Source organism: Pleurodeles waltl, chromosome 7, assembly GCF_031143425.1.
Source record: "Pleurodeles waltl isolate 20211129_DDA chromosome 7, aPleWal1.hap1.20221129, whole genome shotgun sequence".
In the NCBI taxonomy this organism is placed as follows: Eukaryota; Metazoa; Chordata; class Amphibia; order Caudata; family Salamandridae; genus Pleurodeles; species Pleurodeles waltl.
Window position 1 is genome coordinate 822898137 of NC_090446.1, and position 72089 is coordinate 822970225.

The following is a 72089-nucleotide window of genomic DNA, read 5'->3' on the forward strand; positions in this document are numbered from 1 at the left end:
CCAGACACAAGACTATCTCCAACAAGAACAGGAGTACCCTGCACCTATAACATTTTGCCACTTGACAAATACTATGCTGTCATTTACACTGATGGTTCAGCATAACTGGCTGTAGGTACCAAACATCAATCCTCATCTGCTTGCGCAGCCTTGAGTGGGATGATGAAGGATGGTGTATCACACCCTCATAATACCTACATGCAGACCCTAGGGGACTGCACAGCCCAGCTGGCTGAACTCAAAGCCCTGATATTAGTGCTAAAGCACACAGAGCCAGGACAACTCACTCTGATTGTCTGTGACTCTGCTGCATCCAGTCCTACAGTGATTATCTTAATCATTGGAAGTGGAACGGGTTTAGAGACTCCAAAGGGAACACCATAAAACACAGAACTCTGTGGGGTAGGGTGGCTGATCAAGATCGAGTGATCCCCAATCAGGACCAGAGATAAGATCTCATCAAAGCAGCGCATTAGGGTGTTACATCTGCTCATGCTGATATTTCGGACATGGTAACACTCTTACAGAAACGCTTCTGGTAGCCAGGTCTATATAAACAGACAAAACAATACATCCTTTGTTGTGACATTTGCCAGCAGATTAAGGGTTCCAACATCAAATGCCCACCACAGATATCCCTCTTAGTGTCCATCAATTGTCTGGGTGAAATGCACAAGGGAGCTGTCAACCAGCCCAGCCCAGATGAGGATTGGAGACAGGCTGTAAGGCACAAAGGGATTTAAGTGCAGAGAAATGCTCACTTTCTAAAAGTGGCATTTCTAAAATACTAACATAAAATCCAACCTCACCAATAAGTAGGATTTTGTATTATTATTCTGGCCATACTAAATATGACCTGGTTACCCCTTTCATATCAGAATCTACCACTCAAACAGTATATGACTGTAGTCCTAATGCTACTCTATGAAAGGAGCAGGTCTCACAGTAGTGGAAAACAAATTTAAGAGTTTTACACTACCAGGACATATAGAACACACATGTTCATGTCCTGCCTTTTACTTACATAGCACACTGCCCTATGGGTTACCCAGGAACTACCTTAGGGGTGACTCATATGTAGAAAAAGGGGAGTTTAAGGCTTGGCAAGTACTTTTAAATGGCAGGCCTGAGACATGGCTAAGGGGATACTTATGTGGGTGGTACAGCCAGTGCTGCAGGCCCACTACTAGCATTTAATTTGAAGGCATGTGTAGTGCACTTTAGTAGGGACTTACAAGTAAAGTAAATATGCCAATTGGGTATGAGCCAATGTTACCATGTTTTTAGGGAGAGAGCACATGTACTTTCACACTGGTTAGCAGTGGTAAAGTGCCCAGAGACCTAAAGCCAGCAAAAATGAGTTCTGAAAAAGAAGAGGAGTAAGGCAAAACATTTTAGGGTGACCCTTCAGAAAGGCCATTTCCAACACAACGGTTCAGGCTGGTACCCATAACTCTTCACTGTCCAGACTGGCTGGTTGTTAATATTGCCAATAGACACAAATGCGTGTCAGGCACTTTTTGTGAATTCTTCAGGGGGCTTCAAAATTAGCTGGCTAGACCCTTGCTTTGTTTCGGATCAACACATGGGTATAGTTACAGCATACAGTGTGGGTAAACTGTGCCAACAACCTGTATAGACTAACACGTTAGCCACAGTTCAGGAACATCTTAACACTCTTTCTGAAGATATAGGGCCTCATTATGAACTGGGTGGGATGCCCCTCTGCCAACCATGCCGGCGGTCAATAGAAGACCGGCAGTGGCGGTGGCTGGCATCCTGCCAAATAATGATGCATGGAACCTTACTGCCCTTGATGGCGGTGAGGACAGCCATGCACCATTCTGATGGTCAGTGGCCATACACCACCACACCTATAATGAAGCAGTTATAGGCGCAGTGGTGTATGGAGAGGCGGTGATGGGGGCAGAGACGCATCCAGGGAGCCCATTTCCTCCTGGAGCAGTGAGACGGAAGAGGTAAGTGCTGTCTGAGAGGGAAGGTGGGGAGGGGTGTGTGTGTGAGTGTGTGAGTGCATGGGGGTATGCGTTAGTGTATGTGTGGAGGGATGTGTGTCTGTGTGCATGTATGCATGTGTGCATGTAGGTGAATGGGTGCATGTGGATGTGGGGAGTTGGGATTTCGGGGGACCTATATGTAGGCGTGGGGGATGGTGAGGGTCAGGTTGGGAGGACCTACATGGGGTTTTGGGGTGTAGGGTTGGGGGGTCAGTTTTTAGGGTTCGGGGTGGGAACGGTTCTAGGGGCTTGAGGGGTGGGTAGGTGTAGTGGCAAGGGGGGCTGGCGGGTTACATACTGCTGTTAGGAATGATTATTCCTGTCACCCGTTTGCTTTCCGCCAGGGATTACCTGGCGGGGTATCTCACCAGGAAATCCCTGGTGGAAATTGAATCATAATCCCACTGCCAGTCTGGCCTCCACCGCCGGGTGGAATGTGCCCACAGTCTGCCCGGCGGTCGAATCTGGCCTGGCAGTGGGTGGTAGTGAACTGTCTGCTTTACAGTCAGTTCGCTACTGTGTTCAGAATATGGCAGTCCACCATGCTGTTGGATGTAATGACCGCCACCGACCGGCGTAGCGGTCCAGCCCTCCATGTTGATAATGACCACCATAGACTTGCAGGGTTTTTTGTTAGGTCATAGAAAGCCACGCTGTATAAGATTTATCAATGCCATGTATAATTAGAGCTGGAAGCTTCCTCAGATAGAAGCTGCTGCACATTTGAGGCAGATAGACAAGACAAACTTAGAAAAGGCTTTAGCTGTTGTTGCCAAAGGCATGAACACTCTGTCCAAAAGGAATTTGCTTTTTACTGTAGCAGAAATTCCATCTAAGATATGGCTTTTACATGGCATTAGCAACTTGCCCATTTCCACTTTTCATTTTTCGAAATGCTGAAAAATCTTGCTATGGGCAGATACGAGCGGCTAGGCAATAGCTATATTAAAGAAGAGTGGGAGTTGCCCTTTGATTATAAAAGGTTGAGTAGTGAAACAGAGGTAATTCTCTATAGAATCAACTGTCAGACAACTGTTAGTCATTCAATGATCAGCAAACAGGTGTCCTTCATAGCCTATGCAATGCCGGGATCACAAACTTGGCCTGTTTTCTGAAGGGTACTTCCATCCCTTTGATCTGACCAGCATTTCATGTACTTTTAATTGGAAGTTATTTGGTGCTGAGGGACCAAAGATGTTGCAGTTTCCAACCTGGAAGTGCCTACTAATCTCCATCTCTAAGGTTGTTACATGTTGTGGACATGTTTTATTCCTCCCACACAGGAGATAAGAGCAGCAGAAATGTGGCCACACATTGATACTGCTAATGTAAATTATGACAAGCTGAGCAGACTAAAGACACTACTGTTTCAAAAACAAGTGGTGTTGACTTCATCTAGAGAGCCATGTGCTCTCCCGATAGCAAGATCATCAGCTTAGATACAATCCCTATTAAATACAACTTCCCCAAGCACTTTGGAGAGCTGGTATTTAACGCCTCGAGCACTACCGGGATTGCCCATTTTTTTAAGGCTGCCAGGTCTGGATTCATGTCCATCTTCCAGACTGTCTTTGGAGTCATTCCTTAAGCCATCCATTCACTCTTTTAAAGTGTGTTTGCCAGCTTTCCTATAATTTTGGCACTAATAGGCAGAATACTACTGCTCTTGGTTCTGATTCGCAGTAGTTGTGCCTTTCCAGCTAAACGAAGTAATGGAGCCACTACCACCAGCCCAGCTGTGCCGTGAATGTATGGTTCAGGTTTTTAATGCTCTGTTGCTGGATAAATTTGAGTGTGATTGGTCATTGTCATTCCGACCAGTCCTATGGTGTGTGCAGCCAGTCTTTCGCTCTTCGAACACTTGCATACAGTGTGTCTTGCTGTTCCACCAGTGCCTCCTGTGGATCAAGAACTGCTGATGTCCCCAGTGAAGGTTAATTCATGGTCATGCTCCTTGAGACTAAGGCTGAATTGCTAGGCCACTTATGAGCCTCCCTTAGTGAACGATCTGGCTCGTTTTGGCTGTAGAGTGTGCCACTCCTGCAGGTGGACCTGCATAAGAGACTACTATGCACTACTGCTCTGTGGATCCATCTGCCTATCCTGTCATCGATCAAACATCCTATGATGTGGCCTCCTTTCTGAGGGCTTTTCCATTTAATGAATTTGAAGACTCTCTTCAAGATTATGACTACTAAAAAGTAAATTAGATGATTGGCATACAATACTAAATTCAAAGATTTCCTTTTGACTTTGGCCTGCTGTGCTTGTCATGGCTGACATTATATCCCTTTGTATGTTTTTAGCTTCTATTTATAACACATTTTAAATACCAATTTTTAGCTAGTTTTTAATGATTTTAGCTTGTTCTAGTCCGGAGTGCTTTTAGCTTAGATTCATTCACCTTTGGTGGTGTCATCCTATGGCGTCATACTTGTTACGGCAATGGGGAGGGTGTAGTGAATACTATCTTCTTTTTATGGGAAGCAGGAGTTAGCTTAGCCCCCTGGCTTGTAAACTCATGCCCCCGCTACCCAGTGATTTTAAACCTACTTAGTTTACTCTGTTTTAGCACATTTATTTAATTATATTTTTCAAGATGGTTGCAATGTTTTAGTTTCAAATTATCAGTGTCATCATTATCAAGTGACAAAGATAAACAAGCTGAAACCATTCACTTTAGGTACTTTCCCTCTTGTGCGCTTTCGAGGGAATTGTTTATATAAATTTCCATCACCAGCATGACTTGTTATCTATTGTTTGGGAACAGTACTACGTCAGGGGTCCAATCAGATCTGTTTAAATACATCCCACACAGATAGATTCCAACCAGATGACATCACTTCTATCGATGCTGTTCCTCGCCTTGATGCTGATCCAGCCTTTGTTTCCCCACGGAGTCTGATCTAGAGAATTCATTCCAAGGTAACAAGGGTTGGAGGGGTTCTTCTCATGGACACTGCATTTGCAGATTAGGTTTATGTGATGCTATTAATATTGTGTTTGACCAATGACTTTGTGTTTCACCACTGCGCATATTAGTTGCTCAATGTTCACCAGTAGCACATTATGGGGGTGATTCCAAGCTTGGCGGGCGGCGGGAGCCAGCCGCCAAGCGGGAACCGCCAGAAGACCGTACCGCGGTCAAAAGACCGCGGCGGTCATTCTGGGTTTCCCACTGGGCTGGCGGGCGACCGCCAAAAGGCCGCCCGCCAGCCCAGCGGGAAAAAACGTTCCACGAGGAAGCCGGCTCCTAATGGAGCCGGCGGAGTGGAAGGGGTGCGACGGGTGCAGTAGCACCCGTCGCGAATTTCAGTGTCTGCTAAGCAGACACTGAAATTCTAAGTGGGGCCCTCTTACGGGGGCCCCTGCAGTGCCCATGCCATTGCCATGGGCACTGCAGGGGCCCCCAGGGGCTCCACGACACCCCATACCGCCATCCTGTTCCTGGCGGGCGAAACCGCCAGGAACAGGATGGCGGTATGGGGGTCGGAATCCCCATGGCGGCGCAGCAAGCTGCGCCGCCATGGAGGATTCCCCTGGGCAGCGGAAAGCCGGCGGTACACCGCCGACTTTCCGTTTCTAGCCGCGGCTGTACCGCCGCGGTCAGAATGCCCAAAGGAGCACCGCCAGCCTGTTGGCGGTGCTCCCGCGAACCACGGCCCTGGCGGTTTTTACCGCCAGGGTCAGAATGACCGCCTATATGTTTTGTTCAGTTTAGCCGCCTATTGGCTTTGACATGGCATTAGCCATTATTTTCTGTATTCAGTTTAGCCGCCTATTGGCTTTGACATTGCATTAGCCATTACATTCTGTATTCTGCTTATTGGCTTTGACATGCTGTATTCAGTTTAGCTGCCTATTGGCTTTGACATGATATTAGACATTACATTTTGTATTCAGCTCAGCTGCCTATTGGCTTTGACATGATATTAGACATTACATTTTGTATTAAGCTCAGCTGCCTATTGGCTTTGACATGATATTAGACATCACATTTTGTATTCAGCTCAGCTGCCTATTGGCTTTGACATGACATTAGACATTACATTTGATATTTAGGTTAGCTGCCTATTACCTTTAACGTGGAGTTAGTCATTACAGTTGAGAATTCAAGCTGTATTTTTCCAAGCTGTGTTTTTGCACAAGATGAACCAAGATGTTTTCTTCACACCAGACTAGACCTGATAAGAGAGAGTACATTTGGTGTTTTCCTTTCTGCTCAGGCTTGGGAAGAGGAGAAGTCTAGGAGATCTGGCCAGTCTCCAAAGGTTTGCGCAGTTTTCCCGAGTCTGAGAGGAGGGGGCACGCTTTTGAAAGGATGACTCGGGGCTTCAGAGATTTAGATTCGAATCTGCTGGACTTCGGGCTGGAACTTGGTGCCAGTTGCCAGTCTCCCGTGTGGGTAGATAATCTCTTTCTCGCAGTTGACCAGAGTCATCAACTTGCAGACCCCAGAAAGATGAAGCGGTAAATAGTTTCTCACACGGTGAAGTATTTATTTTGCTTTGCATTCAATATTTTATCAATATCTTATATATATAACCTGCTGTTTACATTGCAACTGAGAAGTACTGTGATATATTTTGTTTTCATTGCTGCAATACTTTTACTCATTTGAACGTGTGCTTGAAATCTATTAATTCGTACCTCAAGAACTTGTGGGTGGGGAGGAATTAACAACAATAAACGTCTTCTTTGAACTCAGAAGTGCATTCTTGATATGTTCTGTAAGCTCTGATACGAGATAAGAAGGAAAACAGAACATTTTGGTACCAAAAGTGGGGTAGGGTCGAAGTATAGATTTCTACGTGCACAATTTAAAAGTGTAATTGTTTTTTTTGTTGTTTGGAGAATTACAGAAGCACGGCAGACCATGTTTGAAAATGCATGTGTAGTTAAACTGCCTGATGGTGCTGTGAGAAACATGTTTTTGTTGTTGTGATGAAGCATATTTAGAAAATGTGCCTTTTGGAAGCAATGAAGTTCCTTTTGTTTTTGGCAGAAGGGTTTGTGAACTTTTATCTGCTTACAGAGAAATGCAGGAGAAATGTAGGCAGTTGGAACATGAAAATGAGAATTTACGTGAGCAAATTAGCCAGAATATATTAATGCAAGATAATGCTGAAAGTTATAAAACTGTTGTTTTAGAAGAATCTGTCTTTTCCCATTCCAGTAATGAGGGGGTTAAGACAGCTTCGAGCTACTCTGAGCCTCCGTGTGAGCCAGGTTTTTTTGGCAGTCAAAGTGCATTCCTTAACTGATAACACGGAGAACAACGACGTGATTTACGAGTTAGCATCGCAAAATGCACAAGTAAAACGAAAGATTTTAGTGTTTTTTACTGTTTGCACTAAGCAAGAGACACCGAGTTTCATTAGCTTGTTTGATTTTTGGAAACAGAATAGCCCTCATCTGAGTGAAATCCTAATACTTTGGTATAACGTCAATATGCAGCTGCGCGCTTGTGATTTGGCAAATGAAATAATTCAGACTTTAGGTTTCTGCGCAGTGCAAGAGGGAAACACTGATGTACATGTAAATCAGGAACAGGGGAAGAAAATAGTGCCCCTAGCTAGGATCATACACTGGATCTGGTACCTGCAAGACAGGGCTAGAGTACCACAGATAAAAGAGTTACTAGTGAAATTGAGTGCACCCTTTGAACTCGTGTCCACTGAGGATAAAAAACATGTTTGTTTGACTAATTCTTTATTGACTGAAATGTTATTTTCTGGCGCCGGAGAAGGAACAGAGTTGTACAATGTGTGTCAGATTTTAAAGCAAGAGCTACATGAGATGTGTCATTTTTATACTGATTCTTGGTTCATTGCCAATGGTTTAGCCGTTTGGTTTTCCACATGGCTTGCACCTAACTGGTTCAATATCCTTGCAGATGTTAAAGAGAAAAATTCAGAGAGAGAAGTGTACACCCAGAATTCTGACTTAGTGGGGATGGCTAAGTGGGTGCACCAGAAATGTGAACAGCTGGGAGAAAAAGCCACTTACAGGTGGGCAGAGATGAGAGAGATGCACATTCCCCGAGATTTGGAAAAAACTGTGCAGCACGCAGAAGAGCAATCTGTCCCACAAGCAGTCACAGAGAGAGGAAAGTTACCAGGACAGATATGGCAAATTGATCAGGTTTTAAGGGGAATGATTGCTGCAGATTACCAAGGAGAAATCAAAATTATGCTGATAACTAGAAAATAATCTGATTCATTCATACAAATTGGAGACAGAATGGCCCAACTTGTCAAAAGTGCAGTGAATGGAGGTTTGGTAAAGAATGAGTCTGCCCCAGCCCCTCTGCAAGAAAAGGGAAGCTGTGGCACAGCAGATAAAAACCTCAGTGCTGAGGTGTGGGTTGAAGCCCCAGATGACCCTCCAGAACCTGCAGAAATCATAACAAAGGGCCCTAAAAACATCCTGCTGATTATAAAACTGGGAAAGAAAGAGAAAGGGTACATTTCAAATCACAAATGTTATTTGCAAGAAAAGTCATACTTTTTTCTTTTGCAGATCCTACCACGTTTCGCCACTGTCCCTGAGTGTGCTGTGTGGTCCCCCTTCTGGTGTGTGCGTGTGGGGTCGGGGAAGGGACCAAACCCCCAACCTGAACCTGGCTGAGTAAAGTGCCAGCACCATGGATCCATTTTGCGCAAATGGCGCCTTCAGTTCAAGTTCAACTTGTTTGATTGCATTCTTCTACTGGAACTAAGCAACCTTAACAGTTAACTGTCTGTGTTTTCTCGTGTGGAACTCTGACTTTCACTTACCTTCCAGCAAACCTTTCAGGTGGACCTTGCATCTTTACATGAGTAGAACTCATGCTACATCAAATTGCTATTTTAGAGACACTATAATCTCATTCAGAGTATAAAAGTTTCAGTCTTTTCTGTGCAGATGTATCTGATGTGAAAGGTTATGGGATCTATATGGTAATCCACTTTCATTGCTTTACAGTGATTGCTTTGATCATTCAAATCTGATTTGCTGATAATGTTTTTTTGTGCTGATGTTTTTTTTTTGTTTGAAACAAGAGATATGTGAAACAAAAATTCATTGGTCATAGGGTGGAATGTGATTCTATTAATATTGTGTTTGACCAATGACTTTGTGTTTCACCACTGCGCATATTAGTTGCTCAATGTTCACAAGTAGCACATTATGGCAGTCATTCCGACCCTAGCGGTCATGGACCGCCAGGGCCGGGGACCGCGGGAGCACCGCCAACAGGCTGGCGGTGCTCCCAAGGGCATTCTGACCGCAGCGGTACAGCCGCGGTCAGAAACGGAAAACCAGCGGTGTACCGCCGGTTTTCCGCTGCCCTGGGGAATCCTCCATGGCGGCGCAGCTTGCTGCGCCACCATGGGGATTCCGACACCCATACCGCCATCCTGTTCCTGGCGGCTTTGGCCGCCAGGAACTGGATGGCGGTATGGGGTGACGTGGGGCCCCTGGGGGCCCCTGCAGTGCCCATGCCAATGGCATGGGCACTGCAGGGGCACCCGTAACAGGGCCCCACCATGATTTTCAGTGTCTGCAAAATCGCGACGGGTGCAACTGCACCCGTCGCACCCCTTCCACTCCGCCGGCTCCATTCGGAGCCGGCATCCTTGTGGAAGGGTGTTTCCCGCTGGGCTGGCGGGCGGCCTTCTGGCGGTCGCCTGCAAGCCCAGCGGGAAACCCAGAATACCCGCGGCGGTCTTGTGACCGCGCAGCGGTATTCTGGCGGCTCCCGCCGGCCCTGCGGATACCGCGGCCGGCGGGAGTCAGAATGACCCCCTATATGTTTTGTTCAGTTTAGCGGCCTATTGGCTTTGACATGGCATTAGCCATTATTTTCTGTATTGGGTTTAGCCACCTATTGGCTTTGACATTGCATTAGCCATTACATTCTGTATTCTGCTTATTGGCTTTGACATGCTGTATTCAGTTTAGCTGCCTATTGGCTTTGACATGATATTAGACATTACATTTTGTATTCAGCTCAGCTGCCTATTGGCTTTGACATGATATGAGACATTACATTTTGTATTAAGCTCAGCTGCCTATTGGCTTTGACATGATATTAGACATCACATTTTGTATTCAGCTCAGCTGCCTATTGGCTTTGACATGACATTAGACATTACATTTGATATTTAAGTTAGCTGCCTATTGCCTTTAACGTGGAGTTAGACATTACAGTTGAGAATCCAAGCTGTATTTTTCCAAGCTGTGTTTTTGCACAAGATGAACCAAGAGGTTTTCTTCACACCAGACTAGACCTGATAAGAGAGAGTACATTTGGTGTTTTCCTTTCTGCTCAGGCTTGGGAAGAGGAGAAGTCTAGGAGATCTGGCCAGTCTCCAAAGGCTTGCGCAGTTTTCCCGAGTCTGAGAGGAGGGGGCACGCTTTTGAAAGGATGACTCGGGGCTTCAGAGATTTAGATTCGAATCTGCTGGACTTCGGGCTGGAACTTGGTGCCAGTTGCCAGTCTCCCGTGTGGGTAGATAATCTCTTTCTCGCAGTTGACCGGAGTCATCAACTTGCAGACCCCAGAAAGATGAAGCTGTAAATAGTTTCTCACACGGTGAAGTATTTGTTTTGCTTTGCATTCAATATTTTATCAATATCTTATATATATAACCTGCTGTGTACATTGCAACTGAGAAGTACTGTGATATATTTTGTTTTCATTGCTGCGATACTTTTACTCATTTGAACGTGTGCTTGAAATTTTTTAATTCGTCCCTCAAGAACTTGTGGGTGGGGAGGAATTAACAACAATAAAGGTCTTCATTGAACTCAGAAGTGCATTCTTGATATGTTCTGTAAGGTCTGATACGAGATAAGAAGGAAAACAGAACAGTTTACCACAGCTAGCTCGCTTTATGTTAGGGGTTAGGATTATCATGCTAGGGTATTAGGACATATTTAATCTCTCATGTAATTTCATGTTATTGCAAGATGGTGAGGGGTCTTCATTCTAGTGACTCTCGTTTTCACAATTCTGTTTCTTGCACTGTTTATTATCCTAATCATTGCAGCCTATGCAATTTATCATAGATTATAGTATAGTTAATAAAACTTATTAAGATTTTTACGGCATCTCTCTTCATTGCCTGTGTTTGATTGAGACATGTTGTTAATGTGAGAAAGGGGTAATCTTCTTTTAACCATGACACTCCCTGAGATGTCACACTTTTGAATCCATGCATAAAGGCTGCCACAAATCACCTTTTACTATTCAGCTTTTTGGTGAGGTACTGCTTGTGAGCCAGGATGATTGGGATGACATTTGCAACTTGTTGTAGGACAGGCATAGTCACCTACCAACATAAGCACTGTCCTCCTTTAACCAGCAGTCTTACCTAGATTAAGAGTAAAACTACAACAGTAAAACAATGAAAACACCACACAAAATGTGTGCACACCAGGTTACAGAAATAGCACTCAAATTAATGAATAAAACAAGACCAAAATGAAAAACATCCAATAAGAAGAACTTAATTTAAAAAAAATTAAGTGTAAGAGAGCACTCAGAAGCAGGAAGCACCAACTGCAAACCAGGGCAAAATCAAATGTTCAGGCCAAACATTATCGAGTGCAAGCTGGCTACAGGGACCCAGTTAGGCTCTCTGAACTAAAGTACCTTAAATCCTAGTTGCAGAATATTGCATGGATCCAAAACACAGTTGCATTGCACAGCAAATGTGTTGGTGCTGAGAGGCTGTAAGTCTGTGGTGTTTGATCCTTTTGTGTTGCCATCAAGGATCCGTCAACAGGGCTTGCAATGTGAAGGTCAGTGTAAGGGATGCATTGTGCAGCTGAGGCAATGTGGTGGTTCTAATGAGAGCTGAAGCTGCAATGAAGAACTGTAGCATCACCATCTAGGCTACCATCAACAAGGGATGTAAGGACTGGTGCTGGGGAAAGTATAGCAAAGTCTGTTGTACTGGTTCTGACCCATATAGTAGTCATGCATTGGTTCTGTTTCATCAACAACAATAATGCTTTCCAGAGGATGAGTCGGTCCTGCTGGAACAAACAATTAGGCTCACATCCAAGTGTTCAGGACTGAGATGTCAGCACTTGACAGTACAGATTCACAGAAAGCAGAATCCAGGTGTAGGAACAAGATGGAGTCTTTATATCCCTGAAACTTCAGAGCAGGAGGCCAGCCAGTTAGCCCTTGAAATCATTCAAGGTTCAAGTGATATTGGTCAAGTCCCTCTTACCCAGGCATGAGAGAGAAGCAGACAACAGATTAGCAGAGTAAGGTTGGAGTCCAGTAAAGCAGCAGTCCAGTCGAGTGGCAGTCCTTCAGCAGCACAGCAGTTCTTCTTCCTGTCAGAGTCTTCACAAGACCAGAAGTATACTGAGTTGTGGGGGTGACTTCAAAGACAGGCTTTTGAAGTGCACAGAGGTCCTTCTCTTCCTATTGTCGCTCCAGGCTCACTACAGGGGTTATGCATCCCTTTGTGCTACTCCTGTTTACTAACAGGATTTTTCTGACGGTAGTGGGTGGGTGGATTTAGAGATCAGTCTTTAATGGCCCTTAATCTGTTGTGCTGTTGGAGAGATTTAATCATTGTGAGACGGAGTAGTCTCTGTCATGATTAAACCAAATGTCCACCCGCATTTATATCAGGTGAACAGACCACAGTCCTGGCAACATGGGTACTCCATCACTGCTGTGACGTACTTCCAAGAGATAAATCAGGCCCTTGGTCTCTTAAATATAATATGCATTGCATTGACACACAAAATGGGTACTTAATGAATTTGGGAGTTATTTTCCATTGTGACAATATTTTCTCCCAAATAATTTCTCCACCTGTGACACAAGGAAATAAATTGTGACAGTAGCTCACCAGCCATAATTCCACTCATGAATACTGCAAAAAATGTTGTTTATTTCTGGGAATCACAAAGCAAATATTTTCAGTGTGATAGAAAATTTCTATCAGCATTTGGAAGACATTTACAAGATTTTTGGTATAGGACTGTAATGGTTTCAGTCATTGTTCTGGATAGAAGGAACACCAGATAGAATAACATTGCAAGTTATGCAAGAGCTACCCTTAATTGTGCAGAACATTCATTGCAATTCCTAATGAGACCAGGACCTATCAAAGGGGGTTCCTAATGGTGGAGTCAGAGGCTGCTTTGCCATTAGGAACACTCCCTTTCCTGCACTTTAAACAAGATGGGGAAACAGACGTGGACATCTGGGATATCTGAGATATTCAAGTCGATATGTTATACTATATTTCTAAAAAAATTCCAAAATATTTTGCTGATTGCTGCCCATATGAATAGTGATTCAAATGACTGGTAACTTCACCAGACTAAAAAAAAATGAATACCAGATTATTAAATAAAACACTATGGCACTTGTATCAGTAAATTAACGGTTAGGAAGAGTCCTTTAGAATATGCATTTGAGAATTGTTCTTTATTTTGATTTCTTTAGGGAGTTTGCAACTTATGTACTTAGACACATATAAGACATATTCAATGTGACTATGTGCTTCACTTCTTCGAACAAGAACAGTTTTGCTACATTATATCCATATATTAACTTAGAGTTGAGTAGATTTTATTATGGCGTTGTTGATATAAATAAGCATAGAAGCACAAAAAAGTATTTCATCTTGTGGAATGTAGTTTCTTTCAGTCTCCTGAAGGATGAGTTCTGCCTTGGAGAAGACTAAAGGTGAAGCATTTTATGAAGGGTTTTGTGTCAGTGCTACTGGTTTTATCCTACTCAGGGATACCTGCGATAGAACTGTAATGCAGAACAAGTTGGCAGAACAGTAAGGTAGAGTAATACATCAAAACAGTGAGGCAGACTGAACCCTGTCACCACTTGCTGGCCTGAATGTCAAAACCCCACCGGCACTTCTCGTAACAACAACCACCCATTTGATTGCCTCGATGCATGCACTTGTACTTGCCTGATGCAATGAATTGCGGCGACCCCATCATGAAGGCCTCTCTTAAGGGTAGTCACCCGCCTCTCTTCAATCCTTCCATCTGTGGTCGTGCCCTCCTGTTCTCCAGCTGGCTCTCCACAGTGTGCTCTGTTCTCTTCTGGCAACTCTTTCTCGTCCTTGCCTTCTTCTTCCTCTGATAGGCATTTTCACTAGTCGATCTTGCACTTCTCCTTTGGCTGCTCATCCTGGGGTTGTCCCGACTTGCTGCTCCACTCATTTTCTCTTCCTGGATCTTCGCCGCCATACTGGATGATGACTTCCCTTTACCCTGCTAAGGGTCAGTACCGATCAACACTAGAATGCCAATCGGAAAGTCAATAGTGCCCCCGGGGTCCTATTTCACCCTATTCCTACACCTGGGCTCTGGCAGAACATCACAGTACCTTCCATCCAGGCATGGCCGATGCGGCAATGAGGACACAGGTGATCTTGAGAGAAAGTCTGCTGTGTTCTGCAATTTCCCAGGCAGATGGCAAACCTGGAACAAGAAAGGTTGCAGGGCTAAACACCATCTGAGGACTCCTGCATTAGTATCATTGTGATTGGCCAGCTAGACAAAAGGAGCATGGTCAATAAGCAGTACAAAGAGAGACCCAGCAGGGAATATTGGAATGCCTCCATAGCCCACTTAATGACCAGACACTTCTTTTCATGTGTCAGATAGTGGAGTTCCCATGCCGCAGTCAGTCTCCAATGTCTGGTTGAGAGAGCACGGCCCGAGACTCCTGTCTGATGCATCGGTCTGCAATATAAAGGACGGTTTAAAGTCAGTACACCTCAAGAAAGGGTGTTGAGAAAAGGCCACTCACGTGAAAAGCAGGATGTCTGCAGGGGCAATGGTATGCCCTCCAACCTTCAGGAACACCTCTCAGCACTTCCTGGTGGGCACAAAAGCCCTGGCAGGTGTCCCAAAAGAGACAAAACGCTTGCACGTCTTGCGGGTCCAGCCAGGCACCCTGTATCTTTGGGGGGGGCAGGTCGTTGTTGACAGAGTCATAGTAGAGTTAGTGCACTCAACTTCCTTGAAATTGAATCTCTCTTTCTGATATGGGCACGGGAGCAGTAGAAGAAAATTGGGCTGCTCCAGCACTTTTCTTTGATAATAATAACTGTTGGAACAATTACTAACGCTGCATTACCAAAAACCCAAACTGAGTACCATAACAATAAGGAATGCGACACTAGGGCTGGCTTCACAGAGATTCACTGTTGCACACTACAATTAGAACTGTGGTTGCACTTATCATGCAAAAGAAAGACAAACAAGGGCATTAATTATATCACATATAACTTTCCTGCATGCATAGGGTTAAACTAAAAGGAACAAAAACAATCCAAGAAATATAAATGTCCACATGGGTTCAAACAGGGTGGCACAGTTTGGTTTTGTTTCACTGTGTGTGTGAAAAACTCTTCAAAAATCAAATTCCCCAAACCTGAAACACAGGCCTGAATGACACAATTTAAATCCAAGAGTTATGCTATTAAAGAAAGAAAAGTCATGTAAATGCTCTTTTAAAATTGCACTGTGACTTTTGTAGTACTTGAGCTCAAGCTGATTTCCTGAAGCACATCTAGGCAAGTAACTACAATAATAATGTAGAATGTTCAGAAATGTATTTGTCTCTTCAAGATAAGCACTCTGCCAAAATATAAGGTCTGAAATACACCAGCTGTTCTAGGAAAGCGCAGCCCTCAAAGAACAAACTCCCTGGAGAATACTAGTCACTTAGCTGCAGTTTTTTTCTGGTGTGCTGGAGGAATGTCTGGTGTCAGCTGGAACAGGAACGAAGAAAAGAGTTGCCTCAAAAGTACTGAATACGAGGATGATAGCAGGGGCTGGATTGCCAAGTCAGATGCTGAGATCACGAAGCAAAACATAGCCAAGCAGGGAGGCACTCTTCACTCTGCTATTTACACCCAATCAGGATAGCAGTTGAGTTTCCAGGTGTGGATGACATCACCACCCCCATTTAGAAGCACATGTCTACACCTACTCACATTAGCAAACAAGCATTGGTAAAACAAGCATTGCTAAAACCAATTGTGTAACAGCACATTATGTTTACTTAGAAACATGAAGGTTAACCAAGAACAGAGATACGATTTAACCCTAATCCCTGGGGTTGCTGACAGATAATGGAGGAGGCACCTTGCGGATTCCTGACAAAGGGTCAGTGCATAAGTGTGTTTGAGCAAATCAAAGCAGTCCATTCCTCTAGTTTCTTGGGAAGGGTTTTTAACAATAATTCTGTTAGGAGTGCTGCTCTTTCCGAAAAACATGGGAATAAGCATCAATAGCACCCTACCAAACGTAAAAAAGAATGGACACCATTTTTTGTCTATCCTTCTGGGAAGGTCTCAAATGGTCTGTACTTTCACAACCTGCGGTCTGATCTGCCCTTTTTGGAAATGATACCCAAGGTATTGGATGGAGTCAGTGGCAACCAAATATTTCGTGCGGTTATTGGTGAGACCATCTTCCCTCAGGATTTGTAGTATTGTGCTCTGGTGTTCAATATGTTGTTCCTAAGTGGTGCTATACACCATGATGTCATCCAAATAGTCTGTGGCATAAGTGTGATGAGTTTTCAACACAATGTTCATGAGCCACTGAAAGGTGTCCAGGCTCCATGCAGCCCAAAAGGTAGAACCATAAACCTATAAAGGGCTGCAAGTGGGTCAAATGTAGTTTTTTCCTTTGCTGCAGGAGTAAGCAGAATCTGGCAGTAGCCTTTGGTTAAATCCAGAGTGGTGAAATATGTAGCTGATCCTAGGTTTTTGATATTCATCTGTTAGGGGCATGGGGCAGCTATTGAATTTGTATATCTAGTTCACCTACCTAGGGTCTATACAGAACCAAATGGTCCCATTGGGTTTTGGGACCAAAACCACAGGAGAACACCATCAGCTATTAATTGGCTCAATAATGCCACCCTGCAGCATTTTTATGACCTCAACCTTGATGGCTGCCCTACGGTCCTCAGGGATCATGTAGGGTTTCAAGGGCACTACCGGATTGGTCTCTGTTGTGATATCATGGGCAAGGAGGATTGGTCTCTGTTGTGATATCAAGGTTGTTCTAAGAATAAATCTGAGTAGGTACCTATAATTTTCAGTACTTTTTATTTTTGTTCTTTAGTTAAGAATGCTCCCAGAGGACCATCCCTGTGAACGATTCACTTTGTGTGGACAGAAGGAAATATCTAAGGTTTGTGATTCGGTTACTAACATGGCGGTGATCCATCCTCCCCTTCTTGACTGTCATTTTCCCATCGCTTAAGGAGGCTGATATGATATATCTGTTCAGTTTTGGATCCAAGGAGTATTTCTAGTCTGTATGTAACCGTTGTGATTTTAAAAATTACTTTGTAGGTACCTTGCCACTGTACCGGGGTTTATTGACAGAGGAGGGAAGAAGTACTAGGGCTTTCACCCCTACAGATAGCTCCTGTACTCAACTGTTCTTGTTGTAGGAAGCTGTTTTCTTACCCTGTGCCTTCTCCGTGTGTTCACATATGTTTTTCCATAAACTGCGAACCTTTTTATTTAGAGCAGCTGCACATTCCAACAAATTTGACCCATCATTCTCCTCGTCCTCCCAAATTTCTATAGCCATGTCTAACAGCATCATGGGCTGTTAGCTGAATACCAATTCAAAGGGTCTGTGTCCTGTGGAAGACTGGACATGGGTCCAGATGGCACGTAAGACCAAGGGTAATTACCTGTCGCAATCCCTCCCTGTTTTTGAGAATGGTTTTGGTGGAACAATTATATCTCTTGACAAGACCGTCAGTCTGGGGGTGATAGACTGAGGTTTGTATCTGACTATTTCCCAAGATGTTTCACACCTCAGCCATGAGTTGGGCTATAAAGGGAGTTCCCTGCTCTGTAAGGATTTCCTTGGGGAGCCCCACCTGTGAAAAGACCTCAATCATGGCATCGGCAACAGAGGGTGGTCATACCCATTAAGGAAATAGCCTCCTGGTACCTTGTTCCGTAGTCAACCAGGACCAAGATATATTGGTAACCCTGGACAAAAGCTACTAAGGGCACAACCAAATCTAAAGCCACCCAGGAGAAAGGGACATCAATAATGAGAAGTGGGTGTACTGGTGCTTTCCCTGTAGGTAGGGTATTGACCATCTCACATTTCTTACAAGTGGCACAGAACCTCTGTATATCCCCAAAATATTCCTGGTCAATAGATCCTCCTCAATAAGTACTTGTTAGAAATAGGCTCTCTGGTTGGCAAACAGTCTGCACTCTGTTCAAGCAGGGACCATCACTCTAGTCAGGGTAAGGAAGATACACAGCTCAGATAACCCCTAATGACGCCCTTGGTAGCTTGGCTAAAGCAGTCAGGCTTATCTCAGAGGCAGTGTGTAAAGTATTTGTACAAACACAAACAGTAACGCAGTGAAAACCCCACAAAATCACTCAACAGCAGTTTAGAAAAATAGCCAATATTTATCTGAGTAAAACAAGATCAAAACAGCAAACATCCAACATACGCTAGCAAATTTTTGAAATTGAAAAGATTAAACTTCAATATAGTGCTTAGAAAACAAAAATGCTTCCATTTGGTGTTATCATGGCATCGTTACGGAATCCTTCTCAACAATCTAATGCCAGTGGTGCCGGGCATGAAGTCGCATGGGATGTGATGCAGCATACGTGCGAAGCATCAGTTTCTTATGCTCTGGCAGAGGTGATGAATGTGTGGATCAAGACGCTTTGGGTGACCTCATGGGGTTGCGGTCACACCACAGGGCTGCTGGAGCCACATCATAGCCAGGTGTCACAGATGTTGGTGACACAGCACTTTGAGCCTCACCGAGTCGCTGAACTTCAGAGAGGCATCGGTATGCCTGCAGCGTCATCAGAGTTGTTGCACTTCAACTGGGACCATGGCTTTGGATGGCAGGCAGCGGCGCTGAGTCATGCAGCGGCACTGGTTTTGGTGTCATCTGGAGTTGGTGTGCTTGCATTTCACAAGCAGGCAGAGTCACAGAATGGTTAAGCATGAAATGGTCCACCTGCTAGAAGTGGCATTTTCAACCTGACAAACCCAAAAATCAACTTTTCCAAAATATGTATTTTTAAATTATATGTTCAGAGATGCCAAACTCCAAATCTTCATCTGCTCCCAGTGGGAAACTGCACTTAAAAGATATTTAAAGGCATTCCCCATGTTAACCTAAGAGGGAGATAGGCCTTGTAATAGTGAAACCCAGATTGGGTAGTATTTTACTACCAGGACATGTAAAACACACCAGTACATGTCCAACCTTATAAATACACTGTATCCTGCTCATGGGCCTACCTAGGGCATACCAAAGGGGTGACTTGCATGTAGTAAAAAGGAGGATTTGGACCTGGCAAGTAGGTACACTTGCCAGGTTGAACTGGCGGTGCAAGACTGCACACACAGGCACTGCAGTGGCAGTACAGGGCTACTCAGGTGGGTGGCACAATCAGTGCTGCAGGCCCATTAGTAGCATTTGATTTTCAGGTCCTAGGCACCTCTAGTGAACTTTACTAGGGACTTACTAGTAAATGAACTATGTCAATCAGGGATAACCAATCACCAACACAATTTAGACATAGACCACTTGCACTTTAACACTCATTAGCAGTGGTAAAGTGCCCAGAGTATCAAAACCATGCAAAACAAATTATAGCACAGGGTCCAAACACAGGAGGTCAGAAGCAAAAAGTACAGGGAAACAAAACCGAGGACTGCCAGGTCTAACAGTACTCTCCTGTTTTTTCATGCCCATAATATCCTCCCCCGCCTGATTATGAGCTGTAACACTTGTGGCGAGAACGGGAGGTGTACCAACAATTGGCTTTTCTCCTCATCTTTAGTTCTGGATTTGTGGTATAACAACCCCTTAGACACATAGAAATACAGTCCTACCTGATTGGAGGGGTCCAAGACATATTGTCCCCAGGCGTGACTGAGTGTTGGATCCTCCCTTTGAGCTGCTCTAAAGCTGGGTACGGGTCCCCCTCCATCAGCTGTGGAAGAAGAAGCGGGTTATGAATTAGCATCTCCGGCATTCACATGTAGTCTATTGTGTATGTATCTTTCTCTATGTGAGAGCTTTCTATGGGTTTTATCCCCTTCCATTGTCTATTCCCGAAAGGGGGCCTCTTTCCACCATTTATTTACTTCTTCATCTCCAGTGGAAAAAAGAAGCCCAGTGAAGTTCCTGTAATCTGTCCCAATTATCATTTCCTCTATCATCTATGGAATTGCTCCCACCTGCATTTCCTCACCGTGCCCCCTCCAGTAAATCATGACCTTGGCCACTGGCTAAGACTTACTATCCCCATGAATGCATAAGATAGACACTTCCCTTACATCTTACCACTTGTTTGATTTGACTTTTTCAGAACTTATGACGGGGTGTCAACAGCCGGTCCACTAACACCACAGAGGAGATCTCATTTACTAGCATCTTTCACCTGTGTTTACCAGAATATCCTCTCACCCAGGAGTCTTTACCCTTTGAAAACCCCACATACGTGGGCTCTGACTGTCAGGTTCTGAGGACAACTGCATGCTATGTGCCCCCATTATCCACAGAGAAAGCTTTGAGGGCAGGGGTGGGATTCCCTCCCTTAATTTTTTGGGGAGGTATTTTGGATACTGGAATTGCTCTGGATGAGGGTTTGGGGTTAGAATTTCTCCACAGTACTAATGCAGGAGTCCCTGGTTTTGGATGTGTGAACCTGAAGTCTAGGGATCGGTGGATGCCCCAAGCCAGTCCAATATCTGTTTTAACTGTTACATTTAGGTATTGTTTTTCCCAGGATTTTTTGGACCCTGGAAGAACCTGTAAATATTGCTCTCGTATGATTTTGCCCATAACCTCTTCCAGGGTAGCGCGTGGTGTGTCAACCATCTGTACCCCAGAACTTGTATGTGATAAAAGAGGGCTCTTGGTTTATCCTTGGGGCCCCATTTCGCTTTACAGAACTTCACTCTATACTATTCCGTATCAAACCCCAATCGCTCTAAGATGGCTTTCCTCACATCATTATAGGGGAAGGTCCCCGTGGGATAACAGCCTGATAGGCCATCTGTAATTCACCCAATAACAGCAGAGTTAGATACTGACCCCAATGTTCAGGGGACCAGGCGTCAGACAATCCAACTCTCTTGCAGTTAGTAAAGAAGTAGTCGGGGTCATCTCAGGGTTGATACTTCTGTTAAATGGAGCTAGGGAAATTGGTGTGCACTTTAGCACTGGCAATAGTCTCTGTTAAGAGCTGTATAGCACTGTCATATACTCGTTAGCTGTCGGCTGTTGATGCTGCTTGGCTCTTCAGTGCAGTGTGCAGTTACTCTCTTTCTTGTTGGGCAGCCTGTGTTTGATGTTCTACCACCAATTGTAAAAAATGTTGGCCCTCCGCCAACTGTCTTATAATGTCTTACATTGTGACTGGAGGAGAATGGATAAGAAGAGGAGCCAACTTAAAGCTGAATAGATTTTATAATGCCTTTGTTGATACAGATAAACATAGAAGCACAATAACTGTGATTGGTGTCCTTAAATCTTTCCTCTTGTGCCTCTCGGTCTCATGCGGAATGGGCTGTACCTCAGAGATGTAAAACAGATACCAAGGCCTTTATACATAAAATCCAAATGCCACTTTCACTGCCAAACAACCGTCATAAGAGTAGCCCTCACGCATCAATTTCAAAGAAACGTTCCCACAAGAAAACAACACTGAACACTCACTGGGTTTGTAGTATCCATTTATTTTCAACCAGCAGACACATTTCAGCACAGAAGAATGCCTTTCTCAATGTTGAAAATGCAAGTGGCATCACATGACATGGTTTTAAATTAAGTCTGCCTTCCTCCCATTGGTGGCCACATCACAATTCATAAATATGGACTCTACATCCTCCATACAATCATTTAAAGGCATACCATAATTTCAGCATTTTTCTTAACACTGATGCCAAGCTTGAAAGCAATAAATCAACTCACTAAACTTGCCTTATTTCTCCTTTTCTATATGTAAGCCCGACAGCACTGGTCTTGTGACCCTTACTGTTCCATTTACTAATGTTCCAATACAATTTCGGCAGGTTTGACACTCCTTATGGGCTACGGTGCTGATATGTATAAAATATATATTCACTTAAAAAACCAAAGGTTAGAGGGATATTATGGTTAGGCTCACATTTTAAATGTACAAACCAGAGAAATTTACCAGTTGTAGTTTGAGTTATCTCAAATAACAATAACTTGTGCCCTAAGGTAACTATAACTCGGACTCCCCGTCATGCACAGTTTTATCATCAAAAGTTTTATCTGCAAATATTACATAGATATTATCAATGATGTTATCAAAGATGTAATGAGGGCCATAATTTGTTGACTAATTAGGAGTGTATGGCAATGATGGGAGTTACAGTTGCCTTAGGGCACAAGTCATCCCTGGTGTCTAGTGGTTGCCGTTAGTATTGTCTGTGTGTCCTGTAATTTGTCTCTGTGTTTCTGTGCTGTTTTTACCTTCTTCTGTGCCTTTTTCAGTTTTTTTCTGACTCTGGCCCTCATTATGAACACGGCGGTTCATGCTGGCAGTCAAACTACTGACCACCAGCACCCCTGGATCCCTGCCGGCCGTATTAGGAACATTCCTCTTGGCCGGCGGCTGAAACATTGTTTCCGCCAGCTGGCCCAGAGGAATGCCTGGCCGGGACATTGAGGGCGGCTCCACTTGGAGCCGGCGCCAATGCCTCTGTGCGACAGGTGCAGCTGCACCCGTCACGCAGATCACTGCCCGAAAATCGGGCAGTGACCTGCGCAATGTGGTACTGCACAGGGGCCCCTGCACTGCCCATGCACCCCCGCCAGGGAAAGGCTGGAGGATTAGGGATCATTATCCGAGGGGCAGCATCGCTGCCCTGTCGGATAATAATTCCGACCAATGCCAGGCTACCTGACGGAGGCAGCCTAGCGGTGAGTGAGGGCCGGCAATGGCGGCCCTCATGGTGTTGTTTATGTGGCGGTGTGGCCCGCAATGCCGGCTGGCGGGCCACACCTCCAAGATCGTAGACCACCTCTGTCTTGTGCCTTTCCTGTTTTGAATCTGTTTTATTGCTTTTTTTAAATTTCCATCCTTTTCGTCGGTTTTTGCCTTCCTCCCGTCCCATCCGCTGTGTCCCATGCGGCCCGCCCTCCTCGCACCCACACTTGCCACCGCTCCCCGCCTCTCAGCTGCTCCTCCCTCCCACCTCCCCTTCTTAATGGCAGCCACTGCGCGGCTGCACTGCAGCCCCAGCTGCTGCATCCCCTGCGGCCCCGCCCCCTCGTGCCCCCATTTGCTACCGCTCCCTATCTCCCACCTCCCAGCTGCTCCTCCCTCCCACCTCCCCTTCTTAATGGCAGCCGCTGTGCGGTGCTGAGAGTGACTCCTAACCTGTCTTAAGGTCAGGCATCACCCGACACGCTAAGCAGCTCCACTATCCTGCCTCCATGCCCCCGACCCCGCCCTCGCTGCTGCCGTGAGTTCGAGGCCCACAACCACCCGCAGGCACCCACCTGGGCCTCATCCCTGGTGTCTAGTGGTTGCTGTAAGTATTGTGTGTGTGTCCTGTCATTTGTCTCCGTGTTTTTGTGCTGTTTTTACTACCTCCTTTTTCTTTTTCTGTTTTTCTGACTCTGTCTTGTGCCTTTACTGTTTTGACTCTGTTTTACTGCCTTTTTTAAATTTCCGACCTTTTCCTGTTTTTTGCCTTCTTCCTGTTCCAGCTGCTGCGTTCCATGCAGCTCCGCCCTCCTCGCGCCCACACTTGCCACCGCTCCCCGCCTCCCGCCTCTCAGCTGCTCCTCCCTCCCACCTCCCCTTCTTAATGGCAGCCACTGCGCGGCTGCACAGCAGGAGCACTGCTGGCATGCCAGAGGCAAGCCCATCTGTGCCTGTTGGTGCTTTGACTGCACCTAGCGCCATTCCCCCTGTCCCAGGTGCCCCCCACACCACCAGACACTGCTACACCACCAAAGAACTCCACAAGCTCAAGCATGACCGCCCCACCACCTGCTTCCAGACCTCCCCTAGGTACACCCATGGACTCTTATCATGCCGGACATGCAACTTCACCTGCGCCAAAGTCAAAGCCCAGCTCAAAAAGCCCAAAGCTGACCACAACGACCTCAAAAACTACTGGCCCATCTCCCTACTCCCCTTCCCTGCAAAGGTAATGGAGAAGATAGTGAACAACCTACTAACTCGCTTCTTGGAGGACAACAGCCTGATCGACATCTCCCAGTCCGGCTTCCGCAAGAACCACAGCACTGAAACAGCCCCTATCACTTGCACCGACGACATCAGGAGCAGGCTCGACAATGGTGAAACCGTTGCCCTCATCCTCCTTGACCTTTCCGCAGCCTTCAACAACGTTAGTCACCACACCCTTCGCACACGCCTCCACGATGCCCTAGTCCGCCACAGAACACTGGATTGGCTCACATCCTTCCTCTCTGGCAGAACCCAAAGAGTCCGCCTCCTCCTGTTCCTGTCAAAAGCCACCAAGACCATCTACGGAGTCCCCCAGGGTTCCTCATTCAGCCCCACCCTCTTCAATGTCTACATGGCACAGCTCACCAACATCATCCGATCCCACAACCTTAACATCATCTCCTACGCAAACGACCCCCAGCTCATCCTCTCTCTCATGAAGGTCCCCACAACCGCCAAGACAAATCTCCATGCCGGACATCACGCCATCACCAACTGGATGGAGGCAAGCTGCCTCAAAATGAACTTGGAGAAGAACAAGATCATCATCTTCGGCTCCAACAGATCAGCATGGGATGACTCCTGGTGGCCTGCCACTCTGGGATCTGCCCCAACGTCCACCACCCACGCACGCAACCTCGGCTTCATACTGGACTAATCGCTCTCCATGACCCAGCATGTCAACCCCATCACATCCTCATGCTTTAACACCCTTTGCAACCAGAAGAACGTCACCCACGCCCTCGTTAGCAGCAGACTGGACTACTGCAACGCTCTCTATGCGGGAACAACCGCCAAGCTCCAGAGAAAAATCCAGAACACCTCAGCATGACTCATCGTCAGCCTTCTTCGCCAAAAACACATCTCAGCCCACCTCAGAGACCTCCACTGGCTCCCCTTCAACAAAAGGGTCATCTTCAAAACTCCTGATTGACTCTCACAAGGCTCTCCACGATGCCAGACCTGCCTACCCCAATGAGCGTCTCAACTTCTACATCCCAACACACCAGCTCCGCTCTGCCAACCTCTCCCCCTCGTGACCATCCCCTGCATCCACCGGACCACAACCGGCGGCAGATCCTTCTCCCACCTTGCCGCCAAAACCTGGAGCTCCCTCCCCGTCAACCTACGTCTGACCCAGGACCTCCTGACCATCAGGAAGCACCTCAAGACCTGGCTCTTCAAGCAGTAGCACCCCTCACCCGCCCCTCCAGCACCTTGAGACCCTTTTGGGTGAGTAGCGCGCTTAATAAATTACTGATTGATTGATAGTTACTGCAGCCAGTGCCTGTGGCCAACCCCTATAACAACCCAATGGCACCCCCCTCATCTGGCTGATCTTGGCCCCAGGGATCCTCAGGCTGATCTTGGCCTTCAACTAAACATTTCATTTTATATCTGTAGAAGAGCATAGGGGTTCTTGCCGGTGCACCCCATAGAAAGGAACATATTGAAACATACATCTAGGTAAATTCAGTAACTTCAGTAAATTGCCTATGACAAAGACCACTGAAAAAAGATGGAGTCAAATGAAAACATTAGGGTATCTATTTGATTAGCAGCAAAAGAAAAGACTAGCGGTGGTTGGTAGGTGCTACCTGAGCTCATGCATTATCCACAAAAGAGGATGCTGCAATTTGTCTGTGCTGGAGATTGAGTGTGAGGATCAAATTGCCACACACCTGCCTAAATCTTCAGAATATTTGGCATAGGTGTTATTGTGGTACAAGGAATTACATTCCATACATAATAGCAACAATGCATATGATGAGGTTAAAACTATCATCACTGGGGAGCTTACTGAATGCAAAATCAGTGTCTGTAATGTCATCTATGAATAGTCTCTCCTATTAGATAATTTTTCAAAACAGGCATGTAGTGATGAAAATTTACCTCCATGACATAAAGAAAAATGTCAGCTCACATAAGAGATATGTGAATACTCTTTGTGATCGACATGAGATGATGTGATGAGGTTCTAAGAGTAAATATGTTTGATACCTACTCAATCTTTAACCTTTATCTTGTGTGCTTTTCGTTACTTAATTTACAAGCCACATTCTTTTAAATCATGGAAATGTCATTAAAATACAGCTCAATCAATCAATCAATCAAAATAATGTATAGAGCATGCTACTCACCCGTGAGTGTCTCAAGGCGCTTGGGGAGGGGCCAAAGGGGGGGGGGGGCAAGGAGGGTCACTGTTCGAACAACCATGTCTTGAGGTTCTTTCTGAAGAGCAGGAAGTCTTTGGTTTTGCGGAGGTTGGTGGGGAGGGAGTGCCAGGTTTTGGGGGCGAGGTAGGAGAAGGACCTGCCTCCTGTGGTGGTGTGTTGGATGCGGGGGACTGTGGCTAGGGCGAGGTCAGCTGATCGGAGGTTGCGGATGGGAGTGTGGAAGTTCACTCTGTCGTTGAGGTAGGTTGGGCCGGTGTTGTGGAGGGATTTGTGTGCGTGGATGAGGATCTTGAATGTGATTCTCTTGTCTATGGGGTGCCAGTGAAGGGATTTGAGGTGTGGTGAGATTTGTTTGTGGCGGGGGAGGCCAAGGACGAGGCGTGCGGCTGTGTTCTGGATTCTCTGGAGTTTGCTTTTGAGTTTGAGTGTGGTGCCGGCATGGAGGACGTTACCGTAGTCTAGTCTGCTGCTGATGAGTGCATGGGTGACTGTCTTCCTGGTTTCTGGGGGAATCCATTTGAAGGATTTTTTTAGAGTGTCGAGTGTGTGGAAGCAGTAGGAGGTTGGAGCATTGATTTGCTGTGTCATGGAGAGGGAGGGGTCCATGATGATGCTGAGGTTGCGTGCGTGGTTTTCTGGGGTGGGTGCAGGGCCTAGGGTGGTGGGCCACCAGGAGTCGTCCCATATGGTTTTGTTGGGGCCGTAGATGATGATCTCAGTTTTGTTGGAGTTAAGCTTGAGGTGGTTAGTTGTCATCCAGTTGGCGGTGTCGAGGAGAGCAGCATGTAGGTTGGTTTTGGCGGTGGTGGGGTTGCGGGTGAGGGAGAGGATGAGTTGGGTATCATCTGCGTAGGAGAGGATAGTGATCCCGTGTGATCGGAGGATGTTGGCTAGGGGGATCATGTAATGGCTTGGTCAGTGGAGACTGATAATTCATTACCTAGGTGAGAATTACCCTCTAAGAAAACTTTCAACATAAATGTGAAAATGAAAATTAATAACATTGAAACTAATAGTTGTGATGATGGGACATTAATGTGATAATCTGGAAGTCCTCTGTGTGAAGTTTCCACTCTCATCTTCACACACAAAAAGGTGATGAAGGTTTAATTGAAAGCGAAACCCAGAAGATTGCGCATTATACTAAGCAAGAAGTTGGAGGATAAAGTACTATTACTCACATATAGTTTATTTGCCTTACTCTGTGGTTCCATGAATTAGAATTAGCAGTCACAAATGCTGGCAGCAAATATCACTGTTTGGCATCAGCTATATTTTATGTTACTAATAGCACGTGATTCCTGATTGCAACATGAAGCAAATGAAACTCATTTAGAATACTTTGGGTTTGAGTTGGTTAACGGGTACTCCATCTCAAAGAATGGCTTTCCCATCTGCCTAATTACAAATACCTTAGGATATGATACACTTGTTATTAGCTGGACTGGATATCCGTCATGTTTGTGAAAGAGTAACCCTTTTGCAAAATTCTAGATGAGCTCCTTTGTTTGTGGAATACAGTGAAAGAATTTCATTAATAATTGTAATTTTAAATTGGTGAATTAAATTGACTCATAAGACTCTAGTAAACGGGTACTAGAGTTATCCTTCTCCATTCAATACGGCGTAACTTCCAAATGGAAATGTGTAACCAGGTCATGTTTGGTGAATTTAGGATTGTAATGAGAAGTCCTGTCTTGTGGTAAAGTTGGATTTTAAATTCTTTGAGAAATTTCATTTTCATGCACTAGACATTTAGGGGGTCATTCCGACCCTGGCCGGGGACCGCGGAAGCACCGCCATCAGGCTGGCGGTGCTTCCTGGGCCATTCTGAGCCGCGGTCAGAAAAGGGCAACCAGCGGTTTCCCGCCGGTTTACCCCTGGCCCAGGGAATCCTCCATGGCGGTGCTGCTTGCAGCGCCGCCATGGGGATTCCGACCTCCTTCCCGCCATCCTGTTCCTGGCGGTTTTTACCGCCAGGAACAGGATGACGGGAACGGGTGTTGTGGGGCCCCCTAACAGGGCCCCATAATGATTTTCAGTGTCTGCTTTGCAGACACTGAAAATCGTGACGGGTGCCACTGCACCCGTCGCACCCCTACAACTCCGCCGGCTCCATTCGGAGCCGGCTTCATTGTTGAGGGGGGTTTCCCGCTGGGCCGGTGGGCGGCCTTCTGGCGGTCGCCCGCCGGCCCAGCGGGAAAGCCAGAATGGCCGCCGCAGTCTTTTGACCGCGGTGCGGTCATTCGGCGGTTCCCTCCAGGTGGGTGGCTCCCGCCACCCGCCGGGGTCAGAATGACCCCCTTAATGCCTACAGCCTGTATCTGAGTCACATGACTCAGCAGCTGACTTTTGGGCTTTGTATATGCCCCCTAGACAGTCACACACAGTAGAAAACATAGGTGTGCCTGGATGGGCCATCACTGGCAGGATGGGAAGGAAGAGCTGGGCATAACCCTTCTTACACCTAAATAGGCTGTGGCTGGCCTCATCAAAAAGGACTGCATAGCCCTTGTAGTTCAACTGGAGCTAAGGCAGGGTGGCAGGATACCTATGTACTTCAATGATAAAGCCTCTAGAAGCTTCAAAGAAGGCACCTGGCATAAATAATGGACTGCAGACACCAACACTTCAGGACACTTCTGGACCTGTGGAGACAGTGCAAGGAAGAAGGACTGCAGTGCTGCTGAAAAGACTGCCACTGTACTGGACTGCTGCCCTTGTCAGACTGCTGTCCTACCTAATTACAGCCCTCATGCATGAGTCAGAGGGATTTGGCTCTGCACCTAAATTCAGGACTCCTAGAGGTGTTCTAAGGGCTAGTCAGCTGGACTTCTATTCAGAGCCACGGGCTCCCAACCACCTGAAACAGCACCAAGATCCAGCTAGGGCAAGTCTCTGACCCCTACGTGGTGCCCCTTAGGTCTTTGATAGCTGAATTCAAGTTTTATGGTACTTTGTGACTGTGAACAGGCCTTTTGCTGCCATAATCTTGGTACTCACACAGCCCGCCAACATGAACTTCCATCAGCCCAACCCTTTGTGCTACTAAATATACCACTCACACAGAGGGGCATTGCAAAGCATTGATCTGATCGTTTGGGAAGGCAACAGGTTCCTCATGCCATTTATGCCCATTGGCAACTTCCCCCCTTTGCCCTGGGGTGAGTAGGTAACTTTTCAGCAGGACTAAGCTGGCCTCTGTGCTTGACTCATGCACCATCGTAGTTGGCCTGAGGTTTTGACTTTCTCCCGGGCTTACATGACCAGATAAGCACAGATTGTGATTTGGCCTTTTTGGTGATATTTTATGCAACTTTCACATTGCAAATCTCTGGGATATTGCTATTTTGGCCTTGTTTCATTTGTTAAAATCTGCTCAATTGTTCTAATTTTTGTGTGGTGTTTTTATTTTATTACCGTTTGAAGTGTTGCAAGAATACTTTACACATTGCCTCTAAGTTATGCCTGGCTGCTCTGTGACAAGCTACCAGAGGGATGAGCACATATTAATTGGGACTCTGTTTGTGTCTTCACCCTGATATGAATCATGATTCCTGCTTCAGTAGAGTTTACCCCCTATTGGAAATGCATTTCTTCTTCTGTTTTTCTGATGCTCTTTTTGTTGGCTTTAGGACTCTGGGTATTTTACCACTGTTAAACAGTGCTAAAGTGCATGTGCTCACTCCCCTAAACATTGGTATGATTGGCTTGCACCTGTTTGGCTTATTTGATTTACCTGTAATTCCTTGCAAAGTGGTCTACCATATACAAAAGGACTGTAAATTAAATGATACTAGTGGGCTTGTAGCACAAATTGTGCCACCCACAGAAGTAGCCTTTCAAAATATTCTCTGGCCTGCCACTGCAGTACCTGTGTGCACAGTTTACTGACACATTGACTTTGTACGTCAAACTTCTTGCCAACGCCTAACCCCCCTTTTTCACTACACCTACATCACCCCTAAGCTAGGCCCTAATTTCCCCTATGAGCAGGGTGCTGTGTATGTAAAAGGTAGGACATATAGGGCCTGATTTATGAAAATTTAGCACTGCCTTTGCATCATTTTGTGACGCAAAAGCAGCGCAAAAGTAAAAAATATCATTATATTTTGTATGTTTGCGCCGCTTTTGCATAAAAAAATGACACAAAGGCGGTGCTAACTTTTCATAATCCAGGCCCATAGTTTTATGCCTATTTCATCTATCATTGCTGTGAGTCCTGCTCCTCTCATAGGTTGCATTGTGAGTTCCCTAATATATGTCTAAGTGGTAAGTTCTGATTTGTGAGGAGTAGCATGAGCATGTTTGGTATGTTTGGAATGGTAGTGAGAAATCCTGCTTACTGGTATAGGTGGATTTTAAATTACTGTCTTAGAAATGCCACTTTTAGAAAGTGGGCATTTCTCTGTGCTTATAACTCTAGTCCTTTGCAGCTGGACTCCAATACATGTCTGAGACAGAGTGACAAATCCATTTGGCGTGTCCTTTCCAGACAGCCATCACACAGGAGGGGTTAGGTGTGACAGAAAAGGTATCTGCATGCTGATAGTCTTCCTGGGCTGGGGCAAGGGAGGGTCGTTCGCACCTTACATGTGAATAGGCTGTGTCCTTGCACAATGGACTGATTACCCCCCACTGATGTCTGGAGACAGTTGAAAGGGTGTTGTGCTTCACTTGAAAGGGCTCTCTTGAAATTACCCCTAAACAAAGACATTTTTGAGTATATGTAGAGGGGCTCTGACCCCAGGTTTTTAGAGCACACCGAAACTGGAATTAAACCACTGCCAGAGAGACTCCTGGACTGTGCAAAGGACTCATCTGAAATGTTCTCCTTCTGTTGCCCTTCTGTCTGGTGTCTTCTGGGTGGAACAAAAGACTCATCTGGATTACCTTTCTGTTTGTTGCCTTGCGGTCAGTTGCTCTCTGGACTACCTTGGCACTGCTAGACTGCTAGAAAGAATCACCATTCTTGATTTAATTGTGCTGACCTTCTGCATCACTGTGCCCCAAGTTTTCTTCTAGGGGCTCAGCACATTGGGAGTGCTATGTACTGTCCCAGGATTCCCTTATTCCATGTTGTGGGTGCTGGGTGCTCAGTTAATAACTCATCAGAAGATAGCATGGGGGAAGTGTGTTTATTCCCCCAGCACATGTGGATCACCTTATCCTTGCCTGGTTTTCATCATATGGGGGATGGAGGACTGACCCATGATTTTTCTGTTCTCTCACACCAGTCATTTTTATTAATTACTCCTACTTCATATGTTTACACCTGAGACTCTTGATGTTTTACAATTGTGTTTTGTTGCACTCACCTGGCTTAAATGAAGTAAACCTTTAGTCTTCAGGACCTAGTGTATTACACAGAGAAAGGGTTAACAGGTTTTTTAAGGGAGGGAGGGTTACCAGTGAAAAGGGAAGCCACACATCTGAACCTTGAGAAAGCCCTGCTTACTTCTGAGCACAGGGGGGCAATAGCAGGAGATAACTATAGGGTGGTGGTTTTAAGGAAGACCCTGAGGAAGACCCAGAGATTAGTGTGGACTCTAAGTGGAGGGTTCCCAGTCCACACCCCAGGGAGACAGTGACCCAGAAGCGTTAGAAGTAGAGGGTGAAAGTGTCTGGGCAGGGACACCAGTAGAGAGAGCGTACCCCACAGACAGGGAGTCCCTTACTGTGTCCAGTACCAAGAGCAGTGTTACCCCCTTACCCTGTTCCCTGAGGAGCTCAAGGATAGACAGACTGAGAGCGACCTGAGTTTGCAATTGGGCAGCTGGTTGTAGAGGAGAAAAGGCTAGAGGCTGAAAAAGTCTTAGCACAGGAGAGGATGACGGAGGCTGATAGGGCCTTCACTAGGGAAAAGCTTGATTTTGAGGAATGGAAACTGATCACTGAGCATAGTTTTGGAGTTCTGGATTCACCCACACTGCAGGTGAATTCCAGTGGTGGCAGCAAGATCTAGTGTGGAGGATTTTTGAAGAAATCGAGATAGATGGGGGAAGTATAACACAGCAAGCAATTGTACAGTCTGATTGTCAGGGAGGACATGCTCCATTGTTGTTTTTCAGGGCTACACCAACACCTGTTGAAGAGTAAGTTCTCTGAACCCAGAAATCTTGCAAATGAGGCAGACCTCTCTGTGAAATTCAGAGGGTGTAGTAAGGCACTTGGGAGTGACTCTAAAGGGGGTGGCTCAGGTTCCCCGCAACCAAGGACAGGGGAGGTTTAGAGTAGCCCAGACAGGTCCCCTTGTAGTGTGGTGGGTTCAGGGCCCCATGTACCTTCTCAGAGGAGGGGTGGGGAGAGACATCCCAGGGGGCCTCTAGAAGCCTAGTGAGTACCCAGAGGGTGCCCTAGGAAGGGGATCTAGTGTGTAACTGGAGATCATCCACTGGGGGGGGGCAGATAGTGTTAGGAGCACTTGGGTGGTGACTGACAGAAGCATCTAACCGCTTCTGGTGTCTGGTAGTAACACTCAACAAAGAGGGTGTGGAAGTCCAGATAGAGGGGTAGCGAAGGAAGAACTTGCCCCTAACCCCTGTCTAGACTAAGGGTACAGAACCTGGGTTGGAGGGTCAGGTTGAGGGCATCACCCCTGCCCTGGGGAAAGGGCAGCTGTCACCAGCGTCCCTATCATTTTTTCTTCTGGTAGTACCATTCCTGGTGGGAGGGTACGGAACTATAGAAGGAGGGACAGGGGGATGAGAGGCTCTCCCCTGAACCCAGTTCAACCCAGGGGTACAGACCCTGGCCTGTAAACCAGTTCCGGGGTAGCTCCCCATAACTGGTGGGAGAGCTGAGCAGGATGGCTGATCCAAGTACCCTGACAGTTCTGGATTCCGGGGTTGCAACTTCCAAAAGGTACAGACCCTAGGCTGGAAAGGAGCCGTCTCAGAAGACCCCTGCAGTGGTGGGCAGTTGAGTGGAGAAAGGATGCAATCCGCCTGGGGCTACCGCCCCCCACTCTGAGAAACCACAGAGGCCCCTGGATGGCCTAGAGCCTGGATTTTGGCACTGATAGCCATCAGTGGCCTGTGTAGGTTGCTTTCCTGGTTGACAGAGTTCTCCTTAGGGTGGGAGCAAAAGACATATCCGTGGGGTGTCATGGACCACATCACCTTGTTTGCCATGGTGGTACTGTCTGTCTACTGAGGTGCATCTGTGAGCAAGTTAAAGTTAGGTGCTTCACGGATGGGGTCCACAGGTGAGGAGAAGAGTTCCCCATGGGTTAGTGTAGTAGGTTCTGAGAATATGGGCATAGGGATTCAACTCGGTACAGAGTGGCGAAGAACTGGCAAGTGTTGCTTCTTGAGTTGTGAGCCATTGCCCACATTCTTTCACCCCAAGCAGGGAAGCTTGTCAAGGTATTGATTGTTCTACCCTGGCTTTCGGCTTGAGGAGGTTATGTTGAAAATAGCCCTTTCTGCAGGGTTATACCCAAAGTTTTTTCCTTTATCCTCCTATTTTTATGACCCTATTTATGTTGGTTTTAGGACTCTGGGCACGTTACCACTGGTAAATAGTGCTAAAGTGCATGTTCTAAAACTTGGTATGGTTGATTTACACATGTTTGATTACTTTAATTTGCCTGTAAGTTCCTTGTAAAGTGGTCTACCATATACCCAGGGCCTGTAAATTAAATGCTACCAGTGGGTCTGCACTGCAGATTGTGCCACCCACAGAAGTATTTATTGTGTATTTATTGTGTCATTGGTGTGTGTGTTGTGCAAATGCTTTACACACGACCTTTGAGGATAAGCCTGATTGCTCTGTGCCAAGCTACCAGAGGGTCAGCACAGGTTATCTTTGGTGTGTAACTGACTTGCCCTGACTAGAGTAGTGAGTTTTGCCTGGCTGAGGTGCATACCCTAGCCAACTACAAACCCCATTTCTAACACCCCACGTTCACCAGTCGCCCACTTCATACAGGCTACTATTCTGTTGGTGTTTACTGGTCATAATGACTGTGGTTTGACTAAGTTACATATAAAGTGACCTTTCAAACTGCACAACAGTTCCTAAAACTGAATCCTGTATGTGGTTTATGAATTTGGTGGAGTTTAAAACACCAGGGTGACAAACCGACCCTCTATTGCTGCACCAATTTTCAAGCTGTCACACAAGCCTGGAAGTAACAGCAAGTTACCTTTCGCCTGGTGCCACTAGATTCTGTCTAATTTCCCAGCTGCTGGATGTTGCATGAGTGGAGTACCTGGAACAGGGAAAGGATATCACATGGCATTGTGGCAGTCTTTGTGCTTTTTCAAATGACAGAATACGAAATGATTTCCTGTAGGCTGATGTGCAAGGACCTATACTGGCATCCAGGGGCATAGTGAACCTCCCTCATTAGAAGCTGTACCGGGGTGAGGGTTTTATGGGTCTCTTATCTGCAACTTGGCAAATTAGAGATAACTAACAGGAAGAGAGAAAGGTCGGTTGCTAGAAAAGAGAGACAAAGATGGACTAGTGGATGCATTTGTGGTAGAAAGATGGATGGATGAGTGGGTGAAAGTATGGGTGGATGAAAGGATGGATGAGTGGATGAGGGTATGGATGAGTGGGTAAAATGATTGATGGGTGAGTGCAAGGTTGGGTGTGAAAACATAGCTGGATTAATTGGTGAAAGGATCAATGGGTGTGTGAAAGGATAGATGGATGAGAAGACAATTGAATGAGTGGGTGAAAAGATGTGTGGAGGAGTGGGTGAAAGGAAGGGTGACAGGATGAGTGGATGCTTTAGTGAAAGAATGTGTAGATGGGTGGATGAAAGGATGGCAGAGGAAATGGAAATCTGACAGGGATGGATTTATCGATGGAATAAATGGCAGACTATATGGAACCTGAGAGGATGGATGGGTGGGTGAAAGCATTGCAGAGTAAATAAATATCAGAGAGGTTGGATGGATGGGTGGATGAGTGAAGGGATGGCAGAGTGAATCGAAATCTGAGAGGGTGGGTGGATGGAAGGCAAAGTAAATGGGAATCTGAGATGATGGATGATTGGATGGATGGACAAAATAAATAATTGATGGGTGAAATCCTTTATTGATGGATGGGGAAGTCAAATGATGGTTGTATGGGTGTATGGTTGTATGGAGGGATACATGTGTCGATGATGGATGTGTGAACATGTTTGAACAGATGGATGGATGTAATGGCCAATGGCTGGATGGACTGGTGAAAGAGTCAATGATGGATGAAGGAATGAATGGGTGACAGAATTTGGATATCAGTAGGAAGATGACATGTGAGATCTTGATATAAATGCTTGGATGGAAGCAACAAGGGAACTCTTCTATGGAAGTTCAGGCTCACTGGCATCGCATGCTTGGTGCCATTAGAACTTTAGTTCAAAGTGGGGAGTATTTTAATGTTATGGCTACTCCCTTGCTTGCAACATGTAACCTATGTCAGGCGGTTCCTAGTTCCTCACTGGTGCAATTTAAGTTATGCTCAGTCACTTGGCTTCACACTTATTGCCCATTTTTCCTCAAATGGTACTATATTTTAATTAATAGACTTCTGCTTGCTGGTGACTCATCTGGTCTCACACAATATGCACACTCATATGTACCATTGTTGTTATTTCCTATACCTTCACTCTAAAGCAGCTGACCTTTTACTGCTGGGTTCCTGGCTACTTTTTCGTTTTCTGACCAATTTATGATGGTTATACCGATTGAGCCATAAAGACGTCCTGCTAGCACAGACGAAATCTCTTCTCTTGTCTACAGAAAAAGAACGATCTCCATAATGCTTTTACTCAATTCAATAATTCACTATAAATTCACTATCATTAACATTTCTGACCAATACGTTCAGAGGCCAATAGCACTATCTATTATCTGGCTTCGATACTTGGTAACTGAGCACAGTATGATTAGCCATGAGCTTGATTTACTTGCTGTGTTGCTATTAATTGTAGGAGCAATTTTTATAGGACATAGCTCACTCTATAGCTGTGGATAGGAGAAGGAACTATTTAGTCAAAAACCCTAATTATGTTACACACAGGTTTTTTAAAAAACATAATGACTAAACGTATCCTTTTGAGTGTGGATCAATTGTGGCCTCAACACATTTCTTCGTAAAGTGTAAAATGTAATGAATTTTCCGAAATAAAATTTTCCAAACGTATGATTTCCAGGTTTGTGATGGTTGCGCTATTTTGTGCTAGTGTTTTGTGAACTAAAGCTGGATACTAGGTGCAGCAATCGAATATAGGATGGACCTGTTTCTAATTGTCACTTATAAACTCGGTCAATGATGGTGCTAGGGTTCCTGTCCTACACATGAGGGGCAATTCCTACTAAAACCCTCATCACAAGTTTGCTGGTATTCGTATTGGGAAACACTGTAGTTTAATTTAAGGATGCAATATTTTCTAGATGAAGTAATGCCTCATGACATAGAGTTTTATTCTTTGCAATGAGAGGTATCTATAGACGTTTGTGCTCCGGTCTTTTTGTTTTTTTACCCATTCCCAGCATTTTTCCTTACAAACATTTTTCAAGGTTATCTCTACTGAAATGTATCCTAGAAAAATCTCTGCGTTTCTGACATTCTCTTAAAACCTGTCACACCAGTTTAATAGCTAGCTCCTGGATACCTCTCAATTGGGTCTTTCAACAAACTAAGGGGCTTATTTACAAGCCCTCTGGCGCAGTGTGACGCAGCACAGCCCTGAGCCACCGGGAAAGGGCTGAAATGTGCCGTATCTACAAGGTATGGTGCATTTTTGTCCGCTGCCCCTCCACTGGTGCACAAATTGCTGCCTAGCGTAAACACAGGCACCCTTGCACCATGGTACACGGACGCCTACATTGTGGGGATGATTATTTTTCTGCAGGAAGGGACACTGTCCTGCGCACAAAGAGTCAAGAGAGGTGTTTTTCTCTTTCCATGTGTGCGGCAGAATGAAGCACATATAGAAAGAGGAAAAAACAGGGAGAAATAAAGATATTTCTCCCCATTACGTCACTTCTACGCCATCTCAGGGGTGATGTAGGAATCTGATGCATACCCAGACTTGTAAATCTGGGAATGCATCCGATTCCTTAGCATTCTATGGGTGTTGCATAGGAACACCCATAGCAACACCCATGGAACGCTCCTTTTAGACAGTTTTATGCGTAAAAGTGGCCCATACTTACAAGGCCATGAAAAGCCACAAAAGGTGGCTTTGTGTGGCCTTGTAAGTATGGGATGGCACACGGCATCACCAAAGCATCAAAAGAAATGACACTCCGGTGGCACAGTGTGCTGATAGGGCTTCACAAATTAGGCCTTTGGGGGCTTATTTACAAGCCCCTTGCGCCACCAGAGCATAACGTTTAGCAACACTCGGGTGGCAAAATGACCTGTGCCATATTTATTAGGCAGTTTTAAGCCACTTTTGTGGCTTAACACTGCCTTGTAAATATGGCCCCTTTATATACACCACTTAGCATGAAAGGGGCGTGCAATGGGTGTTGCTGTGGGCATTCCACCACAACACCTTTTGCATTTTGACGCTGCCCCAGATTTACGAGAAATCGTAAGCCTGAGGCAACACCAAAAACTAAAAAACACCTGATGGGTGGTGTTAGCATGCTGCAATGAGACAAATATTTGTATTTCTCGTTGTTTTTGCTTTTCTAAGTGTGCTGCATTCTGCAGCACATATAGAAAGAGCAAAACACCATCAATGACTGTTTATGTGCAGGAAGGTATCAATCCCTGCACATCAACAATCATTAAGTAATAACGATTTGCTACTTTTTTACATAGATGGAACAAATCACCATTATTGACCATGCTTGCACTATGATGCAAGAGTGCCTGTGTTGGTGCTAGGCAGCTAATTTTAGCGCCAGGGGAAACACAAGAGTGTGCTATTTTTTTTAAATACGGCACATACCTACGTTTTTGAAGTGATGCAGCACCGCACTGCTAATTGTGGGGCAGCACCATGCTTTGCTACTTTCTTCTAAATGAGGCCCTAAGAATAATAATGCAATCCTGAGTGAGGGTCTTACTGTTTCAACTATGCAGTCCCCCGAACCTCAGGTTGTGAAGAGACCAACAAAAAATCACATAACAAAATAAAAAATAAACAAAGTCAAACTAGTCATAAAACAGCTAAATACACAGATACAACCCTTGAAATAAAAAGGAATGAACTACTAAACTTCTACAAAATGAAGTTAGATATTAAAAGAAGCAATGAACATTATAGTTGAATGTACGTCTAGTGGCGATTGAAAACATTTCATTTTGAGCCTATGTCAAGACACAAAGACACAAATACTAAGGGAGAATTTGGTGCAGGGCAGTGCAGCAGGTCATCTTGCTGTGCTGCCCTGTGTCAAAAGGAAGGGGCAGAAATGTACAGTATCTATGCGATATGACACATTTCTGTCCATTCCCACTGCACTGGTGCCATTTTAGTTGCCTAGAGCTAACTTAGGGACCCTTGCAATCTGGTTGTCAGGATTCTTCACGGTGGGATTCTTCTTCTTTCTTTGTTTTCTGCATTCTACAGCACACATAGAAAGAGGAAAAAATGAGGATAAATTAAGATATATCTCCTTGTTACGCCTCCCCTAGAGAGGCAAAGGTTTTTGGTGCATCCCCAAGTATACAGGCTCTTGTAAATCTGGGGATGTGTCAAAATCCATGGGTGCTGTGTGGGAAAACCCACTGTAGTGCCCATGGAGCACCTCCCAGGTGCAGAGTAAGGCAACATAGCAATTTGAGCTGTCTTGTTTACTCCATGAGGCATATTTACAAGAAGGGATACAACGCTATGCATCAAAATGGCTTGCGCTTCGGTGCAACAGTTTCTTATGCCATGGATGAGTCATATTTATAATATGGTGTATCATTGCACAAGGTCCCAGGCTGCATCAAAAGAAATTCCACATCCGTGGGAAGAAGGTTGCAAAGAAAATTTGCACATGTGCTGTAAGTGACGCACGGCTGATTCGTGGCACATAAAGCAAGGCAAATCAGTGTGTCACTTTTGAGTGCATGATGCATCAGAAATCCTTCAACATTTCAAAAACAAATAATCTCCATTCGCAGAAAGGAAACATGGAGCAGGCAGCAGCAGCTAGGGTAACAACACCAACAATCACAGCATCAGCTAGGATGTCAAAACAGAGTCCCAGGCAAGGAGGAAGAGGAAGATGAAGCGCTAGTAACAGAGGTGACAAAGCATGAATATCAACATTTTGACACCTCAAAATTGCCATTAACAAAGAAAGAAGCCATATGGAAGTACATAGTGGATGAAATGAACAGTGTAGGGCAAGTCAAGATGACAGTGACGAATTGCAAGAAGCGATGGCACGCCTACAAGTGCAGGGCCAAGGAGAAGCTAGCCATCAACTTGAAGGTAGACATATGCACTAGAGGAGGAGGACCTGAAGTCCAGGAGGATCTGACATCCTTAGAGAAGCAGGTGACATCAGTCATCCCAGTCAAGTTTGTGTCAAGAGTGGAAGTACATGACAGTGGAGACTATGAGGACCAACAAAATACACAGGGTAAGTAGCAGCAAGGGACAACTGCACCAAATATGTTAGATTCTGCAGCACAGTTTGCTGCCTTTCTGGGCTTCACTGCACTGAGTGAAAGGAAACAGAATGGAAATGGCCAGTTTTCCTGTTACACATCATAGAAATGTAACTTAAGGAAAACACATGCATGTTAAACAGCCCAGACCACAGCCGTAATGTGTGTTCAGTCCATGTGTGATGAGCTACACCAGTCCAGCTTCACTCTTGGGTCTTTGTATTTTTTGGGCAATATATAACATCAGTGTTCATTATTATAAGTCACACAATACCAAGCAAAGTATTGGACTAGAACACTACATTATGGCAGGACACAGGGTCCATGACCATCTTATTTTTTTTTAAATATATTTTTATTGTTTTATCTGCCAAGTGGCCACATTGAAGTAGAATACAAACTATTACATTATGTTTCAGCGTGCATTACACATATAATTATTACGTATGAGCAAAACGCAAATCTCGTATGCGTGTAACAATGCCCGGATAGGGCTCCGCAAGTTGCACGTTCACGTACGAGTTGTATTAAACATGTGCGAAATTGTTCAAGAGACAAGAAGCATAGAGAAAAGAAAGTAAGATAGACGCTGAGTTGGCTCTGGTAGACACGCAACGGTGGGGGAGAAGGAGGGGACCGACAGTGGAGGAGAGGAAGGGCCCAGGAGGGTGAGGAACTAGTCTCAGGGATGGTCAGGAGGCAATCCACATGAGGCATGCATGACATTTGCGCGAACCTCCACGCGTTACGACTCATCAGCACACAGCCAGGCCACCCCACGACCACAGGGGACCAGCCCACCACTGGCCGTGGAGCGCTATGCATGAGGGACGGGACGCAGCAGGAGGGAACCAGAGGGGTCCAAGGTCTCCCAGCCCTAGTACCCCCCAGCGCACCACAAGGCTCCCGTAATGCGCCCAGGGGGAAGCGCAGAAGACGTCGCAATTTTATACTGGTTCATTTACTTTATTATTATTATTTTTTTATTTATTATTTATTATTATTTATTTATTTTTTTCTTTATATTATTCCTTTTTCTTCCCCCCTCCCTCTCACCCGCATGCCCGAATGCCCCACATATTAATGTTACACTGTGGCCACTGCGATGATGTCAAATCTCTCCTATCATTTGTTCAGGGAGGACGCACATCGTCTTTTTTTTCTACAGCTGTCAAAAATGAGTTCCAAACCTCCAGGCCTTTAACTAGTATACCCCTATCCAGTAGATTCTGCAATGTCTGTGTTTCTGCTTTGGTCCATCGTATTACCTCTTCATGCCACTGGGCCACCCTGGGGGCACCGGGGGATTTCCACTTCATGGCGATCAGGCGTCTATACAGCACCAGTGCCAAGGCAATGCATTTATATGTGCATTTGCGTTTCTTGGGGTGAGGTGTTATGCCCAGTAGGCACACCTCAGGAGTAGGGGATAATGTAGTGTTTGTCCATTCCGCTAGCAACGTTGTTATCTCTATCCATGTGTTCCGGATCGGGAGGCATTCCCATGTCATGTGGTAGAATGTGGCCTCTTCTGTGTCGCATCTGGGGCATGTTTGCGGTGACCGGGGAAACATACGTGTTATGCGGTGAGGTGATAGATAAGTCTGATGCACATAATTAAACTGTGTGTATCGGAAGCGCGGGTTGCGTGAAACCTCGCGAGTCATTTTCATCGCTTGTTCCCATGAGTTAAGGGATAGTGCTTCCGGTAGCACACAGTCCCATTTGTTTTTTGCCTGATCCTGTTTGTGTTCAGCCTGGGCGGCGATGATATTATATATATTTGAGATGCTTGATGGGGTGTTTATGCTTCCCAGCAGTTCGTGCAGCAGATGGGAGGTATCCGGTTCCAAGCTGCCTTTACTCCAGCACTCTCTCACTACCTGCCGAACTGCACCGTAAGATATGAAACCCCCCCGGCCGAGGGCAAACCTATCGGCCAACGCTTCATAGGTTTGAAGTTGCCCGTCTTGGTAGATGTCACCTAGTGTAAGTATGCCCCTGCTACCCCATGTATTCAGGCCCACTTTGGCTGCTATTTTTGCTAATGTTGGTTGGGCCAGCAGTGGGATCCTCGGTGAGTACTGCGGGACTTTTGCGTTTTGCAACGCGTATCGGCCCCAGGCCCAGTGTGCAGTGTGTAGCAGCACACTGCTAGTATTCACTGGATCAGTACGATTCATGAGGTATTGCATTATCTCCGTGCCTTCAAGATCCTGCAACACCCTCTGAGTTTCGGGCCCGGTTGGGTTACCAACCCATGTGGATATCCATTGTAGTTGGGCAGCTGCGTAGTACGCTTCAAATCTGGGGGCGCCCAGTCCCCCCAACCTAAGCGGTAGGAGGACCTTTGTTAATGCAACGCGTCTGCGGCCATTGCCCCATATTAAGTCCGTTAGTAAGGTATTCAGTAGTTTAAAGAAGGTGCACGAAAGTATTAAGGGTAGCGCCATAAAATAATAGAGTAGTCGGGGTAACACTATCATCTTTGCGATAGCTACTCTGCCCATAGGAGACAGTGGGAGTGAGCACCAGAAGGGCAGGGAGCCCCTCATTGATCAGACCACTTGGCCGAGGTTACCATCCCTGAGATCTAGACTGTCATGGTATATGTTTACCCCTAAATATTTAAATGTTGTATAGCACCATTTCAAGCCTCCCGGACCCGTCGGTGTTCTCAGTGCCTCAGGGACCGGGCGCATAGGGAATATGCAGGATTTTGTCCAATTCACTGTTAATCCGGCAACCGAGCTAAATTTTCCCAGGAGCTCCAGCAGACCCGGCAGGGCTCTCACGTGATCTCGTAGGAAGATCAGCGCATCATCCGCATATAAGGATACTATCTGGTGCTTCTGGCCATCCAAGACACCCCACGTGGGGGCCATTATGCGAAGGCAGGCGGCCAGAGGCTCAATGGCTAATGCAAATAATAGTGGTGAAAGCGGGCATCCCTGTCTGGTGCCCCTACCAATGTTGAATTTTTTTCGGAGACCGTATCACCCGTCTTAACCCTAGCCATTGGGTCAGTGTATAATGTTCTCACTCAACCAATGTACACTTGCCCGAACCCCATCCGCATGAGTGTTTCTGTTAAGAAAGGCCAACCCAGCGTATCAAATGCTTTTTCTATGTCCAATGATACTGCCACCTGGTGTCTGCCCTCTACTGGGGAGTTTCTCATTTAACGCAGTAAATTCCTGATATTGCTGAATGTGTTGCGGCCAGGAATGAAGCCTGCCTGATCCTGGTGTACCAACTCTGACACATAGGGAAGCAGGCGGTTAGCTAGTATTTTTCCGAGTAATTTGCAATCGGTGTTTAGTAGTGATAATGGCCTGTATGAGCGAACATCTAAGGGATCACGGCCTGCCTTTGGTAAAACTGCTATCAAAGCCTCACGGCATGTCTCAGGGAGCTAGCCCCGTTCCAGCGCTTCCTTTAGCATTGCTAGATATGGGGCTAGAATCTGAGATTGGAACGTGCTGTAGTATTCTGTGGGAATGCCATCGCTGCCGGGTGCTTTGCCATGTGTCAACTGTAGCAGCGCATGTTGGATTTCAGCTATCTCAATCGGGCTGTCCAGTTCTATAGTTTGAGCAGCTGTTAGGCTGCTTAGAGTTATATCGCTGAAGAATTCTTCTAAATGGGTCTTAGTGGGTGGAGGCCGTGCCTGGTACAACAAGCTATAATACTCTTTGAAGGCATTATTTATCTCAACCTGAGTATTGACTATACGACCTGTCTCCAGGCGGATAGCGCCTATAGGGGCGTTCCGGTGTTCACTCTTTATGAGCCACGCTAATAGTTTACCGGATCTGTCACCCTCCGCATGCGTGCAGGCCATATGATGTTGATAGTCGAAGTGTCCGAGGCGACTGTCTGTCTCGAACCATTTAGTGCGCAAGTTAGTGAGCTTAGTCACTGTTGTGGCATCTTTAGTAAACTCGCCCTCAGCTATTTGAATTTCTTGTTCCAATGCTCGGAGTTCACGCATTAGCGTTTGCCGGACTCCCACTGTGGTTGATATGCATGCCCCTCTTATGACTGTCTTATATGCATCCCATTCGATGGCTCTTGAGGTGGCCGTCCCTTCATTCGATGTGAAATATGCTGAGATGTGTGTAGCAATGTCCTTCCTAAAAGGGGGGTCTTGTAATAATTGCGTTTGCAGTCGCCAGGTGGGAATGCATGAGCGGGGCCTTCCCCAAATTATTTGTACTATGAGTGGGCAGTGGTCTGAGATTACCCTAGCGGAGTACTCCGCTCTTTTTATTTTATGCGTTATATTCTGTGAGGTGAGGATGAGGTCTATACGGGTATGTAATAAGTGTACTGGGGAATAATAGGAGTACACATTTTCGTGTGGATGCATGTGTCTCCATATGTCGATCAGTCGACGTTCTTCCATCCATGCGCCCAGCATTTGGGAGTTTTTCATTATTGGAGCGGCCACTAGCGGGGGATGTGATCTATCCTTATCTATATGTGGGACACAGTTCATGTCCCCCCCCCATATGCATGATGACGTTAGATCATTGGTTAATTGAGAGGTCTTGGTTTGTAAGAATTCACCTTGCGTGATGTTCGGTACATATAGTCCATTTATCACAAGTTCCTCCCCATCCAGTAAGCCCCTTAGCTGTATAAACCTGCCCTCCTTATCTTTTGTGCAGTGTTGTACTGTATAAGGGACACCTGGCGCTATCCAAACCAGCACCCCTCTGGCGAAGGAGGAATCGCCAGCGCTATATATTGAGCCCAACCAGCACTTTTCTAGCCGAGCAGCCTCTGTGGGTGTAATGTGTGTTTCCTGTAGTATTGCTATATGTATGTGGTGGCGTTTTAGGTACGCATGTATTCTATGACGTTTGCTAGTCCCGGCCATGCCCTTCACATTCCAAGTTATGAGGTTATAACTAGGTGTCTTATTCATTGTGTTATGGTTAGGCGCAGGGAGCTATCTGATCTGTACCCATCACGCCCACCCCTTCCCACTTCCCCGGCCCCGCCCCAGGCACCCCCCCCGGCTCCCAGCCCCCCCCACCCCAGCCCCCCAGCATCAGTGAGAGAGGAGTAAGCCCATAGTGGGCTAAAGATAGAAAAGAAAGAGATAGATATAACAACCAAAAGGATATTACGGACTGCATACGTCCGTTAAATAAAGTGGCACAACCGGTGCCTAAGATGGCTTCCAAAGAAGACAGTTCCATTCGGATACCGTTCAGGTGTGGGGGGTCGTGGATCACTTGATGTCTAGCCCTTGGGTGGCCCACCTGCAGGATATTTCACTCTTCTGCAGACCCATTCGCCTTTGTACAATTTACGAGGATTCAGTTGTAGTTACTCATATTAATAGCTGCTATTCGCCGTGGATCTCGGGGCGAGGGTCCCGATGTTGGTGTCATGCAGCACCTTAGTTGCTGACGCCGACGGCGAGGGGCCACGAATGGCAACTCCACCCCTTTAAAGTTCGTCTGCCAATCGTGGCGTGAGGTCCGGGCCCACCCGCAACGGGGAGGGGTATGGGCTTGTATCTCCCCCATGTGAGGCAGTGTCATTGGTGTCCGTTTCACTCCTTGAATCCAGCATCCCACGGGCGAATGAATTTATGTCTTTTAATATTTGCGCACGGTCCAATGCCATTTGAATTTTGTGGGGCGGGCAGATGTTTTGGTGCTTTTTTTCTTTTTTCTGGAGTTAGCTATGGACCACTCACCAGAAACCGCGTCATCCCCGACTGGGTCGGCCAATCCCTTAGCATGTATCCAGGTCCATGCATCTTCAGGAGTGGGGAACATTAAGGTTTTCTCGTCCATAACGATGCGCAGTCATGCTGGAAACATGAGGGAGTAAGTGATGCCTTTCTCTCGTAGCAGCTGCTTGATCTTGCTGTACGCGATTCTCCTACTTTGTACCTCCATTGTGTAATCAGGGTAGGCTTTTTCCCCTTCTGTTCTCCATCATGATCTGGTAAGCCGTTCTGAAGTGTTGAAGGACCAAGTCTCTATCCCTATAATTCAAGAAACGAGCTATTAGTGGTCGGGGCGGTGCTCCCGGCCTAAGTGGCCTGCCCGGGATTCTGTGTGCTCTTTCAATCACCGGTGTTGTGGTGGTGTACTGCTCTTTAAGTGTGTTCCTCAACCAGGCCTCTAAGAACACCTCTGCCTTAGGAAGTTCGATTCTCTCAGGGATTCCGAGGAATCTGATATTATTCCGTCAGGAACGACCCTCAGCTTCCTCAGCCCTACGTTGTAGTTGAGTTATGTCTAGTTCCATTTTTTGCATTCTAGTTCTCATTTCTTCCACTACGGGCTGAATAGTTTTCAGTGACGTTTCAGTGTCGTGTACCCTACCAGTTAATTTGCGGTGGTCAGCTCGCAGCAATGAGACTTCCTGTACTGCAGCGTCTATTTTCCCCTCTAACGAGGATTTAGGGGCATATTTATACTCCGTTTGCGCCGAATTAGCGTCGTTTTTTTCGACGCAAATTCGGCGCAAAACTAACGCCATATTTATACTTTGGCGTTAGACGCGTCTAGCGCCAAAGTATGGGCAAATAGCGTCATTTTTTTCCGTGAACGCCTTCCTTGCGTTAATGAGATGCAAGGAAGGCGTTCCCGTCTAAAAAAATGACGTCTTTATACTCCCGGGCAAAAATCACGCCCGGGAGTTGGCGGGGCCGAAAACCCTGCATTTGCGCCACTTTTTAGTTAAGGCTCAAAATGAGCCCACAGCTGCCCTCCCATGCCCCCAGGGACCCCCCCTGCCACCCTTGCCCACCCCAGGAGGACACCCAAGGATGGAGGAACCCACCCCAGGGACATTCAGGTAAGTTCAGGTAAGTATACATTTTTTTTTTTAAATATTTTTTTTGTGGCATAGGGATGCCTGATTTGTGCCCCCCTACATGCCACAATGCCCAATGACCATGCCCAGGGGACATTGGGCAAGGGGGCATGACTCCTGTCTTTACTAAGACAGGAGTCATGTAAATGGCGTCTGGGCGTCGTTTAAAATGGCGCAAATCAGGTTAAGCTTCAGAATGGCGTTAGCCGGCGCAAAATATTTTGACGCTAAACTGCGTTAGCGCAGTTTACCGTCAAAAAGTATAAATACGGGCCTTAGTGTCCATTATTGCTTGCATAATTTTATCAAATTGAAGGGAGTGCGTGCGTAATGTTTCATTCAACTGTAGCTGTGTAAGCGATTGCGAGTCCCCATGGCAGGACGGTTGGGGAGGATCACCTTCTCCAGTGGACCCCGTCTTGGGGTGTTTTGGTTTGACCATGATTTCAGCGCTATTCTACAATAGTGTGTTACGCCAACTTTACCGGTCAGTTGTTTGCCGGGAGCGATCGCCCACGACTTCGAGCTTCCTTCAGCTCGTCCCTTAGTTCGCTTAGACTGTGAGTCAGGAGGGGGTTGCGTGTCCTTTTCTGATATTGGCGTCGGTTTAGATTCACCGTTTACCCACTCCGTCTTGTTGTTTTGGCCCCAGTTGGTATCTAACTGATCCACGCCAGGTGGCTCACACCGCTCTAGATAGTCCACAGATCCCGGATGGGCCAGATGCCATGTGTGGTACTCCTCGCCAGAGGGGGCAGCTCAATACCCAGTGCTCCCGAGGATTCCAGGTCAAAAGCAGTGTCAGTGCCAATATTGTCAACAGATGTCCGGTGATGGTCCACTTCTGGCCGCTCAGTGCAGCCCGGATGGGGCACTCGTTCCGCCAAGAACCACCGTCCTGTCTCCGACCTCTCCGCCAGTAGAGCCCAGATGCCCAGCTCAATGCCAGAATGCCGATGCGAACAGGGTGTGAAGCTTGCAGCGTGCGGGTAAGGCAGTTGGCGCGTCCGTTGAGATTTTCAGTGAGCGCCGTGGGACCACGGCGCTCGCGCTGGCCGAGGTTGAAAGCGTCGTCGAGGGCCAGGGGGCAACGCCGTGCATCTGCCCATGCAGGAAAGTCATGGGTGGAGTTTTCAGCCTTCACACTTCACCGTTGCCCACTTCGCATGACCAGGTCTAAAAGGGGGGAAGATCGAGCCCCCCACACGCCGCGACCCGATCCGTGTCGCCGAATGGAGTACAGCCCCCCGTCTAACCAACAGGCCTGGGCGCCCCCTCGACACCACAGCACCCAGGGCGTCTACTTCTTTAAGGTGAGTGTGCCTTTAAGGGCCTCTGATCCATCAGGCCGTGCTCGTGACAAAAGTCGTGTTCCAGCGCCATGGGGGGCCACAGTTACGGTTACTTTTGCGGTCCGGTAAGATCGTTGAGGAGTATGTCCCTGCTGGGGAGGGAGCCCCGCAGGCTGAGGAGTCCCAGCACCGCCGTTGCACTGCTGGTCGCGTGGCGCCGGGCGCTCTGAGTGCTCCCGCGCCGCAACAGCAACCCCGTCCCAGGTGAGGGGCCTCGCGCTGGCGCTCCGATGCGGCGCAATCCCCAGGGCACGGGCCCCGTGGCCCTCTGGCACCACCCGGGTCCCCACGGGTCCCCCCAGAGCCGCGCCGGGAGCCAGAAGTCCGGGGGCGGCGCCGGCGCACGGCCCCGGGTATTGAGCTCACCGGCCGCGGCCGCAGGCGTCGACTTGGAAGGCCGCCAGCTCCTCCACAGGTTTCGATGTGACCCCGGCATCACCAAGAGGGTCGCTGCATCAGGCGATGATGCCGAGATGTTAGGCGGGCGGCACCGTCCTCCGGGAGGGCGATGGGCGCCGCACACAGGATGATATTGTGGGCCAGGCACGGAGCTGCAGAATTATCCTGCCGCTCCGGTCGCCATGTTGCCCACGCCCCCTCTCTGACCATCTTGACTTGAATAATGCATGATGCCTTTCTCCAAGCTGCTAGTGGGATTCCCATGGGGCCATACAACCACATCTGGACTGAAAGGCAATGGAACAGAATGTTGGTGTCAGAGGATCAATTTCTCCCCTGAGAGGAGAGTCAGGTGTGGGCATGTGAAGTACCACTGCTTAAGACCAATGGTACAGCTATGTCCAGAGGGGCATAAGTACAACAATGCTGGCCTAGGGCAGCACAGCAAGTGACCATACTGTGCTGTCCTCTTCCACAGGGAAAGGACAGGCTATGTATGTCCCAAAAATGGTGCATTCCTGTTCCTTCCTGTTGCTTCCACCAGCTCAGATACCCTTATGGCTGCTTACCATCCAAGCAGGCACATGTGCAACATGCTGCAAGTGTTCCTGCTCTGCATACAGGATTGTCTTAGTGCAGGAAAGCATATGTTTCTGCACAATAACAATCAGTGGAGTAATTTACTTGTTCTTATCTGTGCAGCAGAATGCAGCACACATGGCAAGCGTCACAAAGGAAGAGAAACAAAGGTATTTTTCCCTGTCATTCCTGTCCTGTATGTTTTTTAGGCATGTCCAGGTTTAGGCTTTTTTGAAAATCTTTGGATAGAGGGTTGCATTAGAAAATCTAACACAATGCCCATGGAAAGACCCCCTGACACAGACTCAGGCAGCACAGCCATTTTCCAATAACTTGACTTATTCCATATCTATGAGGCCATCCAACGGCACACAAATAGTCTTTCCCTGGTCTCATACATGTGGGTCTGCAATCTGCAAACCTGGTGCGTCTACACAAGTGTTGCACTGGTGGTTCATGCTGCGTGTAAATATGTCCCTTAGTTCCTAGCACTAAATGACATTGCATACAGATGCCATGATGTGTGGGGTGTAAGCAAACAGGTGTACCCTGCTATAGTAGCCAACACCCTCAAGTCCGGTATATAAAATATCTCAGGGGGTGAAGCAAAATGATACATAAAATAGTGAGCAATGTGTTTTTGTCAAACAGTAGAAGGCGTGTGAGACAGGTTGTCCCCTGATAGTGCTATTTAATGTAAGCCTGGGTGAGCACATTGAACTGTCACTGGGTTTGAATGGAGGCACAATGCATAGCAAGGAGGTGAAAAGTGGCATGGGTATTGCAATATAACGTGAGCTCTACAAATGTATTACTGTTTTTGATATTTGTCACATCTGTTGCAGCGGGGAAGAGATGACATAGAAGAGGGCATAGGTGTACTACATCCAACATGTGATGTGGACCAGGGGGAAGATGTACCACATGCCAGGAAGGGGCTAGAAGGAGAAAAAGTGTACCACAATACAGATGTCAAAGCAGGAGAATGACAAACAGTGGATTCATAAGTGACAGGATGAACAAGTTTGCCATTACTACAGGATGAATTTGTGATGTTTTTTCAGGCAACAAAGTATGGGTAACATTGTGTTGCAAACCAAGGAATGGACATGTCATGCATCATGGAAAATACTAGCTTGAGTGTGTCCAGACTGATACATAGCTCACAAATACACGCATCCATGTTAGGCAATTGGAAGTCCTAGCTGTCTACCTAGTTTCATTGTGCATATCCCTTCAGAGTTCACACTCACTGGCCACTGTTTAGACATATAGCACACCCATGTCAAAGTACATGCACTTACAAATTCCTGCATTGCAGCAGGTTGTTAGCTGTGTAGAGTAGTGTGGAAGCATCCCCAATATGAAACTTGCGCACATGAATGCACAATGTTCATGCCAGGAAGCACAACAAGGCAGACTAATGATGTAGCATGTGTAAGGCTGGCAGCAGGAGCAAACTGAATACATAAAAAAACCTAAGCACTTTTATAGGAACTGTGGGCTGAGTAGTGTTGAAGGAGAATGCTAGGTACACTGGTGACCAGGGACAATGTTGGTGCAATATGCACAGTAGTGCTGAGAATACATGAAAAAATATTAGACATAGCCATCATGAAAAGAAGTGCCAATCACCAAGCTGGATGTGTACCTCAACTCAACATATCTGCAATGGCAGAATAGGCCAGCAAACTCTGTAACTGTGTTGTAATGTGTGGAATGACTCAAATAAACACCCTTGTCACACAGTGCATGGAACAGTGCACAGAAACCGCCCTCTGAAAGGCAAATGCATTAACACTTCCCCTCAATACATTCAAGTCACATAGGTACCACACGTCAATGTTGAGATGTAAGTGAATGGGTTTAAATACTGTGGGGCACATTTATGAAAGGCTTGCACTGCCGGAGCATAACTTTTTTGATGCTGAGGCAGTGCAAGCCTCTCAGCCATATTTATGAGGCCACACAAAGCCATTTTATGTGGCTTGGAATGGCCTCATAAGTATGGAGTAGGACACAGCAGCCTAAGTCTCTGTTCTGCCTTACTCTGTGCCAGGGATCCATTCCATGGGGGTTGCAGTGGATTTTCCCATGTAACACCCCTGAATTTTGACGTTGCCCCGTATTTACAAAATCATGTAAACCTGGGGAGGCTCCGAAACATTATGGCTCACCAGAGCAGGCATATCAAGGAGAAATATTTTAATTTCTCCATTTTTTTCTCTTTCCATGTATGCTGTATTCTGCAGCATACATAGAAAGATGACAAGGCCACTTGGGATTGTATTTGTGCAGGACGGTGTTTCTCCCTGCACAAAAACAATCCTGTATGCAACACAGGCACCCTTGCACCATGGTGCAAGGGTGCCTGCATTGGTGCCAGGCAGCCAATTGTATGCCAGTGCAGGGGAAAGTACAGGAATGCACTGCATTACATAAATATGGTGCATTCATGCCCTTTCACATTGCCGTAGGGAAGCACAGCAAAAAGGTTTGAGGTCCTGGGCTATGTAAATTCCCCATAAATATGGGCATGTGTGTCAGCCAGATAACTACAGTAAACCTCTAGCATTGAACAACATTGACATATATACATTTTATTGCAGACAGAGAAACAACTCCTCCTGACCAGCTGCCTATCCAGTATGATCAACCTGCTGCAATGACATTTTGCCCCATGAACGATCACATCTTTCAGCAAACCCGGGATTACATTAACTCAACTTCTGTGGGATTGGGAGGGGCTGACAGCATCACTGCGTCTCCAGAGGAACCACCTACAACTACACCACCCCATCAGCAAGACCGAGGCCAGCTCTGGACTCCAGCAGCAGATGTTAGATGATTCGTTGGCAAGGATAGAGGCCATTGTGGGCACCCCAGATGAAGTACATAGGTGCCTCAGTCCCAATAAGGTAATCTTTGATGCAATTAGTGACACCTAATATCCGCTCCAGAGATTGGAATAGTTCCTGGCTGAAATCGCTGGTGTCATGATTTGAGGCAATAACAACAGTCCTGCCAATGTGACACCAGTGAGGTTGCCACCCACCTGGAGGCCATAAATAACATCCCACAAACCATGGAGTGGAAGCAGGACTCCTATATGACAACAATCGGTACCTTCCACCATGACTTTTTTGTTGAGCTGACAAGCCAGAAGGACCTTCTCAGTGTTGCGCTGCCTTCCTTGTTAGCACAGTCACATGCTGCTGGGGACAGGAGAATCTCATCTTCAGCCCCTGATGGGTGTGTGTCTCAGATGCCTTATACACAAACACTACCACCATCAGGGGATGTGCACTACACATAAGACGAGGAAGAAGTGGATTTCCTCACTTTCAGGTGGAGAACTTCCCAGTAACAATTGCCTGTGACCCAGGGCCAGTTTCCCATTGGACCTGTATTGAGTAACTTGCCATCACCCTTGCTGGAAATCAAGTCTGTAGTTGGCAGAGATTTGCATTCTGTCCAAGTAGGTGCCACAATCCATTTCCAGGCAAGTAAGTCACACTAAGAATTTAACTGTGCAGACCATCCGGTAGTTTGGCACAGAGGAGTCAGGCTAAACTAAAGGGGCAATGTATAAACTATTTGCGCACACATACACACACACACACACACACACACACACACACACACACACAGTAATACAGTGAAAACACCATAAGAGGACTCCACACCAGTTTAGAAAAATAGCCAATTTCATCTAAGTCAAACAGCCAAAAAGACCAAAATTAAAAATACACAAGTTAAGTTATGAATTTTGAAAGGTTAAATCAAAATACAATGCTTTTAAAACATTAGCTTCAACCTGATCTAGCTAGTTGCAGTAGAACATTGCAAATCCAAAAGTATACTTTGGCGGTGACAGAGAGTGGGACGGGTACAGGAGTCACACAGACCCGCTGACAGTACCGTTGTTGCATCAATGCTCTGTGATGATGCATTGATCGTGAAGAGGGGATGTGTCGCTTGCACACAATGCATCATTTCCCGACTGAACCAAGTCATTGATCGATGTCCAGAAGCAATGAGAACTGGTTCAGATGTATCGGTACTGCGTCGGCCAAGGCTGGCCTGCATTGTAAGTCAGGGTTTTTGTGGACAAACAGACAACAGACATTGAAGCCCTTCCTTGCACACAGTGTAGCAACAAAACATTTTTCTAAGTGTTGCATTACTTGAGATCTTTCCACCATTGCAAGGCACGCACACAGTGGCTCATAAAGTCTTAACATATGTGACATGCAGGGTTGCAATGCACATGTACCATTATTTATATTGGAAGTATGAGGCGTACCTCTCCTACATATGCACTGTCTCAGTCATCAAACATGAAGATGGCTATTTTATCATACATTCATTACTGTTATTAGGACTGCCATGTACTTGAGATGTACTTATCAATCAGTAGGCCAATCTCATAACTCCCATTATGGAAACACTCATTGATGATGGAGTGCCTGAAGATGTAGGCATCTTGAGCACTCCCAGGGTACTTTGCCAGCACATTGATGATCATCACCGGGTAGTATGTGTGCTTCCTTTCGTGGTACAGGTGGGATGTAGCAACAGGAGAAACAAGTTGCACATGTGTGCAATCCATTGTTGTCCAGTTGTTGCAGCTGTGTCTTGGGGAACATGATGTACTGGAGTGTCATGCTGATGAAGGCATCCAGGGCAGAGGGTCAGAATGCTGAAAAAGGATGGCTGTGAGATTCCTGCCACTATGGTGGTTTGGAATGACCCAGATGCCAGCATGTGGAGGACTGCCATCGGCTTGGTCTGCAAAGGGATGCTGGTGCACCTCTGAGATGTTTCCTGCAGCCTTGGAGCAATCAGGTGAAGGAGCTGGATGATGGACTGCTACCTACGATATGGGGGTGGAGATGATGGTGGTGGGAGTGGTGGTCTTCTTGACTCTCCTACCTCAAGGATTAGCACCTCCATGGTGTAGTTGAGTTTGCCAAAGTTGTTTGGGTATGTTCTGTTTATATTTCAGTGTATATGTGTAATTTCTAATTCATGGGTTGATAACGCGCAGGAATTTTGACACATTTCAGGCTCCGTGCGCTGCTTGACAATGAAGCATCACTTTTCCATACACTCATAAATATCACTGTATCAGTTTTGCATTGGTCTTAACATAGAAACACCTCGCTTAAATTTATTTATGGTGCACGACGCAGTCGGGTCAGGTGCATGAAAATTCAGACACATGCCAACAAAAAGTAGCGCATTGGCCCTAATGCGCTGCTTAGTAAATATGGAGTGAGCATTGAATGTGCCACTGCAGCATCACAAAAAATGGTGCAACAGGAGTGCAATCTCCCTGTAAGTAGGCCCCCAGATCTATGAGGCCATTCAAAGCCACACAAAGTGGCTTTGTGTGGCCTCCTAAATATAGTTGAGAGCTTTCTGCTGCTGCTTCCTCACCAAACGTGATGCAACAGCAGTGCAAGCCTCTCATAAATATGCCCCTAGATATCTTCTCAATGTGTGCAGTCTGTCAATTAAAAACTTGCTGATTGTATTATAACATGTTAAAGTTTACTGCTAAATGTTATACTTGAAAAGGAGTGCTTGGAAAGTTTGGCAATCTTAAGGAAACAGATATTAATAACTGCATCTAAAGGTTCATAACTCCAGGAAATACATTGAGTTATTATACGCCTTTGAGTTTTTCAGCCTTGCTATAGTTCAACAGTAGTGCAGCTAGCATTCTAGCTAATTTAGCAGTAGATTCTGGCAGAGGATCCTTTTACAGAAATAAATGAAAGAAGAGCTTGCAGTTTGCACGTCTTCCTGTTTTAGAATTGATGTGTGTCGTGCATTGAAACAACCCAATTAAATTAACTTCTTTCAAGATATGGAGCCTGTGGTCATTGACTGGGAATAAGGAGTTGGGAACGTGCCCCTCTGCTTTATTTATTCACCCATTGGCAATGCTCGATTCAACAATTTGAAGACGACAATTATTTCTTGGATTTCTCTCCTGGAAATTGAAGGCATTTATGATTCAGACATTTTGCAGTGAAAACCAATACAAAGTCAGTCTTTTTGAAAATCCAAAAGAGGGTGACATCTGGCAAACCCTTTTTTTCCTATTTGTGTTTTAAAATACAGTAATATTTTCTTTAAACCGTTCGCTGACAGGCCTTTTCCCCCCTCAGGTGCCAAGCCTTTTTTTGGCTATTTGGGGACGTTCGTGCTTAGGCCTTCATAACCTTTTGTTCACATAAGCTACCCACACCAAATTTGTGTCCTTTTCTTTCAACATCCTAGGTAATCTAGAAGTACCTAGAGTTTGTGGGTTCCTCTGGAGGAGACCAAGAAATTAGTCAAAATACAGCTAAAATGGGGGGAAAAGTGCTGCAGAAGAAAGCATGTGTTTTTTTCCCTGAAAATGGTATCAACAAAGGGTTTGCAGTGCTAAAACCACCATCTTCGCAGCTTTCAGGAACAGGCAGACTTGAATGAGAAACCACATTTTCCACACAATTTTGGCATTTTACTGGGACATACCCCATTTCTACTATTTTTTGTTCTTTTAGCCTCCTTCCAGTTAGTGACAGAAATGGGTATAAAAACAATGCTGAATCCCGGACAGCTAAACATTTCTGAAAAGTTTACAAAATTATGAATTCAGCAAGTGGTCATTCGTGTAGATCCTTCACGGTTTCCCTACTGAAAGTACCAGCTAAAATTTATAGGTCTTGAAATTGAGGGGTAAAAAAGAGCTATTTCTGTCCACTTTTTCTTCTATAACTTTTCAGAGATATGGTAGATTTTTGAAAGCAATATACTGTTACGTCTGCTGGACTCTTCTGGTTTCAAGGATATATAGGTTTGTAGGTTCATCAATAACCTAGGTACCTAGAGCCAATAAATGACCTGCACCTTGTAACTTGTAATGGGTTTTCATTGTATACTGGGTATACAGCAATTCATTTGGTGAAATATAAAGAGTGAAAAATAGCTATCAAGGAAACCTTTGTATTTCTAGAATGAACACAAGATACGGTGTTGAGAAGAAGTAATTTGCACATCACTGAATTATGGGGTCCCCATACTAGCATGTAAGTAACAAATAGACTTTCTTTTTACACACTGTCTTACATTTGGAAGGAAAAAATGTAGAGAAAGACAAGGGGCAATAAGACTTGTTCTTCTACTCTTTGTTCCCCCTACTCTCCGATAAAAATGGTACCTCTCTTGTGTGGGTAGGCTTAGTGTCCCCGACAGGAAATGCAACATGGACCCATCACATTTTTACATTGAAATCTGATGGGTTTTTTTTTAAGTGCCTAGCTGTGGATTTTAACCTCTAGCTTAGCTGGCACCTTGAAAAACCTACCAAACCTGTGCATTTTTTTAAAAATAGACACCTAGGGGAACTCTGTAAATGGTAACTTGTAGTACTCTCTCTAGGATCTGTTACCTATCCTTTGCAAACCTAAAAATTTGGCCAAAAAAAACACTTTTTCCTCACACTTCGGTGCTGCAATGTTCTGAAATCTGAGGGGAGCTACAAACTTCCTTCTCCCCAGCATTCCCCCACATCTCCTGATAAAAATGGTACCTCACTTGTGTGGGTAGGCCTAGTGCCTGCAAAAGGGAATTCCCCAAAACACTACGTGGACACATCAAAATTATCAATTTCAAAACTGCCTGTTTTTGCATGGGTGGCACCTGCGTTTTTGGTCCTGGGCTTAGCATCCATCTAGGGAAATGTACCAAACACAGATATTTCAGAACACTAGACACCCAAGGGAGTCCAGGGAGGTGTGACTTGTGTGAATTCTCCAGTGTTTTCTTACCAGAATCCTTAGAAAATCTCAAATTTAGATCACATTTTCCCCACATTTCTGTATGGGATCATCGCACAGGCACAAATTTAACACCACCCAATGTTCCCCTCAGTATCCTGATAAAAATGATACCTCACTTGTGTAGGTGGGCCAAGTGCCTGTGACCGGGAAGAGCCAAAAACATGTTGAAATCGAGGGGGAACCAAAGCAGGTTCAAAAGGGCAGTTTGTAAAAATCCTTTTTAGTCTGACAAGCGGGCAGAACTTTAATCATTATAAATGTGACTTTGCTGGGTGGTTTGAATTTTGTGGATTCCTGCAGACTCTGGAAGGGTGTATGAAATGTGATTTCAATGTGATTTCAAGCAAAGTTGGAGGTTTCCAGGGCATTATGTGTAAGAAAATTGTGTGGGGTGCATATGAAGCACACCACCCTGGACTCACCTGGATGTTTAGTTTTCAGATGTGTCTAGGTCTCGTTGATTTTTCTAGATTGCCGCATCCCAAAGTCCAAAAGGTGCATCCCTCACCAATCCAAGTGGGACAATTTTGAGAGATAGTCTCCACAGCTTCCACGTTCCCACCCGCCAGCTCTGCTCTGTCAACCTCAACCTCGCCACCGTCCCTCGCATCCACCGTACCACAACCGGTGGCAGATCCTTTTCCCACCTCGCCGCCAAAACTTGGAACTCCCTCCCCGTCAAACTACGTCTGACCCAGGACCTCCTGACCTTCAGGAAACATCCCAAAACCTGGCTATTCGAGCAGTAGCAACACGCTCCCCCATCCCCTTAGCACCTTAAAACCCTACTGGGTGAGTAGCGCGATTAACATCGATTGATTGATTGATTGAGTCAACCTCTCATGGACCAAATGTAAAATAAACCCCAAAAATAATCAAAAGTCCTCTTGCTTACCACTGGGATAAGATCTTTTAGTGTAAGGGAAGGAGAGCTGAAACACTGTTGCCTCCTTCAGTTGGGGAGGAGGCATAGCCCATACCCAGGGGGGCAGCAATGGCCTAAATTAAAATTGACCCCCAGAGGAGTGAACCTTTCCTAAGGGGTCGCACTCCATCTGTAAAAAAAAAAAAAAAAAAGAAATCTTCCCTGGTTTCTAGCGGGCTTTTTTATACCCCTTGGGGGCAGATGGACCTTACAAACTTAGGCTGATCTGCCCAAAAAGGGGGAAGAAATGGCCAACAGTAATGTGTTCCCATGGGGAGCAACCTGTGCCCAAGGGGCTGCACCCCCCCAAACAAAACACACACACACTAGTAACTGGTGTCTAAGTGGTTTTTGCACCCCTTGGGGGCAGATTGGCCTAATAAAAATTGGCTGATCTGCCCAATGGGGGCAGAAATGGGCTAAAAAGAAAATTGCCTCCCAGGGGAGCGATCCTTGCCTAAGGGTTTGCTCCTCACCTGTAAAAAAATATAAATATATATATCCCTGGTGCGTAGTGGCTTCTGCCCCACCCGGAGCAGATTGGCCTAATTAAAATAGGCCGATCAGCCCCAAAGTGGGGCAGAAAAGCAGAAAAGGCCTAATAAAAAATGCCCCCCTTGGGGAGCGCCCCTTGCTTAAGGTGCCACACCCCTTGTTTGTTTATTAAAAGTAAACAAACTCCCTGGTGTCTAGTGGGCTTTCCTGCAGCCCGATCACCATGCAATCGGGATGCAGGAATGGTCAGAAAGACATCAAAGGAAAGGAAAAGTCTTTCCTTTCCTGTGATGCCTTTCTGATCTCCCCACCCCCTCGATTGCAAGAGAAATGCAAGCATTTCTCTAACGATCATGCTTGAAGCTCAGATTGACCTCTTATGAGGTCAGCACGGGATCGCGTGCTGATGTCATCAGCTTCCCCTTCCATCCCTACCCAGGGGAGTGCAGTGGGAGGCTCACGGGGAGCGCTAGCGGGTCCAGGAAGTAACAGTTACACCCTTGGCTACCGAGAAGTTTCAGGGAGATTCATCCGGGGGGGGGAAAAAAGGTGGAGTCCCAATACACGTTTGCCACATTCATCTTTCCATGGGGATTTTGAACAGCAATAGTGCAAAAATTACTGAATGGAATTTACCAAATTTGGCAGGAAAGTAGGTCCTGGTCCAGAAAGAGTGGTCCTTCTGTTTTGGTGTAATTCTGTGCTGTAGTTTTTGAGAAATTAACGTGAAAACAAATTTGAGTAACTAGGGATGGGCCCTCCTTGACATAGTTATTTGCTGTGGCAGCCACAGCAAACACTTTGGGTTTTGACAGTGGCACATTTAAAGCAGGTTCTAATGTCAAAATTCTAAATTTCATCTCTGTCCCCTGCATCAATATCTGGTTCATGTTAATTCATTTTTTTTCTTCAATTTTTCGAACGTAATATTTTTTGTAAGTTCTTCCACACTTTTCTTTTGTGTATTTGATCAAAATCAACATCATGTTTTTAGTGCACATCATGTTATTTTCGCTTCATTCTATGAGTGTTTATGATGGTGCATCATGATGATTTGGCATGGTGAGGATATGTAACCTACGAGGTACCCTTCCTACCTCCTAATCGAGGTGCCCATAAGGATGAGTGTGAAGAATCGAGGAAAAAAATAGATATCGGAAAATCCTCCTTTTTGCCCTGGTCACCCCCAAACCTTTTTGGACAGATACTAGTGGTTACTGACTGTTGACTGTGCCCTGGATACTGCTAACCAGTCCCAGGGCCAGTGCTCAGTGTAAAATGGATTATAGATATTAGGCTAATTATAATTGGCCATATCAACCTTCAAATATGTCCCTATTATATGATAGGACATGTAGGTCACCCATAGGTGCATTGTTGAGGTGCCCAGTGTCATTTCAAATGTGGGCCTGCAATGCTGGCTGCTTTTAGGTTAATGTTAACCTGAAATTCAACTTTGGAATCAAAAGTACTTCCACAGTATTAATCTACCTTATTTGTACATATAGGTCACCCATAAAGTGTGCCCTAGGTGCCCTGAGGGTTGGGTGCAATGTAACTTTAAGCAGGTAATTTAGAAAAGATGCTGGACCCCTGACCTGCAGCTGGACACTGCACTCGGAAGGACTGCACCAGCTGCACACTTAGGCTTCACCACTAAAAGGACTTTGCCTGTCTTCAGCTGTTTAAAGAAGGTAATACCTGTTTGCTACAGGAGGAAATAATTAACCGGAGTCCCTTGCATCAAACCCAGAAGAAACTGACCAGCTGACCAGTGACCAGTGGTCATTTTTGGATTTGAGCCAGGAGTTGGAGTCCTAACTCTCAAGGAGCAATTCAGAGCTTCTGGAGCCTTGTGGTAACTTGGGGACTCCTAAAGGACCATCAAAGGCCTTCTGGAAGAAGTTTAAAGCAACTTTGAAAAAAAAGCTTCATAATTGGACTGACCCGAAGTCGTGAGTAAAGCTGGCTTACGTCGATCGCAACCCGTCCTGATGTGCAGATTCATCCTGCTGAAAAGATCCAGAGCCCCAATCTTCCAGGAATCCACGGGGACCCTTGGAATGGCAATTGAATGGAGTTGACTCAAAATCGGCTTGCTGTGGAGGGTCGTCCAATGTCGGAAAGAAAAAGCCCCAAAAAGTCTAAACGTAAAAAGTTGACTGAGGCTTCCCATGCAGCATATCCGAAGAGCGCTCCAGGGAGGTAGGCTTCAATTTCAAGTTTGTCCCAGATGAAGATTTCCATCACAAAAAATGGTCCAAGTCCAAATGTAGAATTCTTCACCGAGGTGTCCTGCGATGAGTTCTGAAAAGGGCCCCAGGGAGGTCAGATCCAACTTGTGGCTTCATACCAGGGAGAAAAATCTTCAAAAAAAGAGTAAGTCCGAACCAAAAACTTTAACCAAGTCCTCCTGCTCACTGTAGCCAAGAAGGGCTCCATTGTGGTCGGCCTCAAATTTTGACTTTGCACTGGTCAAGTGCGAACAGATGTCCAGATTGGTGGGTTTAGGGCCTCATTACGACCTTGGTGGAAGGGGATTACTCTGTCACACATGTGACGGATATCCCGTCCACCGTATTACAAGTCCCATAGGATATAATGGAACTTGTAATACGGCAGGCGGGATATCCGTCACATTTGGGATGGAGTAATCCCCTCTGCCAAGGTTGTAATTAGCTCCTTATTTTCTATGTGCAAAAAATATTTATTCTTTAAATTTCATATCTCCGCTTCCCTTTATTGTATTTTTGTTGTTTTAGTGTCATTTTAAAGACAAATTATAATCTTTTTTTTTAATATAAATTAGATTTGGAAATTTATTGTGCTTTGTGTTTTACTTATTTACAGTTTTGTGATTTTTAAATGCTTTACATACCTGTCTCCTAAATTAAGCCTAACTGCTTTTTTTGACAAGCTACCAAGGGTTGAGCTGGGATTACTTTATTGAGCTGGGATTACTTTATTACTTTACTTAATAGTGGCCTATTGCTATAGATAGGTGCTTACCTGTCCTTACCAATAGTCTACTTTCCAATAGTAAGCATACATAAGTGTACACATACATATATATAAATAAACATATACAGTATACAAATCAATATATATATATACACACACACATACATATATATGTATATATATATATATATATGTATAAATAAACGTTTATTTTTTTACTTGTTTTTGTTCGCTTTAGGGCTTTGGGCGCTTTACCACTGCTAACCAGTGCTAAACTGCAAGTGCTTTCTATCTAAATTGTGATTATGGTTGGATATCTCTGATTGGCATATTTGATTTACTAGTAAGACCCTAGTAAAGTGCACTAGAGGTGCCCAGGACCAATAAATCAAATAGTACTTGAGGGTCTGCAGCACTAATTGTGTCACCCCCATGAGAAGCCCTGTAAGCATGTCTCAGACGTACCACTGAAGTGTCTGTGTGCAGTTTTGTACTGCCAGTTCGACCTGGCCCAAACCTTTCCTTTCATAGCATGTAAGTCAACCCTAAGGTAGGCCCAAGGCAGCCCCATGGGTAGGATGCAGTGCATTTAAAAGATAGGACAAGTACTAGTGTTTTTTTTTTTCATGTCCTGATAGTGAAATACTGCTAAATTCTGTTTTCACTATTGAAAGGCCGATCTCTCCCATAGGGTAACATGGGAATTGCCTTTAAATATGTTTTAAGTGTAGTTTCCCATTGGGAGCAAACAGAGATCTGGAATTTATGGTCTCTGAAAACACAATTTAAAAATACATCTCTCGGTAAAGTTGGTTTTATATTGTCTGTTTGAAAATGACACTTTTAGAAAGTGTGCATTTTCTTGCTTAGCCATACTGTGCCTCTGATTCACTGACGAATCCACATCTGGGTCAGACAAACAGTTGGACTGTTTGTGAATTCACTCTAGACAGTGGCACAAATGGAGCTGAGGTGTGTCCTGCATAATATGTGTCTCCCTGCAATGGGAAGAAGGAGCTGAGATCTGCACTTGAAAGAGCTGTTCCTCGCCTCACACAATACAGTCTCCAAACCCCTAGATTGTGGCTGGGGCAGAGCAAGAAAGAGGCAGGATTTTGTGTACTACAAAGACTTCCCTTTGAAGTGTGCCAACTTCAATGGCAGAAATGTGTGTTAGTATTGGACTGCTGGCCCAACAACATTAAAACACTTCTGGATCAAGAGGAACCACTGCCAAGGAAAAGAGCTGAAGAGTTGTGAGGGGGAGTACCGCCCCTTTGCTGTGTGTGTTTTGCTGGGTTGGCCTGCGTGTGCTTCTTCTGCCTTACAGAGGACAACAACTGGACTTTGTTGTGTATCCTGCTAGTGAAGTTTTTACAAGGGCTTGGTCTGAGCTTGCCTCCTGTTAAGATGTCTCAGAGACATCAAAGACTTCATCTGCCAGCACCTGGGCTCTCTTGCTTAGACCCCTGACATGCCAAGTGGTGCCACATCCAGTCTCTGGGCCCTTAGAAAGAGAAGCTGGTAAAACCTGAGAGAAAATCCATGCACCAGAGCTGAGGGGCAGAAAAATAGATGCAGCGCTGGCACCGCAGCTGAAAAATAGCTGCAGTGGCGGTGAAATCGATGCATTGCCAGCACAGCTAAAATGCCTTGCTCTGCATATGGAGTTTCTACTCATCATCTCTGGGCATTAAGGGGGTTATTCTAACTTTGGAGGAGGTGTTAATCCGTCCCAAAAGTGACGGAAAAGTGACGGATTTACCACCAGCCGTATTACGAGTCCATTATATCCTATGGAACTCGTAATACGGCTGGTGGTATATCCGTCACTTTACCGTCACTTTTGGGACGGATTAACACTCCTCCAAAGTTAGAATAACCCTCTAAATCTTCAACATCACTTCATTGACCCAAGGCTGCTCATCCAGCAATTGACACATCCCCTCCCTGTGAGGAAAGAATCAATGCATCGCTTTCCTGGCGAAGACAGAATTGCACATGGCCTCACTTTCACGTAAGAAATTGATGTACCTCTTGATTTTCTGACGCATCCTCAACCTTGCACCTTTATTTTTGATACATGCCAGGTACTTTGTGATAAAATAATGGCTCCATAGATGTCTATCAACTAAGACTCTTTTTAATTTAAAAATTGATTTCTATTTTTGTACATGCTTGATTTTTGTTGTTTTAGATAAATATTGGCTATTTTTTCTAAACTGGTGTGGAGCCCTTTTGTGGTGCTTTTACTCTGTTACTGTGTGTGTTTGTACAAATACTTTACACATTGGCTCTGAGATAAGCCTGACTGCTTGTGCCAAGCTACCATTGAGTGAGCATGGGATATCTTATGTGTGAAACTCCCTTACCATTACTACAGTGAGGGACCCTACTTGGATAGGGTGTGGAACTGGCTGCCAACTAGAGACTCCATTTCAGTATATATTTATATCTGCCCTATGATAACTATAGCTCATACCCTCACCATGCGTAGTTTTTTCATCAACTATTTTACTGCACATATTACATTGATATTATCAATGATGTTGTCAAAGGTGTCATAAGTGCTGTAATTTGTGGGGTAGTTAGCAGTGCATGCAGGGTGTGAGTTATAGTTACCTGAGGGCAAGGGTTATAGTTACTTGAGATAATTCTAACTACAACCAGTGAAGTTCTATGATTTTGTACGCTTATAATGTGAGCCTAAATATGAAGTGTCAGTGACCTTTGTTTTTTCAGTGAATGTCTTTTTTTTTTTAATGAAGTAATTTTCACTACTATACGTTAATTCAACAACAGCAGTGAATGCCCTTTAGCCATGCATGGCAACAGTTGGCTGCAGGGCCTTCCCTGTGGCCCAATGAACAATCCCTCATATTACCCAACCCCGTGCTGTGTAAGGCCTTTGGCCATGAGCAGAGAGGGATGTCCACAGGGCATTTGTTAAATCTTGCAATTTGCTCAAATATACTTATTAACCTTTTGAACATAGGTGTGAGGTTCTTAGATCAGACGTCATGTCTTTTGATGTCACTTCCTGTGAGGTTATGGGTTGTAATGCCACTTCCTTTCTTGTCACTGTATGTGATGCCACTTATGATGTCACGGGCGGGCCATGATGTCACATGCTGTTCTATGAGTGGTTGCATCAAGGTGTGACTGGGTCTGCAAATGGATGTGTAAGGGTCTTAGTGGGTCTGTGAATGGGTGCATCAGGGTGTGAGTGGATCTATGAATAGGTGCATGAGTGTGTGAGTGGGTCTGCGAATAGGTGCATCAGGGTGTGAGTGGATTTGTGACTGGGTCTGTGAATGGGTGCATCAGGGTGTGAGTAGATTTGCAAATGGGTGTGTCAGGGTGTGATTGAGTTAGTGAATGGGTACATCAGATTGTGAGTGGCTCTGCAAATGAGTGTGTCAGTGTTTGAGTGTATCTGTCATTGGGTGCATGAGGGTGTGAGTGGGTCTGTGAATGGCTGTGTGAGGGTCTGACAAGGTCTGCGAATGGGCGTGTTAGGGTGTGAGTAGATATCTGAATGGGTGCATGAGGGGGTGACTGGGTCTGTGATCTATGCATGAGGGTGTGAGTAGGTCTGCGAATGGCTGCATCAGGGTATGAGTGGATCAGTGAATGGGTGCATGAGGGAGTGACTGGGTCTGCAAATGGGTTTGTGAGCATGTGAGTGGACCTCTCAGTGGGTGCTGGAGAGTGTGGCTTGGTCGGCAAATTTGTGCTTGAGGGTGTGAGCCAGTCTGCGAATGGGTGCGTCAGGGTGTGAGTGAATTTGTCAATGGGTGCATGAGAGTGTGAGTGGGTCTGTGAGTGAGTGCATCAGTGTCTGAGTGGGTCTGTGACTTGGTGAATGAGTTTTGCAGTGCTACTATGACTGAATGAAATAATGTGCAGCTAATTCTCTCCATTTTTTTTTTTTTTGTGTCACGAGTATTCCCGACTGTCACAACTTTACACACGGGTCACGCTGAGCGCTGCAATGTAACTGTGAATATTGTGAGCCATGGAAATTAATTATTGTAAGGTCACATTTGACCCTCAAAGACTCCTATATGATAGCTCTGGGGTCAGGATAACTCCAACCTGACCCCTTATGCCACTTTTCATGTCAGTTATCAACCCCGGGACAGTGACCCATTCTCTAAAATGGCAGACACAACGTTCTAGTCAGTTTACGGCCAAACAATCACAAAATTCCTGTTGGCATGCAAACTCTCTAATACAGAGCGATTGTTGCGTAAACATTGTGACAAATTCACAGCCAGAGATATCCAAATGTATTTCCCTTTCATTTCTCAACAACCACTGAACAGATTTATCCCAAATAAGCGAAAGCACAACCTGTACACTGAAGGCTAGCTTTCTGCCAAATTTGGTGTAATTCTTTCCAGCGGTTTGATCTGTAGTTCTTTACAGAGGTCGTATGGGAATGAACATGGGAAGAATATGTGTTGTGCATGGGACGTTTTGGGGTGATCCATTAAGCAAGGCTGAGAAAAAGGGGTGTGGCAAAAAACATGCATTTCCCATGTTAATTACCATTGAAGATTTGAACATGACTACAGCCCAAACTGCTGGGCAGAATGACACCAAATTTGTCAGAAAGCTAGATTTTGTTATGCAAATTGTGCTTTCTGATATTTGGTGTACATCTGTTCTGTTGTTTTTAAGATATTAAAGGGAAAATAAATGTGCATATCTAGGACTGCGTGCCCTAAGGTAATTATAACAGGGGGCCTTTCTATACACTGCTAATTATGCCACAAATTAATTACTTTCAACATCTTTGTTAACATCATTGATAAAATCAACATAATATTTGCAGTAAAATCTTTGATGAAGAAACTGTGCATGATGGGGTGCAAGTTTTAGTTACCGTGGTTCACAAGTTATAGTTACTGAGATAACTCTCAAATGCGCAGGTGAATTTCCATGGTTTTGTGCATTTAAAATGTGAGCCTAACTATAACATCTCTGTAACCTTTGTTTTTTGCTGTGAATATATATATATATATATATATATATATATATATATATATATTGGCAGTGATTGGCCGAAGAGCCTGGCTTGTGGCCAGGCCCTACAGCTAAGCCCTATAGTCATCCAACCCTGTGCTGCACACGGCCTTCAGACGTGTGCAGTGGAGGTAGGACACAGGGCTTGGCCTAAAGCCAGTCCCTGTGGGAAACCAGTATAAAAAACCAATCCCACACAACCCTCCTTCCCCAGGCCAATCTCAGCCTTGGGGACCCCTTTCCCCTGGACCTAGCCCAGTGTTTTGGGGGAGGAGGGGCCGCACTGCCCCTACCCGATCTTGTCTCCAGGGTCTCCATCCCCCGGGGCCCAGTTAGTTATGCAATCCCCCCTCCCCAGGCCGATCTTGGCCATAGGGACCCCATCCCCCACTGCCCAGCCTGAATATTTATATTTTTAGAGTGGAGGGGTGCTGCGCAACCCCCCAGGCCAATTTCAGTCCCAGGGATCTGTCCTCTGGGGACCAACCTACACATTTGGGCCATCATTTGGACCTCAGCGGTCTTTTTCCAAGACTGGCGAAGTACCGCCGGGTTGAAGATCGCCCGTGCAGGCGGTCTTCCGCCCACCATCTTATGACTGCTGGCAGCCCTCCACCCTTTTTCGGATGGAGAGCCGCCAGCAGCCATACTGGCGGTCGGCGGTGAAGTGGAGGCTGTTCCACCTCCACCGCCACATCATCAGAACACCGCCCACCAAATCACAACCCAGGATTCGGTGTGGCAGTGTTTTGGTGACGGGGATCTGGTGCCAGAGCAGCCTCCATGGATCCCGTTCCCTCCTGGAGGATCACCGGACCAGGTAAGGTGATCGTCCGTTAGGGGAGGGGGTTGGGGGGTGTTGTGTGTTGTGTGCATGCATGGGGGTGCGCGTGTGAGAGTATAGAGAGGGTGTGTGAGTGCGTGTATGCATGCGGGGAGGTGTTGTGTAGATGGGGAATGTGTACAAATATGTCTGTGTGCATGTGTGCATGTAGTGTGCTTGTATGTGTGCGTGTATGTGTAGTAGTTGTGTGATCGTGCATATAGGGGTGTGGGGTGTGTGTGTCAATGTTTTTAGGGGGTTTGGGGCAGGGGTCCTGCCACCTCTTTGGGTTGTAGGGGGGTCATGGGTTTGGGGGGAGGACTCTGGGGAGGGGGTGGGGGAAGGGGAAGACCCCTATCAGTGCCAGGGAATGAATTTCCTGGCACTGATAGTGCTTACCGCCATGGATCTTCAGGGCCTTCATGGGGGCTGAACCTGATCCCCTTTCTACTTTTTTACATATTTGCCCCAGGGAGGTGGTCCCTGGGTCTGTGGGGTCCTTGCCCCCCTGCACCTAATTTTGTGAATGCCTCAGGGAGGTGGTGTTCCCTGGAGCAGGGGTGGGCTATGTCGCTCCCCACATCATATTTCATTAAAGCCCCAGGGAGGTGGCTGTCCCTGGTGCTGGGGGGACGCAGCTCCGCCTCATATTTGTTAAAAGCACCAGGAATGTGGCAGTCCCAGGGGCTACGGGGGCCAGGTGGTCCCCATTACAAATAATAAAAGCTCTGGGATCCCATTGTCCCCCACCTTAGTTTTGTTTAGTGCCCCGAGGAGGTGGCGTCACAGGGCAGCGTGGGGCTGAGCAGCCCCTCCTGCATTACTTTTCTTTAGTGCTCCAGAGAGGTGGTAAGGGGGGATGGGCAGCCCCCCCCATTTTTTTCTTTTGACAATTGTCCCAGGCAGATGTTGATCCCCAGGGCTGAAGGGGGTGCCAGGAGGCCCCCCATTTTAAAATAACAATGCCGGTGGGATTTGTCCAACCCAGAGGCTTATTAAAAAACAAGCACGGGAGCCTGTACTTTTCTAAAAAAAAAAATGTTGCCACAAATTCATGGAAATTTAAAAAAAAGAAAAATCCTTTTTATACCTCACACCAGAGCTAAGGGGTCAGGGTACACCAAGTAAGCAAAAGCACAATCTGTGTATCGATAGCTGGCTTTCTTCCAAATTTGGTCTCATTCCGTCTAGTGGTGTGGGCTGTAGCTTGGTCAATGGTCCTATAGGAATTAACATGGGAAACTCAACTTTTTTGATCCTCCCTTTTGTCTCGGTCCCCGCTTGACGGATTACCCCAAAAGTTTGCATACGCCACAAGAATCACCGGGGCACTTATTTCGTGGAAAGTTTCTGTAATAACATTTAAAGGCAGCCCCCTTGTTAACCTGTGAGAGAGACAGGCACAGTGAAAACTGAATTTGGCAGTATTTCAATGTTACAATATATAAAACACATTAGTATACGTCTTACCTTAAACATACACTACACCCTTCCCATGGCGCTACCTACAGCCTACCCTAGGGGTGCCTTACAGGTATGAAAAGGGAAGATTTAGGCCTGGCAAGTAGGAACACCTGCCAAGTCAAACTGGTATTATAAAACTGCACACATAGGCACTGCACTGGCAAGTCTAGACCATGTTTATAGGGCTACTCATGTGGGTGGCAAAACCAGTCCTGCAAGCCCACTAGTAGCATTTGATTTACAGGCCCTGGGTACCTCTAGTGCCCCATGCTAGGGAATTACTAGTAAATCAAATCTGCCAATCATGGAAAGCCAATTACACATACATTTTACATAGGAGCACTTGCACTTTAGCACTGGATAGTCCAGCACACATCAACAACCTGGGAAACAGGCAAAAAGTTAGGGGAGACCACGCCAAGGATGCCAAGTCTAACTCCCAGGGATTGCCAACTCCCTGGGCTCTATTCCAATACATTGCAGGGGGGCTGCTTGGCATCCCCACAGCCCCAGGGACCACCACATCCCCGGGGCTCTATTCTAATACATTGCAGAGGGCTACCCAGTCCCTTGCAGCACTGTAGAACACTATCTACCAATGCTCTATTCTAAAAAATTTCAAGGGGGCCATCAGGGGTTTGTACCACAAAGCCTCGGGGACCACCACCTCCCCAGGGCAATACTCATTGAAGGGGGTCTGTACAGACTTCCTGATGAAGCCAATAGCCCCAGGCTCCAGCTCTGTCCAGGTTTACCCATGCCTGACACATAATGGTTTGCTGTGACCTGGTGGGAACTAACAGCTCCCACTAATTCAAAGCAAACACTTGGATGAATTGAAAGCTATTAAACAGCTCTCACTTCATGTGAGCCGAGGTTTCCTCTGTTTCCCCTGCCGGCAGAGATATAGGCAGGGAAACAGAGGAAACATTGCTCTCACAGAGAGGGAACTGCTTCAGCAGATCCCTCTCTGTGATAGCAATGCCACTTCCCACAGGAAGTGGGGAGTGGGCTTGGGCCATGGAGGCCTTCAGACTCCCCCCACAATCACCAACCTTCTCACTGTGTGCCCTGGGAACACTAAGATCACATGGCCAGGCCTCAGTAGATGTGGTCCCCAGGGAAAGGTCTGCCTGGGGAGGGGCTCCACGCAGTACCCCTCCCCAGAATATAATGTTATGCTGGGCAGTGGAGGGTGGTGGTCCGTAAGGCTGAGATTGGACTGTGGATGGGGGCCACATGGCTACCCTTGCAAAAACAAATTAAATATTTAGGCCGGGCCCTGGGGGGTTGGGTCCCTGGGGCCGAGATTGGCCTGGGGATGGCAGACAACTATCACTACGTGCAGCTGAAGGCCATATCTGGTGGTGGTTGGATTATTGCATAGTAATGAAAATTACTTTACATTTAAAAACAAATAGAGATTCAATCAAAAAACAAAGGTTACAGGGACATTATGGTTAGGCTCATAGTTTATTTTAAACATACCAAACTAAGGAAATGTATCTGTTACTGTTTTATATGTACTGTGTAGAGAGCCCAAGCATCCTCACTTTTGTATCTAGAGGTAAAAAGCAGACCACCTAAAGCTTTATTCTTGTGGTAGTGTGGGTGAGCAGTTAGGCGTATCTTGGAGGTGTGCTAAGCATTTGTTGTATTCAATAAATGTGGACACACACTCGGAAGAATAACTTGAAACCACTTTACAAAAATACTTCAGATTTTTATAACATTTTTAACACCAATTTCCTTCAGGTTCACAGGTGACACCTCAGCAGCAATTCTCGAGCAGCAGGTGCCTTTTTCTTCTTGCAGCAGGACTTCTGTTCTCATGTCTCGGGTCTTCTTTGTTACTGGTCTTCTTGTGTCCATGGAATCTGGTCTATTGGTTTAGAGATGCCCGCTCAATACTGCATTTAGTGGGCATTAGGGGGAGTAACTGGTAGCAGCCAATGGGCCACATACCTTAGGGTGGCTACACCCACTAAGTGACAACATCCTATGTAAAAGGGTCACATTCCAAACACTTTTTGGCTATGTTCATACCTTTCAATTTGGAGAAAATGAAATGGAGTGGTAACCTTTCCTGCTACACCCGAGGAGTGGTGGAGGCTGGGGGTGAATAATTCCTCTCACTCTGGCTAGGTTTTACAGACAGTTTTCCCAATCAATGTGGTGAAAATACCATTGGATGGCTATTTGCTGCTAGTGGCAGAGATCGGATTTCAAAGGCGGTAAACCCTCTGAAGCTGACCACGGGTGCAGGGTGCCTGCCTGGGGAGGAGGTATGACACCTCTGCCCTAGTAAGGCTTTGTGTTCTGGCTCCTAAGAGCAGAGGGTCTCATCCCAGGAGTCCAGACTTCTGTCTGGTGGTGGCAGGCTTGCTAAGACCAGTCAGCAACCATGCCAGGGCTGTTTCACAGGGGGCACCTCTAAGGTGCCCTCCAGGTACATTTTATTTTAAAAAATCCAACACTGGCATAAGTGTGGGATCATTATTCTGAGTTGTTTGATACCAAACCCAGTACTCCGGGAGTCCATCCTGTACCTTGGGAACTCGTAATGACCAGTGTCCAGCACATTTTTTTGCTCTGGCTTCCCTGTACACTTACCATGTCTTAATGTTTTACAAAGACACAGTAGGGGCATATTTGCTAATGCACACATACAGCCTCCAATACATTATAGTGTGTCCTGCCTAGGGCTGTAAGGCCTGCCAGAGGTGTGACTTACAGTTCATGCAGTGTTGGTGGGGATGGCACTGTTGGTAAGTGTCATGCTGAGTTTCCAACTTTTAAATACACCTTAGTCATTCACTTGCAATGACAATTGAAATGAGGCAGGGCCTCTCAGAGTGGCACATCTGATGCTGAAGCTCTGGGGGTCCCTCTTCAGTACTCATGCCCTAGGTACCAGGGGTACAATTTTATAGGGATTTACAAGGGTGGCTGAAGTGTCAAGCATAGTACAGTTTTGGGGAAGAGATATGGCCCTGGGGCCCTTTGTCTCACATATCTCAATTAACTATATCTTATACCCTAAGGAGCTATAACTGGCACCCTCGCCATGCAATGCTAATTACCTCACAAATTAAGCACTCAGGACATCTTTGATAACAACATTAATAATATCAATGTAATATCTGCAGTACAATTGTTGATGAAAAAACTGTGCATGGCGTGGGTGTGAGTTATAGTTACTTTAGTGCACAAATTATAGTTACTTGAGGTAACTCTAACTATAACAGGTGAATTTCTACGGTTTGGTATGTTTAAAATGTGAGCCTACTATAACATCCCTATAACCTGTGTTTTTTAAGTGAATTTCCATGTTTTTTTAATATTCTTTTTTCTAAGTGTAACAT